Source organism: Xyrauchen texanus, chromosome 4 (assembly GCF_025860055.1).
Source record: "Xyrauchen texanus isolate HMW12.3.18 chromosome 4, RBS_HiC_50CHRs, whole genome shotgun sequence".
Lineage (NCBI taxonomy): Eukaryota > Metazoa > Chordata > Actinopteri > Cypriniformes > Catostomidae > Xyrauchen > Xyrauchen texanus.
Genome location: NC_068279.1, coordinates 56760762 through 56832850, shown reverse-complemented (window position 1 = coordinate 56832850; position 72089 = coordinate 56760762). Strand labels below are relative to the sequence as shown.

The window sequence follows — 72089 nt, the reverse complement described above, 5'->3', positions numbered from 1 at the left end:
TTAATTTCTCCTGAAATGTCTTGTGCCTCAATTCCAGTGATGTTTCGGTTACTTTCTCCAGAGCTATCTTGTCCCCAATTCCAGTGATGTTTCTGTAAATTTCTCCTGAGCTGTCTTGTCCCTCAATTACTGTGATGTTTCGGTTACCTTCTATTGAGCTGTCTAGTCCCTCAATTACTGTGATGTTTCGGTGACTTTCTCCTGAGCTGTCTTGTCCCTCAATTACTGTGATGTTTCGGTTACCTTCTCCTGAGCTGTCTTGTCCCTCAATTCCCATGATGTTTCGGTTACTTTCTCCAGAGCTGTCTTATCCCTCAATTCCAGTGATGTTTTGGTAAATTTCTCCTGAGCTGTCTTGTCCCTCAATTACTGTGAGTGTACCTTCATGAGCTGTTGCCTCACCATGATGTTCGTACTCTCAGAGCTGTCTTGTCCCTCAATTCCCATGATGTTTCAGTTAATTTCTCCTGAGCTGTCTTGTCCCTCAACTTCCCACTGTGATGTTTCGGTTACTTTCTCCAGAGCTGTCTTGTCCCTCAATTCCAGTGATGTTTCTGTAAATTTCTCCTGAGCTGTCTTGTCCCTCAATTCCAGTGATGTTTCGGTTACCTTCTCCAGAGCTGTCTTGTCCTTCAATTCCAGTGATGTTTTTGTAAATTTCTCCTGAGCTGTATTGTCTCTCAATTCCCATGAAGTTTCGGTTAATTTCTCCTGAGCTGTCTTGTCCCTCAATTCCCGTGATGTTTTGGTTACTTTCTCCAGAGCTGTCTTGTCCCTCAATTCCAGTGATGTTTCGGTAAATGTCTCTTGAGCTGTATTGTCCCTCAATTCCCATGAAGTTTTGGTTACTTTCTCCTGAGCTGTCTTGTCCCTCAATTACTGTGATGTTTCGTTACCTTCTCCTGAGCTGTCTTGTCCCTCAATTACTGTGATGTTTCGGTTACCTTCTCCTGAGCTGTCTTGTCCCTCAATTCCCATGATGTTTCGGTTACTTTCTCCAGAGCTGTCTTGTCCCTCAATTCCAGTGATGTTTCAGTTAATTTCTCCTAAGCTGTCTTGTCCCTCAATTCCAGTGATGTTCAGGTTAATTTCTCCTGAGCTGTCATGTTCCTCAATTCCCATGAAGTTTCAGTTACTTTCTCCAGAGCTGTCTTGTCCCTCAATTCCAGTGATGTTTCGGTTACTTTCTCCTGAGCTGTCTTGTCCCTCAATTACTGTGATGTTTCAGATACCTTCTCCTGAACTGTCTTGTCCCTCAATTACTGTGATGTTTCGGTTACTTTCTCCTGAGCTGTCTTGTCCCTCAATTCCGTTGATGTTTCGATTACTTTCTCCAGAGCTGTCTTGTCCCTCAATTCCGGTGATGTTTCGGTTAATTTCTCCTGAGCTGTCTTGTCCCTCAATTCCCATGATCTTTCTGTTACTTTCTCCTGAGCTGTCTTGTCCCTCAATTCCCATGATGTTTCAGTTAATTTCTCCTGAGCTGTCTTGTCCCTCAATTCCCATGAGGTTTCAGTTACTTTCTCCAGAGCTGTCTTGTACCTCAATACCCATGATGTTTCAGTTACTTTCTCCAGAGCTGTCTTGTCCCTCAATTACTGTAATGTTTTGGTTACTTTCTCCTGAGCTGTCTTGTCCCTCAATTCCCATGATGTTTCGGTTAATTTCTCCTGAGCTGTCTTGTCCCATGATGTTTCGGTTACTTTCTCCAGAGCTGTCTTGTCCCATGATGTTTCGGTTACTTTCTCCAGAGCTGTCTTCTCCCTCAATTCCAGTGATGTTTCGGTTACTTTCTTCTGAGCTGTCTTGTCCCTCAATTACTGTGATGTTTCGGTTACTTTCTCCTGAGCTGTCTTGTCCCTCAATTACTGTGATGTTTCGGTTACTTTCTCCTGAGCTGTCTTGTCCCTCAATTACTGTGATGTTTCGGTTACTTTCTCCTGAGCTGTCTTGTCCCTCAATTCCCATGATGTTTCGGTTACTTTCTCCTGAGCTGTCTTGTCCCTCAATTCCAGTGATGTTTCGGTTACTTTCTCCTGAGCTGTCTTGTCCCTCAATTCCCATGATGTTTCGGTTACTTTCTCCAGAGCTGTCTTGTCCCTCAATTCCTGTGATGTTTCAGTTACTTTCTCCTGAGCTGTCTTGTCCCTCAATTACTGTGATGTTTCGGTTACTTTCTCCTGAGCTGTCTTGTCCCTCAATTACTGTGATGTTTCGGTTACTTTCTCCTGAGCTGTCTTGTCCCTCAATTCCATGATGTTTCGGTTACTTTCTCCTGAGCTGTCTTGTCCCTCAATTCCGTGATGTTTCGGTTACTTTCTCCAGAGCTGTCTTGTCCCTCAATTCCCATGATGTTTCGGTTACTTTCTCCTGAGCTGTCTTGTCCCTCAATTACTGTGATGTTTTGGTTACTTTCTCCTGAGCTGTCTTGTCCCTCAATTCCCATGATGTTTGAGTTACTTTCTCCAGAGCTGTCTTGTCCCTCAATTCCGTGATGTTTCGGTTAATTTCTCCTGAGCTGTCTTGTCCCTCAATTCCCATGATGTTTCTGTTACTTTCTCCTGAGCTGTCTTGTCCCTCAATTCCCATGATGTTTCGGTTAATTTCTCCTGAGCTGTCTTGTCCCTCAATTCCCATGAGGTTTCAGTTACTTTCTCCAGAGCTGTCTTGTACCTCAATACACATGATGTTTCAGTTACTTTCTCCAGAGCTGTCTTGTCCCTCAATTACTGTAATGTTTTGGTTACTTTCTCCAGAGCTGTCTTGTCCCTCAATTACTGTGATGTTTTGGTTACTTTCTCCTGAGCTGTCTTGTCCCTCAATTCCCATGATGTTTTGGTTACTTTCTCCTGAGCTGTCTTGTCCCTCAATTCCCATGATGTTTCGGTTACTTTCTCCAGAGATGTCTTGTTCCTCAATTCCCATGATGTTTTCAGTTACTATCTCCAGAGCTGTCTTGTCCCTCAATTCCAGTGATGTTTCTGTAAATTTCTCCTATGCTGTCTTGTCCCTCAATTCCCATGATGTTTTGGTAAATTTCTCCGGAGCTGTCTTGTCCCTCAATTACTGTGATGTTTCTGTTACCTTTTCTAGAGCTGTCTTGTCCTTCAATTCCAGTGATGTTTCTGTAAATTTCTCTTGAGCTGTATTGTCCCTCAATTCCCATGAAGTTTCGGTTACTTTCTCCTCAGCTATCTTGTCCCTCAATTCGGTGATGTTTTGGTTACTTTCTCCAGAGCTGTCTTGTCCCTCAATTCCAGTGATGTTTCTGTAAATTTCTGTTGAGCTGTATTGTCCCTCAATTCCCGTGAAGTTTCGGATACTTTCTCCTGAGCTGTCTTGTTCCTCAATTCCGGTGATGTTTTGGTTAATTTCTCCTGAGCTGTCTTGTTCCACAATTCTGGTGATGTTTTGGTTAATTTCTCCTGAAATGTCTTGTGCCTCAATTCCAGTGATGTTTCGGTTACTTTCTCCAGAGCTATCTTGTCCCCAATTCCAGTGATGTTTCTGTAAATTTCTCCTGAGCTGTCTTGTCCCTCAATTACTGTGATGTTTCGGTTACCTTCTATTGAGCTGTCTTAGTCCCTCAATTACTGTGATGTTTCGGTGACTTTCTCCTGAGCTGTCTTGTCCCTCAATTACTGTGATGTTTCGGTTACCTTCTCCTGAGCTGTCTTGTCCCTCAATTCCCATGATGTTTCGGTTACTTTCTCCAGAGCTGTCTTATCCCTCAATTCCAGTGATGTTTTGGTAAATTTCTCCTGAGCTGTCTTGTCCCTCAATTACTGTGATGTTTCGGTTACCTTCTATTGAGCTGTGTTGTCCCTCAATTCCCATGATGTTTCGGTTACTTTCTCCAGAGCTGTCTTGTCCCTCAATTCCCATGATGTTTTCAGTTAATTTCTCCTGAGCTGTCTTGTCCCTCAATTACTGTCTTGTCCCTCAATTACTGTGATGTTTCGGTTACTTTCTTCAGAGCTGTCTTGTCCCTCAATTCCAGTGATGTTTCTGTAAATTTCTCCTGAGCTGTCTTGTCCCTCAATTCCAGTGATGTTTCGGTTACCTTCTCCAGAGCTGTCTTGTCCTTCAATTCCAGTGATGTTTTTGTAAATTTCTCCTGAGCTGTATTGTCTCTCAATTCCCATGAAGTTTCGGTGACTTTCTCCTGATCTATCTTGTCCCTCAATTACTGTGATGTTTTGGTTACTTTCTCCTGAGCTGTCTTGTCCCTCAATTCCTTTGATGTTTTGGTTACTTTCTCCAGAGCTGTCTTGTCCCTCAATTCCAGTGATGTTTCGGTAAATTTTTCTTGAGCTATATTGTCCCTCAATTCCCGTGAAGTTTCGGTTACTTTCTCCTGAGCTGTCTTGTTCCTCAATTACTGTAATGTTTTGGTTACTTTCTCCTGAGCTGTCTTGTCCCTCAATTCCAGTGATGTTTCTGTAAATTTCTCCTGAGCTGTCTTGTCCCTGAATTCCCGTGAAGTTTCGGTTACTTTCTCCTGAGCTGTCTTGTCCCTCAATTCCAGTGATGTTTCGGTTACCTTCTCCTGAGCTGTCTTGTCCCTCAATTACTGTGATGTTTCGGTTATTTCTCCTGAGCTGTCTTGTCCCTCAATTCCCATGATGTTTCGATTACTTTCTCCTGAGCTGTCTTGTCCCTCAATTACTGTGATATTTCGGTTACCTTCTCCTGAGCTGTATTGTCCCTCAATTACTGTGATGTTTCGGTTACTTTCTCCTGAGCTGTCTTGTCCCTCAATTCCCATGATGTTTCTGTTACTTTCTCCTGAGCTGTCTTGTCCCTCAATTCCCATGATGTTTCGGTTAATTTCTCCTGAGCTGTCTTGTCCCTCAATTCCCATGATGTTTCTGTTACTTTCTCCTGAGCTGTCTTGTCCCTCAATTCCAGTGATGTTTCGGTAAATTTCTCCGGAGCTGTCTTGTCCCTCAATTCCAGTGATGTTTCTGTAAATTTCTCCTATGCTGTCTTGTCCCTCAATTACCATGATGTTTCGGTAAATTTCTCCTGAGCTGTCTTGTCCCTGAATTACTGTGATGTTTCGGTTACCTTCTCCAGAGCTGTCTTGTCCCTCAATTCAAGTGATGTTTCTGTAAATTTCTCTTTAACTGTATTGTCCCTCAATTCCCGTGAAGTTTCGGTTACTTTCTCCTGAGGTGTCTTGTCCCTCAATTACTGTGATGTTTTGTTTACTTTCTCCTGAGCTGTCTTTACCACAATTCTGGTGATGTTTCGGTAAATTTCTCTTGAGATCTATTGTCCCTCAATTACTGTCTTGTCCCTCAATTACTGTGATGTTTCGGTTACTTTCTCCTGAGCTGTCTTGTACCTCAATTCCCATGATGTTTTGGTTACTTTCTCCAGAGCTGTATCGTCCCTCAATTCCAGTGATGTTTTTGTAAATTTCTCCTGAGCTGTCTTGTCCCTCAATTCCAGTGATGTTTCGGTTAAAATCTCCTAAGCTGTCTTGTCCCTCAATTCCAGTGATGTTCGGTTAATTTCTCCTGAGCTGTCATGTCCCTCAATTCCCATGATGTTTCGGTTACTTTCTCCAGAGCTGTCTTGTCCCTCAATTCCAGTGATGTTTCGGTAAATTCTCCTGAGCTGTCTTGTCCCTCAATTACTGTGATGTCTTGGTTACTTTCTCCTGAGCTGTCTTATCCCACAATTCCGGTGATGTTTCGGTTAATTTCTCCTGAGCTGTCTTGTCCCTCAATTACTGTGATGTTTCGGTTACCTTCTATTGAGCTGTCTTATCCCTCAATTCCAGTGATGTTTTGGTAAATTTCTCCTGAGCTGTCTTGTCCCTCAATTACTGTGATGTTTCGGTTACCTTCTCTTGAGCTGTGTTGTCCCTCAATTCCCATGATGTTTCGGTTACTTTCTCCAGAGCTGTCTTGTCCCTCAATTCCAGTGATGTTTCAGTTAATTTCTCCTGAGCTGTCTTGTCCCTCAATTCCTGTGATGTTTCGGTTACTTTCTCCAGAGCTGTCTTGTCCCTCAATTCCAGTGATGTTTCTGTAAATTTCTCCTGAGCTGTCTTGTCCCTCAATTCCAGTGATGTTTCGGTTACTTTCTCCAGAGCTGTCTTGTCCCTCAATTCCAGTGATGTTTCTGTAAATTTCTCCTGAGCTGTATTGTCCCTCAATTCCCATGAAGTTTCGGTTACTTTCTCCTGAGCTGTCTTGTCCCTCAATTACTGTGATGTTTTGGTTACTTTCTCCTGAGCTGTCTTGTCCCTCAATTCCTGTGATGTTTTGGTTACTTTCTCCAGAGCTGTCTTGTCCCTCAATTCCAGTGATGTTTCTGTAAATTTCTCTTGAGCTGTATTGTCCCTCAATTCCCGTGAAGTTTCGGTTACTTTCTCCTGAGCTGTCTTGTCCCTCAATTACTGTGATGTTTCGGTTACCTTCTCCTGAGCTGTCTTGTCCCTCAATTACTGTGATGTTTCGGTTACTTTCTCCTGAGCTGTCTTGTCCCTCAATTCCCGTGATGTTTCGATTACTTTCTCCTGAGCTGTCTTGTCCCTCAATTACTGTGATATTTCGGTTACCTTCTCCTGAGCTGTATTGTCCCTCAATTACTGTGATGTTTCGGTTACTTTCTCCTGAGCTGTCTTGTCCCTCAATTCCCATGATGTTTCTGTTACTTTCTCCTGAGCTGTCTTGTCCCTCAATTCCCATGATGTTTCGGTTAATTTCTCCTGAGCTGTCTTGTCCCTCAATTCCCATGATGTTTCTGTTACTTTCTCCTGAGCTGTCTTGTCCCTCAATTCCAGTGATGTTTCGGTAAATTTCTCCTGAGCTGTCTTGTCCCTCAATTCCAGTGATGTTTCTGTAACTTTCTCCTATGCTGTCTTGTCCCTCAATTACCATGATGTTTCGGTAAATTTCTCCTGAGCTGTCTTGTCCCTGAATTACTGTGATGTTTCGGTTACCTTCTCCAGAGCTGTCTTGTCCCTCAATTCAAGTGATGTTTCTGTAAATTTCTCTTTAACTGTATTGTCCCTCAATTCCCGTGAAGTTTCGGTTACTTTCTCCTGAGGTGTCTTGTCCCTCAATTACTGTGATGTTTTGTTTACTTTCTCCTGAGCTGTCTTTTCCCACAATTCTGGTGATGTTTCGGTAAATTTCTCTTGAGATCTATTGTCCCTCAATTACTGTCTTGTCCCTCAATTACTGTGATGTTTCGGTTACTTTCTCCTGAGCTGTCTTGTACCTCAATTCCCATGATGTTTCGGTTACTTTCTCCAGAGCTGTATCGTCCCTCAATTCCAGTGATGTTTTTGTAAATTTCTCCTGAGCTGTCTTGTCCCTCAATTCCAGTGATGTTTCGGTTAAAATCTCCTAAGCTGTCTTGTCCCTCAATTCCAGTGATGTTCGGTTAATTTCTCCTGAGCTGTCATGTCCCTCAATTCCCATGATGTTTCGGTTACTTTCTCCAGAGCTGTCTTGTCCCTCAATTCCAGTGATGTTTCGGTAAATTCTCCTGAGCTGTCTTGTCCCTCAATTACTGTGATGTCTTGGTTACTTTCTCCTGAGCTGTCTTATCCCTCAATTCCGTGATGTTTGTTAATTTCTCCAGAGCTGTCTTGTCCCTCAATTCAGGTGATGTTTGGTTAATTTCTCCTGAGCTGTCTTGTCCCTCATTTCCCATGATGTTTCTGTTACTTTCTCCAGAGCTGTCTTGTCCCTCAATTCCAGTGATGTTTCTGTTAATTTCTCTTGAACTGTATTGTCCCTCAATTCACGTGAATTTTCAGTTACTTTCTCCTGAGCTGTCTTGTCCCTCAATTACTGTGATGTTTCGGTTACCTTCTCCTGAGCTGTCTTGTCCCTCAATTACTGTGATGTTTCAGTTACTTTCTCCTGAGCTGTCTTGTCCCTTAATTCCGGGGATGTTTCAGTTACTTTCTGCAGAGCTGTCTTGTCCCTCATTTCCCACGATGTTTTCGGTTACTTTCTCCAGAGCTGTCTTGTCCCTCAATTCCAGTGATGTTTCTGTAAATTTCTCCTATGCTGTCTTGTCCCTCAATTACCATGATGTTTCGGTAAATTTCTCCTGAGCTGTCTTGTCCCTCAATTACTGTGATGTTTCGGTTACCTTCTCCAGAGCTGTCTTGTCCCTCAATTCCAGTGATGTTTCTGTAAATTTCTCTTTAGCTGTATTGTCCCTCAATTCCCGTGAAGTTTCGGTTACTTTCTCCTGAGCTGTCTTGTCCCTCAATTACTGTGATGTTTTGTTTACTTTCTCCTGAGCTGTCTTTTCCCACAATTCTGGTGATGTTTCGGTAAATTTCTCTTGAGATCTATTGTCCCTCAATTACTGTCTTGTCCCTCAATTACTGTGATGTTTCGGTTACTTTCTCCTGAGCTGTCTTGTACCTCAATTCCCATGATGTTTCGGTTACTTTCTCCAGAGCTGTATCGTCCCTCAATTCCAGTGATGTTTTTGTAAATTTCTCCTGAGCTGTCTTGTCCCTCAATTCCAGTGATGTTTCGGTTAAAATCTCCTAAGCTGTCTTGTCCCTCAATTCCAGTGATGTTCGGTTAATTTCTCCTGAGCTGTCATGTCCCTCAATTCCCATGATGTTTCGGTTACTTTCTCCAGAGCTGTCTTGTCCCTCAATTCCAGTGATGTTTCGGTAAATTCTCCTGAGCTGTCTTGTCCCTCAATTACTGTGATGTCTTGGTTACTTTCTCCTGAGCTGTCTTATCCTGCAATTCCGGTGATGTTTCAGTTAATTTCTCCAGAGCTGTCTTGTCCCTCAATTCAGGTGATGTTTCGGTTAATTTCTCCTGAGCTGTCTTGTCCCTCATTTCCCATGATGTTTCTGTTACTTTCTCCAGAGCTGTCTTGTCCCTCAATTCCAGTGATGTTTCTGTTAATTTCTCTTGAGCTGTATTGTCCCTCAATTCCCGTGAATTTTCAGTTACTTTCTCCTGAGCTGTCTTGTCCCTCAATTACTGTGATGTTTCGGTTACCTTCTCCTGAGCTGTCTTGTCCCTCAATTACTGTGATGTTTCGGTTACTTTCTCCTGAGCTGTCTTGTCCCTTAATTCCGGTGATGTTTCGGTTACTTTCTCCAGAGCTGTCTTGTCCCTCATTTCCCACGATGTTTTCGGTTACTTTCTCCAGAGCTGTCTTGTCCCTCAATTCCAGTGATGTTTCTGTAAATTTCTCCTATGCTGTCTTGTCCCTCAATTACTGTGATGTTTCGGTTACTTTCTGCAGAGCTGTCTTGTCCCTCATTTAACATGATGTTTCGGTAAATTTCTCCTGAGCTGTCTTGTCCCTCAATTACTGTGATGTTTCGGTTACCTTCTCCAGAGCTGTCTTGTCCCTCAATTCCAGTGATGTTTCTGTAAATTTCTCTTTAGCTGTATTGTCCCTCAATTCCCGTGAAGTTTCGGTTACTTTCTCCTGAGCTGCCTTGTCCCTCAATTACTGTGATGTTTTGGTTACTTTCTCCTGAGCTCTCTTGTCCCGCAATTCCAGTGATGTTTTGGTAAATTTCTCTTGAGCTGTATTGTCCCTTATTCCCGTGACGTTCCGGTTACTTTCTCCTGAGCTGTCTTGTCCCTCAATTCCCAAGATGTTTCGGTTACTTTCTCCTGAGCTGTCTTGTCCCTCAATTACTGTGATGTTTCGGTTACTTTCTCCTGAGCTGTCTTGTCCCTCAATTCCCGTGATGTTTCGGTTACTTTCTCCTGAGCTGTCTTGTCCCTCAATTCCGGTGATGTTTCGGTTAATTTCTCCTGAGCTGTCTTGTCCCTCAATTCCCGTGATGTTTCGGTTACTTTCTCCAGAGCTGTCTTGTCCCTCAATTCCAGTGATGTTTCGGTTAATTTCTCCTGAGCTGTCTTGTCCCTCAATTCCAGTGATGTTTCTGTAAATTTCTCCTGAGCTGTCTTGTCCCTCAATTACCATGATGTTTCGGTAACTTTCTCCTGAGCTGTCTTGTCCCTCAATTACTGTGATGTTTCGGTTACTTTCTCCTGAGCTGTCTTGTCCCTCAATTACTGTGATGTTTTGTTTACTTTCTCCTGAGCTGTCTTTACCACAATTCTGGTGATGTTTCGGTAAATTTCTCTTGAGATCTATTGTCCCTCAATTACTGTCTTGTCCCTCAATTACTGTGATGTTTCGGTTACTTTCTCCTGAGCTGTCTTGTCCCTCAATTCCCATGATGTTTCGGTTACTTTCTCCAGAGCTGTCTTGTCCCTCAATTCCAGTGATGTTTCTGTAAATTTCTCCTGAGCTGTCTTGTCCCTCAATTCCAGTGATGTTTCGGTTAAATTCTCCTGAGCTGTCTTGTCCCTCAATTCCAGTGATGTTCGGTTAATTTCTCCTGAGCTGTCATGTCCCTCAATTCCCATGATGTTTCGGTTACTTTCTCCAGAGCTGTCTTGTCCCTCAATTCCAGTGATGTTTCGGTAAATTTCTCCTGAGCTGTCTTGTCCCTCAATTACTGTGATGTCTTGGTTACTTTCTCCTGAGCTGTCTTATCCCTCAATTCCGGTGATGTTTCGGTTAATTTCTCCAGAGCTGTCTTGTCCCTCAATTCAGGTGATGTTTCGGTTAATTTCTCCTGAGCTGTCTTGTCCCTCATTTCCCATGATGTTTCTGTTACTTTCTCCAGAGCTGTCTTGTCCCTCAATTCCAGTGATGTTTCTGTTAATTTCTCTTGAACTGTATTGTCCCTCAATTCACGTGAATTTTCAGTTACTTTCTCCTGAGCTGTCTTGTCCCTCAATTACTGTGATGTTTCGGTTACCTTCTCCTGAGCTGTCTTGTCCCTCAATTACTGTGATGTTTCGGTTACTTTCTCCTGAGCTGTCTTGTCCCTTAATTCTGGGGATGTTTCGGGTACTTTCTGCAGAGCTGTCTTGTCCCTCATTTCCCACGATGTTTTCGGTTACTTTCTCCAGAGCTGTCTTGTCCCTCAATTCCAGTGATGTTTCTGTAAATTTCTCCTATGCTGTCTTGTCCCTCATTTACCATGATGTTTCGGTAAATTTCTCCTGAGCTGTCTTGTCCCTCAATTACTGTGATGTTTCGGTTACCTTCTCCAGAGCTGTCTTGTCCCTCAATTCCTGTGATGTTTCTGTAAATTTCTCTTTAGCTGTATTGTCCCTCAATTCCCGTGAAGTTTCGGTTACTTTCTCCTGAGCTGCCTTGTCCATCAATTACTGTGATGTTTTGGTTACTTTCTCCTGAGCTGTCTTGTCCCGCAATTCCAGTGATGTTTTGGTAAATTTCTCTTGAGCTGTATTGTCCCTTATTCCCGTGACGTTCCGGTTACTTTCTCCTGAGCTGTCTTGTCCCTCAATTACTGTGATGTTTCGGTTACTTTCTCCTGAGCTGTCTTGTCCCTCAATTACTGTGATGTTTCGGTTACTTTCTCCTGAGCTGTCTTGTCCCTCAATTCCCAAGATGTTTCGGTTACTTTCTCCTGAGCTGTCTTGTCCCTTAATTACTGTGATGTTTCGGTTACCTTCTCCTGAGCTGTCTTGTCCCTCAATTACTGTGAAGTTTCGGTTACTTTCTCCTGAGCTGTCTTGTCCCTCAATTCCGGTGATGTTTCGGTTAATTTCTCCTGAGCTGTCTTGTCCCTCAATTCCCATGATGTTTCACGTTACTTTCTCCAGAGCTGTCTTGTCCCTCAATTCCAGTGATGTTTCGGTTAATTTCTCCAGAGCTGTCTTGTCCCTCAATTCCAGTGATGTTTCTGTAAATTTCTCCTATGCTGTCTTGTCCCTCAATTACCATGATGTTTCGGTAAATTTCTCCTGAGCTGTCTTGTCCCTCAATTACTGTGATGTTTCGGTTACCTTCTCCAGAGCTGTCTTGTCCCTCAATTCCAGTGATGTTTCTGTAAATTTCTCTTTAGCTGTATTGTCCCTCAATTCCCGTGAAGTTTCGGTTACTTTCTCCTGAGCTGTCTTGTCCCTCAATTACTGTGATGTTTTGTTTACTTTCTCCTGAGCTGTCTTTACCACAATTCTGGTGATGTTTCGGTAAATTTCTCTTGAGATCTATTGTCCCTCAATTACTGTCTTGTCCCTCAATTACTGTGATGTTTCGGTTACTTTCTCCTGAGCTGTCTTGTACCTCAATTCCCATGATGTTTTGGTTACTTTCTCCTGAGCTGTCTTGTCCCGCAATTCCAGTGATGTTTTGGTAAATTTCTCTTGAGCTGTATTGTCCCTTATTCCCGTGACGTTCCGGTTACTTTCTCCTGAGCTGTCTTGTCCCTCAATTACTGTGATGTTTCGGTTACTTTCTCCTGAGCTGTCTTGTCCCTCAATTACTGTGATGTTTCGGTTACTTTCTCCTGAGCTGTCTTGTCCCTCAATTACTGTGATGTTTTGTTTACTTTCTCCTGAGCTGTCTTGTCCCTCAATTCCGGTGATGTTTCAGTTAATTTCTCTTGAGATCTATTGTCCCTCAATTACTGTCTTGTCCCTCAATTACTGTGATGTTTCGGTTACTTTCTCCTGAGCTGTCTTGTCCCTCAATTCCCATGATGTTTTGGTTACTTTCTCCTGAGCTGTCTTGTCCCTCAATTCCAGTGATGTTTTGGTTAATTTCTCTTGAGCTGTCTTGTCCCTCAATTCCCGTGATGTTCGGTTACTTTCTCCTGAGCTGTCTTGTCCCTCAATTACTGTGATGTTTCGGTTACTTTCTCCTGAGCTGTCTTGTCCCTCAATTACTGTGATGTTTCGGTTACTTTCTCCTGAGCTGTCTTGTCCCTCAATTACTGTGATGTTTCGGTTACCTTCTCCTGAGCTGTCTTGTCCCTCAATTACTGTGATGTTTCGGTTACTTTCTCCTGAGCTGTCTTGTCCCTCAATTCCAGTGATGTTTCGGTTAATTTCTCCTGAGCTGTCTTGTCCCTCAATTCCCATGATGTTTCGCTTACTTTCTCCAGAGCTGTCTTGTCCCTCAATTCCAGTGATGTTTCGGTAACTTTCTCCAGAGCTGTCTTGTCCCTCAATTCCAGTGATGTTTCTGTAAATTTCTCCTGAGCTGTCTTGTCCCTCAATTCCAGTGATGTTTCGGTAAATTTCTCTTGAGCTGTCTTGTACCTCAATTCCAGTGATGTTTCGGTAACTTTCTCTTGAGCTGTCTTGTCCCTCAATTCCCGTGATGTTTCGGTTACTTTCTCCAGAGCTGTCTTGTCCCTCAATTACTGTAATGTTTTGGTTACTTTCTCCAGAGCTGTCTTGTCCCTCAATTACTGTGATGTTTTGGTTACTTTCTCCTGAGCTGTGTTGTCCCTCAATTACTGTGATGTTTCGGTTACCTTCTCCTGAGCTGTCTTGTCCCTCAATTCCCATGAAGTTTCGGTTAATTTCTCCTGAGCTGTCTTGTCCCTCAATTCCCATGATGTTTCACTTACTTTCTCCAGAGCTGTCTTGTCTCTCAATTCCAGTGATGTTTCGGTAAATTTCTCCTGAGCTGTCTTGTCCCTCAATTCCCATGATGTTTCAGTTACTTTCTCCAGAGCTGTCTTGTCCCTCAATTCCTGTGATGTTTCGGTAAATTCTCCTGAGCTGTCTTGTCCCTCAATTCCAGTGATGTTTCGGTTACTTTCTCCTGAGCTGTCTTGTCCCTCAATTACTGTGATGTTTCAGTTACCTTCTCCTGAGCTGTCTTGTCCCTCAATTCCCATGATCTTTCTGTTACTTTCTCCTGAGCTGTCTTGTCCCTCAATTCCCATGATGTTTCAGTTAATTTCTCCTGAGCTGTCTTGTCCCTCAATTCCCATGAGGTTTCAGTTACTTTCTCCAGAGCTGTCTTGTACCTCAATACCCATGATGTTTCAGTTACTTTCTCCAGAGCTGTCTTGTCCCTCAATTACTGTAATGTTTTGGTTACTTTCTCCTGAGCTGTCTTGTCCCTCAATTCCCATGATGTTTCGGTTAATTTCTCCTGAGCTGTCTTGTCCCTCAGTTCCCATGATGTTTCGGTTACTTTCTCCAGAGCTGTCTTCTCCCTCAATTCCAGTGATGTTTCGGTTACCTTCTCCTGAGCTGTCTTGTCCCTCAATTCCCATGATGTTTCGGTTAATTTCTCATGAGCTGTCTTGTCCCTCAATTACTGTGATGTTTCGGTTACCTTCTCCTGAGCTGTCTTGTCCCTCAATTACTGTGATGTTTCGGTTACTTTCTACTGAGCTGTCTTGTCCCTTATTTCCGGTGATGTTTCGGTTACTTTCTCCAGAGCTGTCTTGTCCCTCAATTCCCATGATGTTTTCAGTTACTATCTTCAGAGCTGTCTTGTCCCTCAATTCCCATGAAGTTTCGGTTACTTTCTCCGGAGCTGTCTTGTCCCTCAATTCCCATGATGTTTGGTAAATTTCTCCGGAGCTGTCTTGTCCCTCAATTCCAGTGATGTTTCTGTAAATTTCTCTTGAGCTGTATTGTCCCTCAATTCCCGTGAAGTTTCGGATACTTTCTCCTGAGCTGTCTTGTTCCTCAATTTCGGTGATGTTTTGGTTAATTTCTCCTGAGCTGTCTTGTTCCACAATTCCGGTGATGTTTTGGTTAATTTCTCCTGAAATGTCTTGTTCCTCAATTCCAGTGATGTTTCTGTAAATTTCACCTGAGCTGTCTTATGCCTCAATTCCAGTGATGTTTCGGTTACTTTCTCCAGAGCTATCTTGTCCCCCAATTCCGGTGATGTTTCGGTTAATTTCTCCTGAGCTGTCTTGTCCCTCAATTCCCATGATGTTTTGGTTACTTTCTCCTGAGCTGTCTTTTCCCACAATTCTGGTGATGTTTCGGTAAATTTCTCTTGAGATCTATTGTCCCTCAATTACTGTCTTGTCCCTCAATTACTGTGATGTTTCGGTTACTTTCTCCTGAGCTGTCTTGTCCCTCAATTCCCCCATGATGTTTTGGTTACTTTCTCCAGAGCTGTCTTGTCCTTCAATTCCAGTGATGTTTCAGTAAATTTCTCCTATGCTGTCTTGTCCCTCTATTACCATGATGTTTCGGTAAATTTCTCCTGAGCTGTCTTGTCCCTCAATTACTGTGATGTTTCGGTTACCTTCTCCAGAGCTGTCTTGTCCCTCAATTCCAGTGATGTTTCTGTAAATTTCTCTTTAACTGTATTGTCCCTCAATTACTGTGATGTTTTGGTTACTTTCTCCTGAGATGTCTTTTCCCACAATTCTGGTGATGTTTCGGTAAATTTCTCTTGAGATCTATTGTCCCTCAATTACTGTCTTGTCCCTCAATTACTGTGATGTTTCGGTTACTTTCTCCAGAGCTGTCTTGTCCCTCAATTCCAGTGATGTTTCGGTAAATTTCTCTTGAACTGTATTGTCCCTCAATTCACGTGAATTTTCAGTTACTTTCTCCTGAGCTGTCTTGTCCCTCAATTACTGTGATGTTTCGGTTACTTTCTCCTGAGCTGTCTTGTCCCTCAATTCCCATGATGTTTCGATTACTTTCTCCTGAGCTGTCTTGTCCCTCAATTACTGTGATATTTCGGTTACCTTCTCCTGAGCTGTATTGTCCCTCAATTACTGTGATGTTTCGGTTACTTTCTCCTGAGCTGTCTTGTCCCTCAATTCCCATGATGTTTCTGTTACTTTCTCCTGAGCTGTCTTGTCCCTCAATTCCCATGATGTTTCGGTTAATTTCTCCTGAGCTGTCTTGTCCCTCAATTCCAGTGATGTTTCTGTAAATTTCTCCTGAGCTGTCTTGTCCCTAAATTCCAGTGATATTTCGGTTAATTTCTCTTGAGCTGTATTGTCCCTCAATTCCAGTGATGTTTCTGTAAATTTCTCTTGAGCTGTATTGTCCCTTATTCCCGTGATGTTCGGTTACTTTCTCCAGAGCTGTCTTGTCCCTCAATTACTGTGATGTTTTGGTTACTTTCTCCAGAGCTGTCTTGTCCCTCAATTACTGTGATGTTTCGGTTACTTTCTCCTGAGCTGTCTTGTCCCTCAATTCCCAAGATGTTTCGGTTACTTTCTCCTGAGCTGTGTTGTCCCTCAATTACTGTGATGTTTCGGTTACCTTCTCCTGAGCTGTCTTGTCCCTCAATTACTGTGAAGTTTCGGTTAATTTCTCCTGAGCTGTCTTGTCCCTCAATTCCCATGATGTTTCAGTTACTTTCTCCAGAGCTGTCTTGTCTCTCAATTCCAGTGATGTGTCGGTAAATTTCTCCTGAGCTGTCTTGTCCCTCAATTCCCATGATGTTTCAGTTACTTTCTCCAGAGCTGTCTTGTCCCTCAATTACTGTGATGTTTCGGTTACTTTCTCCAGAGCTGTCTTGTCCCTCAATTCCAGTGATGTTTCGGTAAATTTCTCTTGAACTGTATTGTCCCTCAATTCACGTGAATTTTCAGTTACTTTCTCCTGAGCTGTCTTGTCCCTCAATTACTGTGATGTTTCGGTTACTTTCTCCTGAGCTGTCTTGTCCCTCAATTCCCATGATGTTTCGATTACTTTCTCCTGAGCTGTCTTGTCCCTCAATTACTGTGATATTTCGGTTACCTTCTCCTGAGCTGTATTGTCCCTCAATTACTGTGATGTTTCGGTTACTTTCTCCTGAGCTGTCTTGTCCCTCAATTCCCATGATGTTTCTGTTACTTTCTCCTGAGCTGTCTTGTCCCTCAATTCCCATGATGTTTCGGTTAATTTCTCCTGAGCTGTCTTGTCCCTCAATTCCAGTGATGTTTCTGTAAATTTCTCCTGAGCTGTCTTGTCCCTAAATTCCAGTGATATTTCGGTAAATTTCTCTTGAGCTGTATTGTCCCTAAATTCCAGTGATGTTTCGGTAAATTTCTCTTGAGCTGTATTGTCCCTTATTCCCGTTACGTTCCGGTTACTTTCTCCAGAGCTGTCTTGTCCCTCAATTACTGTAATGTTTTGGTTACTTTCTCCAGAGCTGTCTTGTCCCTCAATTACTGTGATGTTTCGGTTACTTTCTCCTGAGCTGTCTTGTCCCTCAATTCCCAAGATGTTTCGGTTACTTTCTCCTGAGCTGTGTTGTCCCTCAATTCCGGTGATGTTTCGGTTAATTTCTCCTGAGCTGTCTTGTCCCTCAATTCCCATGATGTTTCACTTACTTTCTCCAGAGCTGTCTTGTCTCTCAATTCCAGTGATGTTTCGGTAAATTTCTCCTGAGCTGTCTTGTCCCTCAATTCCCATGATGTTTCAGTTACTTTCTCCAGAGCTGTCTTATCCCTCAATTCCTGTGATGTTTCGGTAAATTCTCCTGAGCTGTCTTGTCCCTCAATTCCAGTGATGTTTCGGTTACTTTCTCCTGAGCTGTCTTGTCCCTCAATTACTGTGATGTTTCAGATACCTTCTCCTGAGCTGTCTTGTCCCTCAATTCCCATGATGTTTCAGTTAATTTCTCCTGAGCTGTCTTGTCCCTCAATTCCCATGATGTTTCAGTTAATTTCTCCTGAGCTGTCTTGTCCCTCAATTCCCATGAGGTTTCAGTTACTTTCTCCAGAGCTGTCTTGTACCTCAATACCCATGATGTTTCAGTTACTTTCTCCAGAGCTGTCTTGTCCCTCAATTACTGTAATGTTTTGGTTACTTTCTCCTGAGCTGTCTTGTCCCTCAATTCCCATGATGTTTCAGTTAATTTCTCCTGAGCTGTCTTGTCCCTCAATTCCCATGAGGTTTCAGTTACTTTCTCCAGAGCTGTCTTGTACCTCAATACCCATGATCTTTCTGTTACTTTCTCCTGAGCTGTCTTGTCCCTCAATTACTGTAATGTTTTGGTTACTTTCTCCTGAGCTGTCTTGTCCCTCAATTCCCATGATGTTTCGGTTAATTTCTCCTGAGCTGTCTTGTCCCTCAGTTCCCATGATGTTTCGGTTACTTTCTCCAGAGCTGTCTTCTCCCTCAATTCCAGTGATGTTTCGGTTACCTTCTCCTGAGCTGTCTTGTCCCTCAATTCCCATGATGTTTCGGTTAATTTCTCGTGAGCTGTCTTGTCCCTCAATTACTGTGATGTTTCGGTTACCTTCTCCTGAGCTGTCTTGTCCCTCAATTACTGTGATGTTTCGGTTACTTTCTACTGAGCTGTCTTGTCCCTTATTTCCGGTGATGTTTCGGTTACTTTCTCCAGAGCTGTCTTGTCCCTCAATTCCCATGATGTTTTCAGTTACTATCTCCAGAGCTGTCTTGTCCCTCAATTCCAGTGATGTTTCTGTAAATTTCTCCTATGCTGTCTTGTCCCTCAATTCCCATGATGTTTTGGTAAATTTCTCCGGAGCTGTCTTGTCCCACAATTACTGTGATGTTTCTGTTACCTTCTCCAGAGCTGTCTTGTCCTTCAATTCCAGTGATGTTTCTGTAAATTTCTCTTGAGCTGTATTGTAACTCAATTCCCATGAAGTTTTGGTTACTTTCTCCTCAGCTATCTTGTCCCTCAATTCCGGTGATGTTTTGGTTACTTTCTCCAGAGCTGTCTTGTCCCTCAATTCCAGTGATGTTTCTGTAAATTTCTCTTGAGCTGTATTGTCCCTCAATTCCCGTGAAGTTTCGGATACTTTCTCCTGAGCTGTCTTGTTCCTCAATTTCGGTGATGTTTTGGTTAATTTCTCCTGAGCTGTCTTGTTCCACAATTCCGGTGATGTTTTGGTTAATTTCTCCTGAAATGTCTTGTTCCTCAATTCCAGTGATGTTTCTGTAAATTTCACCTGAGCTGTCTTATGCCTCAATTCCAGTGATGTTTTGGTTACTTTCTCCAGAGCTATCTTGTCCCCAATTCCGGTGATGTTTCGGTTAATTTCTCCTGAGCTGTCTTGTCCCTCAATTCCCATGATGTTTTGGTTACTTTCTCCTGAGCTGTCTTTTCCCACAATTCTGGTGATGTTTCGGTAAATTTCTCTTGAGATCTATTGTCCCTCAATTACTGTCTTGTCCCTCAATTACTGTGATGTTTCGGTTACTTTCTCCTGAGCTGTCTTGTCCCTCAATTCCCCCATGATGTTTCGGTTACTTTCTCCAGAGCTGTCTTGTCCTTCAATTCCAGTGATGTTTCAGTAAATTTCTCCTATGCTGTCTTGTCCCTCTATTACCATGATGTTTCGGTAAATTTCTCCTGAGCTGTCTTGTCACTCAATTACTGTGATGTTTCGGTTACCTTCTCCAGAGCTGTCTTGTCCCTCAATTCCAGTGATGTTTCTGTAAATTTCTCTTTAACTGTATTGTCCCTCAATTACTGTGATGTTTTGGTTACTTTCTCCTGAGATGTCTTTTCCCACAATTCTGGTGATGTTTCGGTAAATTTCTCTTGAGATCTATTGTCCCTCAATTACTGTCTTGTCCCTCAATTACTGTGATGTTTCGGTTACTTTCTCCAGAGCTGTCTTGTCCCTCAATTCCAGTGATGTTTCGGTAAATTTCTCTTGAACTGTATTGTCCCTCAATTCACGTGAATTTTCAGTTACTTTCTCCTGAGCTGTCTTGTCCCTCAATTACTGTGATGTTTCGGTTACCTTCTCCTGAGCTGTCTTGTCCTTCAATTACTGTGATGTTTCGGTTACTTTCTCCTGAGCTGTCTTGTCCCTTAATTCCGGTGATGTTTCGGTTACTTTCTGCAGAGCTGTCTTGTCCCTCATTTCCCACGATGTTTTCGGTTACTTTCTCCAGAGCTGTCTTGTCCCTCAATTCCAGTGATGTTTCTGTAAATTTCTCCTATGCTGTCTTGTCCCTCAATTACCATGATGTTTCGGCAAATTTCTCCTGAGCTGTCTTGTCCCTCAATTACTGTGATGTTTCGGTTACCTTCTCCAGAGCTGTCTTGTCCCTCAATTCCAGTGATGTTTCTGTAAATTTCTCTTTAGCTGTATTGTCCCTCAATTCCCGTGAAGTTTCGGTTACTTTCTCCTGAGCTGTCTAGTCCCTCAATTACTGTGATGTTTTGGTTACTTTCTCCTGAGCTGTCTTGTCCCGCAATTCCAGTGATGTTTTGGTAATTTTCTCTTGAGCTGTATTGTCCCTCAATTCCCGTGAAATTTCGGTTACTTTTTCCTGAGCTGTCTTGTCCCTCAATTATTGTGATGTTTTGGTTACTTTCTCCTGAGCTGTCTTGTCCCACAATTCCGGTGATGTTTCGATTACTTTCTCCAGAGCTGTCTTGTCCCTCAATTCCCATGATGTTTCGGTTAATTTCTCCTGAGCTGTCTTGTCTCTCAATTCCCATGATGTTTCAGTTACTTTCAGAGCTGTATTGTCCCTCAATTACTGTATTGTCCCTTAAGTCCCGTGAAGTTTCGGTTACTTTCTCCTGAGCTGTCTTGTTCCTCAATTCGGTGATGTTTTGGTTACTTTCTCCAGAGCTGTCTTGTCCCTCAATTCCAGTGATGTTTTCGGTTAATTTCTCTTGAGCTGTCTTGTCCCTCAATTCCAGTGATGTTCGGTTAATGTCTCCTGAGCTGTCTTGTCCCTCAATTCCCATGATGTTTCGGTTACTTTCTCCTGAGCTTTCTTGTCCCTCAATTCCAGTGATGTTCGGTTAATTTCTCCTGAGCTGTCTTGTCCCTCAATTACTGTGATGTTTCTGTTACCTTCTCCTGAGCTGTCTTGTCCCTCAATTCCCATGATGTTTCTGTTAATTTCTCCTGAGCTGTCTTGTCCCTCAATTACTGTGATGTTTTGGATACTTTCTCCTGAGCTGTCATGTCCCTCAATTCCCATGATGTTTCGGTTACTTTCTCCAGAGCTGTCTTGTCCTTCAATTCCAGTGATGTTTCTGTTACCTTCTCCTGAGCTGTCTTGTCCCTCAATTCCGGTGATGTTTCTGTAAATTTCTCCTGAGCTTTCTTGTCCCTCAATTCCAGTGATGTTCGGTTAATTTCTCCTGAGCTGTCTTGTCCCTCAATTCCCACAATGTTTTGGTTACTTTCTCCAGAGCTGTCTTGTCCCTCAATTCCGGTGATGTTTTGGTAAATTTCTCCTGAGCTGTCTTGTCCCTCAATTACTGTGATTTTTCGGTTACCTTCTCCTGAGCTGTCTTGTCCCTCAATTACTGTGATGTTTCAGTTAATTTCTCCTGAGCTGTCTTGTCCCTCAATTCCCACAATGTTTCGGTTACTTTCTCCAGAGCTGTCTTGTCCCTCAATTCCAGTGATGTTTCGGTAAATTTCTCCTGAGCTGTCTTGTCCCTCAATTACTGTGATGTTTCGGTTACTTTCTCTTGAGCTGTCTTGTCCCGTAATTCCGTTGATGTTTCAGTTACTTTCTCCAGAGCTATCTTGTCCCTCAATTCCGGTGATGTTTCGGTTAATTTCTCCTGAGCTGTCTTGTCCCTCAATTCCCATGATGTTTCTGTTACGTTCTCCTGAGCTGTCTTGTCCCTCAATTACTGTGATGTTTTGGTTACTTTCTCCTGAGCTGTCTTGTCCCTCAATTCCCATGATGTTTCGGTTACTTTCTCCAGAGCTGTCTTGTCCCTCAATTCCAGTGATGTTTCTGTTACCTTCTCCTGAGCTGTCTTGTCCCTCAATTCCGGTGATGTTTCTGTAAATTTCTCCTGAACTTTCTTGTCCCTCAATTCCAGTGATGTTCGGTTAATTTCTCCTGAGCTGTCTTGTCCCTCAATTCCAATTTTTCAGTTAATTTCTCCTGAGCTGTCTTGTCCCTCAATTCCCACAATGTTTTGGTTACTTTCTCCAGAGCTGTCTTGTCCCTCAATTCCAGTGATGTTTCGGTAAATTTCTCCTGAGCTGTCTTGTCCCTCAATTCCCATGATGTTTCGGTTACTTTCTCTAGAGCTGTCTTGTCCCTCAATTCCAGTGATGTTTAGGTAAATTTCTCCTGAGCTGTCTTGTCCCTCAATTACTGTGATGTTTCGGTTACCTTCTCCTGACCTGTCTTGTCCCTCAATTCCAGTGATGTTTCGGTTAATTTCTCCTGAGCTGTCTTGTCCCTCAATTCCCATGTTTCGGTTCATTTCTCCTGAGCTGTCTTGTCCCTCAATTCCCACGATGTTTCGGTTACTTTCTCCAGAGCTGTCTTGTCCCAGAATTTGTTCATTTAGAGATAATATTTACATTAACAGACTGTCTATTAGTTAAATTTTATAATAGTCTATCAGCCTCTCAAAGTGTAAAATGCCTTATTTAACTATGCAATATTAGAAGGTTTATTTTACAATGTTGCACAAGGGTCATTCATTCCAAAATTCACTTCCTTTGCAAAGAAGACACTTGGCATCCTCTTGATTCCCAGGTAGTCATTTTGTATGGATATTTACTAGAAAAGTTGAGCATTTTTCCTAGAAAGATTTTTTGCATGAAAAATGCTTAAGTCAAGGTTATCCAATTCCTGGTTGCATTTTTCTTTGTTCTTACTCCCCAATCATTGGAATAAACTTAGAATGATTCTTTAATTTTAGATAAAAATATAAAAAATTTAATTTGCATACTTGCCTTGTTCTTCAAAGACACCATCTTGTGACAGATACCACAAATACCTGACTTATCTAAAGCACATAGGAAACATATTTGCTACATTGTTACTCATTCAACAGGGATCAACCAATAACCAATTACATGTTGACAAACCACTGGGAATAAAACAGCACCGTTTTCCTGCCCCCGGAGCAGCAGCATTACCCTACATCAGTAACACTAACCATTAGGATTAATACAGCACAGTTTTCCTGCCCCAAGAGCAGCAGCATTACCCTACACCAGTAATAATAATCACTGGGATAATACAGCACAGTTTTTCTGCCCCAAGAGCAGCATTATTACCCCACACCATCAATACAAACCACTGCGATTAATACAGCACAGTTTTCCTGCCCCAAGAGCAGCAGCATTACCCTACTGCAGTAATACTAACCACTGTGAATAGTTATGCCTACAGCGCAGTTTTCCTGCCCCAGGAGCAGCAGCATTACACCAGTAATAATAATCACTGGGATTAATAAAGCACAGTTTTTCTGCCCCAAGAGCAGCAGTATTACCCCACACCAGTAATACTAACCACTGCGATTAATCAGCACAGTTTTCCTGCCCCAGGAGCAGCAGCATTACCCTAGAGCAGTAATAATAATCACTGGGATTAATACAGCACAGTTTTCTGCCGCAAGAGCAGCAGCATTACCCTACACCAGTAATATTAACCACTGGGATTAATACCGGACAGTTTTCCTGCCGCAGGAGCAGCAGCATTACCCTACACCAGTAATAATAACCACTGGGATTAATACAGCACAGTTTTTCTGCCCCAAGAGCAGCAGTATTACCCCACACCAGTAATACTAACCACTGCGATTAATACAGCACAGTTTTTCTGCCCCAAGAGCAGCAGTATTACCCCACACCAGTAATACTAACCACTGCGATTAATACAGCACAAATTTCCTGCCCCAAGAGCAGCAGCATTACCCTACACCAGTAATATTAACCACTGGGATTAATACCGGACAGTTTTCCTGCCGCAGGAGCAGCAGCATTACCCTACACCAGTAATAATAACCACTGGGATTAATACAGCACAGTTTTTCTGCCCCAAGAGCAGCAGTATTACCCCACACCAGTAATATTAACCACTGCGATTAATACAGCACAAATTTCCTGCCCCAAGAGCAGCAGCATTACCCTACACCAGTAATACTAACCACTCTGTTGCACTTTAATTACTGTCACTTTATAACTGTCTGTTACCTCAATAACTGCTATGTGCATAGAACACTATCTCATAGTATGTTATGTTTATGTTTTTAGAAACTGTCATCTTTTTGCACTACTGTGTACTGGTCGGCGCTGCACTGTCTCTCACTGTGTCTATTGTCCTGTTCATTGTTAGAAATTTCTTGTACTGTCCCGTACTTTTTGCACATGTTTGCACGTGCACTTTATAGGTATTTTATATAGGTATTTTATTTAGTTGTGTAGTCTCATGTGGTCCTGTGTTTGTCCTGTGTTGTTTTTTTGTGGCACCATGGTCCTGGAGGAACGTTGTCTCGTGTACTGTACTAACTGTATATGGTTGAAACGACAATAAAAACAACTTGACTTGACTTGACTTATGAATAGTACTGCCTACAGCGCAGTTTTCCTGCCCCATGAGCAGCAGCATTACCCTACACCAGTAATACTAACCACTGGAAATAGTAATGCCTACAGCGCAGTTTTCCTGCCCAAGGAGCAGCTGCATTACCCTATACCAGTAATACTAACCACTGGGATTAATACAGCACAGTTTTCCTGCCCCAAGAGCAGCAGCATTACCCTACACCAGTAATATTAACCACTGGAAATAGTAATGCCTACAGCGCAGTTTTCCTGCCCAAGGAGCAGCTGCATTACCCTATACCAGTAATACTAACCACTGGGATTAATACAGGACAGTTTTCCTGCCCCAAGAGCAGCAGCATTACCCTACACCAGTAATATTAACCACTGTGATTAATAATGCTCACAGTGCAGTTTTCCTGCCCCAAGAGCAGCAGCATTACCCTAAACCAGTAAAACCAACCACTGGGATTAATAATGCTCAAAGCACAGTTTTCCTCGAAGAAAACCTCAGCGACTGCTAATTGCTGAACACACCACAGAACAGATTAGATTTTGGTTTTTTGTCACTCCAACACCAGTCACTTGAATTTAGACCCTCTGATTTTAGTTATTTTCTTCCAAACATCCTAACGTGCTTCAGTTAGTTGGAGTTCAACATGTTCTGTGATGAGCAGAGCTGATATAATGCTACCTAAGCTAATGCTAACTGGCTATTTGACTAATAACAATGTTCTCTTTGACTCAAGATATCTGAAAAAGTTAAACCCAGATTACCAAATAAACTTAAAAAAAAATCTTACCTTTGGAGAAAGTGTACTCACGTCTCAAATTCTTCCAAACGACGCACACCCCCTCTACCGACACTGCTGAGAATGTTTTTTTTTCTTTACTTGATCCCGCCTGTTTTTTAATTCTTAGACCTGCCTCCTCTATGTTTATATTGGTTATTTTTGTGAACCAATCATATTTCGTTCTGCCCTCAGAACATGTTTGTGTATGTGAAACTCCCATCTGCGTTTGTTAGAGGTCGACTGATATATCGGTTTTGCCGATTAATCGACACCGTTAACTATTTCTGAAACTATCGATAATTGCCGAAAATCCACACCGATAATTTTCCCCCATTGTGTCTGGTGCTGGAGCGGCTGGGAAGGGTGCGCTGTCATTATACAGTATGAGAGCGCCCTCTAGAGGCGAAATAAATACTATCACTGATGCCTCGTGGTGGTTGTTTTGACACGTGAGACTGCACGTTGAATGCACCAGAACACTGCACAGAGCTGAACAATGCAGATTTAAAACGCCAACAACTAAATATATGGTATGTATACAGTACATGTTGTCATATCATTATATAGCAATTCATTTCTTGAATAGATGCTGCATTAATAGAGAACAGCAGTATGTTTACAGACCAGGCTGAGAGGACGCTAACATTAAAGCTAACCTCAAGCAATTAGAACAATGTGACAAAAAACACTCAAGTCCTACCCAAATGTTTAAATAAAATGTATTACCATCTATTTGCATTAGTTTTATTTCATTCAACGTAACATGTGATCACATTAAACACTACTGATGATGCTTGTGAGCCGCACTGCAGTTCATGACTGACTGATGAGAGAAAGAATATTGGGATGTAATTAACTACAAACTCAGAAACGGTAATTTCCCTTTTCTATGAGGTGTGTAAATGTCCTGATCTAAGGGGGAGAGATTGAATCTGCACCGGCTGATGCACACTCTGTCACGGGACGCTCACCCCCACAATAAAAATGTCTAAAGCTCCTTTTAAACAATGTAGATTTACTTTAGCAGCTATTCTGCACAAGAAAAAAAATTTTTATCTGAGAATGTTGAATATAATATTACAAATATTTTTTAGATAAAAAATAAATATCTAAAAATCCTTAAAAAAGATGCATTCACGAGAAGCTGCTTTTCAGATATTTAGACTTGCTTTTAGAGCAAATATCTTGAATATAAGTACATATTGTCTTTACTGCAGTATAACCAAGTGAAAAAATACACACATATATATATAACACACTTATATTTAAGAGACATTCTTTTAAAGCAAGTCTAAATATCTTATATGTTGCTTCTCAAGTAAATGTATCTTGTTTTAACCCTCTACAGCATGGAAAATTTTCTTAAATCCCATATTCAGTACATGTTTCTTTTAAATGATTGCAACCAATTAAAATGGTCAAACAAGTATCATAGAACAGTCCAATAAGGTGTGGGAGTCACTATCAAGCACCATTTGGAGGTGGGACTTCCTTTTCTGACACATGGTCACAGGAGCACACGGTGTGAGAAGGTACGATTATTTTCTTTAGTATTCTTATTTAAAATGACATGAACTGTACATAAAATATGTATGTGTGTGTATGAGTGTGTAGAGAAGCCTTTTGTCAGGTTTTATGAAGTTTTATTTATTTTGCATGTTCAGAAATGTTCAAGCAAAGTTGTGTGAAAAGGTGTCCTTTTCAAGGATGTCTTTTCTGACAATGTATTTGGATGTTATCACATATTATCACATGTATTAGTGCACAATATAACCTATAACTATAGTTGTATTCATTTATTTATTTATTTAATTTTACTGCTTTTAACACATTTTGACAGAAAAATGGACATAAGATTGTTCTATGGAAGAAAAGAGCAGGATCCGCATGTTAGGCAAATCGCATCTGACAGTGAGGACAGTGAGATAGATAGCAGTGACAGTGAGGAGGAGTGGAATGGAGAAAAAGGTTTGAGCAGAAGTGAAAAAATAACTTGAAGTTCTGACAGTATCTCTGGTTATCATTCAAATTATTGGTTTATACAGCAGACAGCATACATATTAGGGGTCAAATATCAAGCTGTAGTTATTCTTGTTGTATTTTCATTGGCATTGGAAACTTACTTTTCATATATTTGTATAGACACTCTAGATACCAGTGAGCATGAAGATGAAAACACAGATGAAGATGACAGTCTGTCTGAAGATGACAGTAGTTTTTCCAAGACCCCTCGATGGAAGACGTATCACACCACTGCCTCTCCAGTACGCCCTGAATGGTTATTAAATTCTGTCTCCATACCAATATTTCAAAAGTCTTCTCTCCAACGACCTCTTTGAGCTTATTGTTAATGAGTCAAACCTGTACAGCATCCAGTGCAATCCTGCCAAGCCGCTAAACCTTACTGTTCAAGAACTTGAACAGTTCTTTGGCACTGTGCTCCACATGTCATTATTTGGTCTTCCAGCCAACCGCATGTTTTGGGGCCAAAGTAGCCGTATTGCACATGTTGCTGATGTGATGCCTCTTGCACGATGGGAGGCTATCAAAAGATTTCTCAATTTCAGTGACAACAGTTGTCAGCCCACGAGAGATATGCTGACTACGATGAGCTATACAAGTGTCACGATCCCCTGTTTTCTGCCCCGTGTTTCACCTGTCACCTCTCATGAACTACAATTCCCACAATTCCCGGCCCTCATCACTGCCAGCTTTCATCATTGTTTTCACCTGTTTGTCATTTGATCTTCATTACCCCTCTGTATTTAAGCCCGGTTGTTTGTTCAGTCTCTGTCGATCGTTGAATGTAGATGTTTCAATGTTATCCTTGCCCTCTGTGGATGTTTCCCCAGCCTGTGTTCTTCTTGGATGTCTTTTCATGTTTTTGTTTTGTTTTCCCATCGTGGACGTTTTATTTGTTCCAGTCTTGTTTGTCTTCATCATTGTTTCAATAAAACCGCACTTAGATCCTCACACCTCGTCTTCCTTCGTCTGCCTTCATAACAACAAGATTCGGCCTCTACTAAATCACATCCTTACCAAGCTGAAACAACTTCTTATGCGTGAGACATTGAGTGTGGATGAACAAATGGTGCCATTTGGCAAGGGTCGACCAGGATCAAGCAGTATCTACCCAGTAAACGAAGAAAATGGGGTTACAAAATACTGGTTCTTGCTGGATCAGATGGTGTTCCACACAATTTTGAAGTTTATACTGGGAAAGCTGTCCATACACCTGAGCTTCCAGATATAGGGGCAAGTGGCAATGTAGTACTGCGCCTGGCAGAACCAGTACCAAAGAATAGCAATTTCAAGCTTTTCTTTGACAACTGGTTTAGCTCAGTCACACTGATGCTCGTGCTGTCCCAGCAAGGCATCCACTGTCTAGGTACAGTACGCTCTAATCGCTTGCCAGGAAGTTCCATGATGCCAGACGCTGATCTGAAAAAATCTGGCCGTGGGTCCTTCCAGGAAAAAACAGCCTATGTTTGAGATACCCAGCTGCATGCAGTCAAATGGTATGACAACAGGCCAGTCACCCTCCTCAGTAGCTACGTAGGTGCTCACCCTGTATCCCATGTCGACAGATGGGACAAAGGCCAAAAGAAAACCATCAAGGTCCCATGCACTGCAGCAGTATCCGCATACAATCAGCACATGGGAGGTGTCGACTTGTTGGATTCACTGATTGCTATATATCATACCAAGATCAACATTTAAACAAGCGTAACAGTGCAGAATACAAACAAAAATATCAATGAATATTATTGAAGCATTAAAAAAGCATAAGACATTGCAATTCACTAGTTTACCCTAATTTCACATTAAAGACCCCTCACCAGAAGAGAAGTGATCATTGGTTTTAGGGTAATAAAGAGCAATTACCTCACACTTTTCAAGTGTGAGGTAATTGAAGAAGAGAAAGAGAAACCCTAAGGCATGTAAGAAGTGTAACATATAAAATACAGCATGTAAAATGCTATGTATGTAGAAAGTACCAGTGTGGGAGTATTTTACGGAAGTGTCGCCAGGACAGCACAGTGTAATATCTGTGACAAAATAATCAGCATGGGACATCAACATCTGCAGGTACAAATACCACCAACATGTGGAGTCATCTCATGCACAACCATCCAGCAGTTCAGTTTGGATGTATATCTTTTATTCACTTCATTGTATTTAAAAAAGTAAAAAAATGTTCATGGTTCAGTCAGTTCTGTTTATTTTTGTAATAAAGTTCAGCAGATTTTACCACTAGTGTTTGTTATGGGTTATTTTTAAGGATGCATATGGACTGCATGTGTGGAGTTTGACCACGTTTTTTTGCACATGCGAGGACTGGTTATGCAAATTTAGAATTAATCGTACCTTAATTATTTATAGCCCAGAGTCTCTTCCAATTTAGTGAACATGTGTAATGTGAATTCTATTGTTTTAAACCGTTATACTTGTCCTTAAAGCCTGGTTGAAAATACATCACATGTTTTTGGTGGTTTAAGCATGAGTTAAATGCATAAAATGCTGCGAATGTTATAAGCATGTATCAAGGTGATGTGGGGGTGGGGGGTGGGGCAAGAGTTGAGTAAGGGATGACATTCAATTATGTTAGGTTAGGGTTAGGCAAAGTTTTCATAACCAAATTTTTAAAGGTGCATTCAGGAATTTTGGGCTAATTTAAAAGGTTTTTGTTTAGACCACTCTCTAAAATAGTATCAGTGGAACTCATACAAGTTTCCCTCGAACTTTTTAAAATGATGTGTGAAGTCAATGTATGTTAGTAATGGACAGATTTCAGCGTTTATGCAAATGCAACTGGAGAGCAACGTGTAATTTTATTTTCTTTAACACAGTTATCGTAAGGGAGGGCCCATCTACCTCCATCTCTATGAACTGGCATATGTCATTATTCATTTAGCAGCTTGGCACAGCGATTGTTGTGGATTTTGTGTAAACCATGACTTTGGTTGCTTGGAAACAAAACGAGTTCTTCAAATACAATATTCATGGACTTGCTAAATATCATCATCAAAACGATTCCTATCTTTCCTGTATCACTAGATAGTTGAGGTTTGTTTCACTCTAAGCAGTTCTCTAATAAAGGTTTTAACTGTCTTTAGAAAAAATGTGAAACGTAGACAGTCTCCAAAGATTATTGATATGAGGGACAATAATAATCTATACTTAAAGGGGACCTATTATGCAAAATGTACTTTTACATGGTGTTTGTACATGAATGTGAGTCGGCAGTGTGTGTACACAACCACCCTACAATGTTAAAAGTGCACCCGCTCCTCTTTCTTATATTTCTATTCATCAAATCTGTGTCAAAATTAACGGTTTTCGTTTCTGCTCTAAAGTGACATCACATTAGATCAGGCCTCGCCCATGACTGGTGACAGACTCCACCCTATTATCATAGCTCCTCCCCTGAATGATCTACACACAGCTCTCTGTCTCAGCTTCGTAAGCGTCATACGTGTTGTGTTGTTGGGTGTAAAATTGAACATAAGAGTCTTCATGTACTCTCCGCATCAGAGCCACTGAAGATGCAGTGGACAAGTTTTGTTTTTGAAGGAAATGTGCTCCAAAATGTACAAAAATATGTGTATGTTTGTGCAAATAATTTTACACCGGACTTCTTTGTGAATGAGTGTCAATATAAAGAAAGATTTTCAAAAATGTTGATACTCAAGCATGGATCAGCACCAACTGTTCGTGTTCCAGCTTTATATCCTGAAGATGTACGTATCGCACTTTATATTTTGTGAATGTTTGCAAATCTCCTTTCCGAATGTGCTTGTTAGCTGATTCCACGGCTAATGCAGCCAAAGTTAGTATTATCTTTGATTGTATTCACGGAGACCAGTCTCATGTTTATATGTGTTTTTGTTCATGTCTTGATTCCATGTCTTTTATTTTGAAAAGTTTAGTTCCTGTTTCCATAGTCATGTGATGTCCTGTTTTCCCTCCATGTTCATGTGTCTTGTTTTCATTGGTTTATTGTTTCATTAGGTTGTTATCAGTTCTAGTTTGTAATTGGTTTATGCTTATTGTCTTGTTATCTTGTTTAGAGTTCTGTTTGTTCATTGGCTTATGTTTCCCCATTTCCATGTATTTAAGCCCTCATGTTTGTCATTGTCCTTTGTCGAGTATTGTTAATGTTCAAACGTTCAAGTCATAGTCAAGTCATAGTCAAGTCATAGTCAAGTCATAGTCAAGTTCATGTTTAGTTCTCGTTTATTGTTAGGGTTTTTGGAATTCACGTTTTGTTGAATAAACTGCACTTGGGTTCATCCTTGACAGCTACGTTACAACCAGAGCTATGTCATTATTTTTTATTTTACATACATTATATGGCTGAACTCCGGTATTTACGCTGTCAGTTTTATTGCTTCTGATTTTTTGTTGCTGTAGTAACTGAAGCATGAGCTGTAAAGGCACAGCCCTCTTCCGAAAAGGGGGTGGGTAGCAGCAGCTCATTTGCATTTAAAGAGACACATACGAAACCAGCGTGTTTTTGATTCCACCCAAAAAGAGCCATTTATAACATGGTATAATAAATTATTTGTTATATACATTCTGGGGACACCTGAGACTTATATTACATCTTGTAAAAATGGGCATAATAGGTCTCCTTTAACTGTAGAAGTCTATTCGCTTGAATTCTGATGTTTGTTTTCAGGCAAACAATTATATTATAGTAATAACAAATAACTTTAGAAATGTTCTCAAACTCCAAAATTTTCCAGATGCAAATGATATTCCAGAGCTGGCGGGGGTAGCAGAGATGATCATGCTTATCCACATTGATGGCAGTACAGCGTTTAACACCACTGTTGTATCGGAACTTAAAATACACGAAGAATAGCAATGCTAACGCTTGCTAGAAGAACTACTGAATGCCCTTAAAGTGTTTGCGAAATTATTTTGATGTGATAAAAGCTCAGCCTTTTCAATGGAAGCTAGTGTTAAATGTGGATAAAACTAAGCTTATGCTTTTTACAAATTCAAGGAATGTGAAATGGACTGAAAGAATTTGCACTCTTGCAAAAATGGTGACATGTAATGTTCATGAGATCAGGCATCAAATTACAGTACTATCATGAACAAAAGTGAACTCATGAAAGATGCTCATTTTGAATGAGTGTTTTGGGGTAATGGGAAACCGTAGACAGACTACAGCACTACCTACCTTCCATTAAGCAGTGATTTAGTGGGTCTGTTTGCACTGCTGCCTGATCTGCATAATTCTGTGAAATAGTGAATTGAGTATTGTAGGGCTCGTATTGATACAGATTTTCAGATTCTATTCCATTCCGATTAACAAGCTCTCGATTCGCTTTGATTCAGATTCGATATCAAGATCAATTCATATGTATATATTTTTTGTCCAGTTTGCTTACATATGAAATAGCTTCTTCCAGATAATGTTGTTATTTATACAGTGGACCACCTAACTAAATACATTATGAAATTAATGTTTCTAGTCACATTTTAGCTTTTAAAAAATTACCAAATCTATGTATTCCATCAATAAATATGTTATTATATTGCATCTATTATATTTTGATGTTTATTGTTTTCAAGCATAATTTGTACCAATTACGTATATACATTGATTTGCTGAACACATGCTAAAAACCGCCACTGTCTCGTTAAGATAACCAGCAGTTCTGTAAAGAGCGTCTGTAAAACCTCCTAAAATATGCCTAAAATTTTTAGGCATATTGTGTGAAAATTGGTTGCAAATGTGTGTGATTTCCTTTTATTGTAGTAGAGGGTTATCAATAGAGTAAAACATATCTTAAGATTTAAGTATCAATATTGTATTGCAGTCAGTTATTTGCATGTGCCGTCTGCTCTGGTTTAGCACCTGATTCTAGGACTGGGAAAAAATATCGTTTTACCAATGTCATGATCTTCATTTGAGAAGATCATGACATCGGTAAATCAATATTTTTTCATGCAATTATTATAAATAATTGGGTTTGGATCAGCAATTTCATTTTGATCTATCAAATAACTGAAGGACACAGTAATATTTCGGTAGTGAAATTAGGTTTATTGGATGAACAGAAAATGTGCAATATGCATCAGGTGCATACATTTGGGCACCCTTGGCATTTTGTTGATTTGAATACCTGTAACTACCTAGCACTGATTATCTGGAACACACAATTGGTTTGGTGAACTCATATACAGTCTTGAACTTCATATACAGGTGCATCCAATCATGAGAAAAGGTATTTAAGGTGGCCAATTTCAAGTTGTTGTTCTCTTTCACTCTCCTCTGAAGAGTGGCAACATGGGGGCCTCAAAACAACTCTCAAATGACCTGAAAACAAAGATTGTTCAACATTATGGTTTAGGGGAAGGCTACAAAAAGCTATCGCAGAGATTTAAGCTGTCAGTGTCCACTGTGAAGAACATAATGAGGAAATTAAAGACCACAGTCACAGTTCTTGTTAAGGCCAGAAGTGGCAGGCCAAATAAAATATCGGAGAAGCAAAGGCGAAGGATGGTGAGAATGGAGGTGGTCTGTGGGCTGTTTTTGACCAAAGACCTACAACATCATCTTGCTGCAGATGGTGTCACTGTGCATCGTTCAACAATTCAGCGCACTTTGCACAAGAGAAGCTGTACGGGAGAGTGATGCGGAAGAAGCCTTTTCTGCACACACGCCACAAACAGACTCGCTTGAGGTATGCAAACACACATTTGGACAAGCCAGCTTCATTTTGGAAGAAGGTGCTGTGGACTGATGAAACAAAGATGGAGTTATTTGGTCATAACAAGGGCCGTTATGCATGGTGGCAAAAGATCACAGCATTCCAAGACAAACACTTGCTACCCACAGTAAAATTTGGTGGAGGTTCCATCATGCTGTGGGGCTGTGTAGCCAGTGCCGGTACTGGGAATCTTGTTAAAGCTGAGGGTTGCATGGATGCCACTCAATATCAGCAGATACTTGCGAATAATGTAGAGGAATCAGTCACAAAGTTGAAGTTACTCCGGGGCTGGATATTTCAATAAGACAACGACCCAAAACACTTCAAAATCTACTCAGGCATTTATGCAGAGGTACAAGTACAAAGTTTTTGAATGGCCATCCCATTCCCCAGACCTGAATATCATTGACAATCTGTGGGGTGATTTGAAGCGGGCTGTCCATGCTCGGCAACCATCAAACCTAACTGAACTGGAGATGTTTTGCAAGGAGGAATGGTCCAAAATACCTTCATCCAGAATCCAGACCCTCATTACAGGCTATAGGAAGCATCTAGAGGCTGTTATTTCTGCTAAAGGAGGCTCAACTAAATATTGATGTGATATTTCTGTTGGGGTGCCCAAATTTATGCACTTGTCTAATTTCATTTTGATGCATATTGCACATTTTCTGTTCATCCAATAAACCTAATTTCACTACCTAAATATTACTGTGTCCTTCAGTTATTTTATAGATCAAAATGAAATTGCTGATCCAAACACCCAATTATTTATATATGAAAATCATGGAAATTGTCAGGGATGCCTAAACTTTTGCATACGCATGTATATATATGATTGGGAAGGTTAATATTTTAACTACTTGCTACGGTCTCTCCCTGTAGATGTCCCCCTGTCTTATTTCAAGTAATTTGATAGCATAGCGAAGTCCTTCATTTGGAATGGTAAATGTCCCAGAATACATTTCAGTAAGTTTCATATGCCGATTGACAAAGTTGGGCTAGGCTTTCCCAAGATTTTGTGTTATTGTTATGCATTCGGTCTCAGATATTTTGCTCATTGGTCGCTTCCACCTGAGAGAGCCCCTCCCTGGTTTTGTATTGAACAGGAATGTCTTGCCCCTATCTCGCTACTGCAAAGCCTTTCTATCAAACTATTCGGAGAAGTTAAGTTACACCCCGTTATCTCACATTTGCACTCGGTCTGGACAAAAGTGTCCAGTGTTAAATTCAGACATTTATTTAAATGTTGCCTCGAGCTTATGACTGAACCCAAAATTATGTATGAATAAGTCCCCTTTATACTTGTCAGAGTGGATTGTTAGGTAGGTTAATGCACTCGGTAACCTAAATGAGAGTAGAGTGTTGAGATCCTTTGAAAATTTGGTTCAACATTTTGGGATCCCCAGATCACAGTTCTTCCTTATGCAATTCAAGATTTGACATAGATTCTATTGGACCCATCTAGATTGTATAGGCTTGGTCTTAAAGACACCCACCTGCGATGCCAATCAGATGATGGAGTCACAACCCATGTTTTTTGGGGGTGTGTTAAGATCCCAAAAGTTTGGTTTTGTGGTAAAGGTTTAGAGTTTTGTGTGTGATGTGTTGGGCACTCTGGTTACGTTTTGCCCCAGACTCAGATTTTAGGCGATGGGCGGTCATCAAAATAGGGGATAAACACATAAAAAATTGGGTTCTGACCAGTGTTATGACAGATTGTTTTAAGGGGATACAAGTCGGCTGGAGCGCCCTCATTTCAGGAGTGGTGCACGGAGATGGGGAGGGTGGCTGCTTTCGAGGATGTGTCATATAGAAGGCTGGGGATCTGTGATTCATTTGATGGGAAATGGGGCAGTTATTTGGTGACTCTGGGAGGAGGCATAGTTTTAGATGTGTATGATTATTATATAATATTTTTTAGAATTATTATCACTTTTCTTATTGTGTGTGTGTAATTATGTGTGACCATGGGGATATTTGTGTTGATTGAAGTGACACTAGTGGCTTCTTTCGGGAGCCACGGTTACCTCTGAATTTGAGAAAAGGCCAATGAGAAATTGGCGAACAGAATTTGCATGTCCCTCCCCCGGATATATGGGTATAAATGGAGGGAATCATGCATCTGTTAGTTAGATTTCTTTCTTAGGACCGGAGCTGAATGATCAGCGAGCTGAATTCACTACTGTTCACTCACCTCTGCAAGCAGCTTTGCTGTTGGATCTTATGTCGCATTACCAGCGGTTTTCTCTTCTCTGCATGCTAGTGCAGTCCATACCCCTGGGTGCTTCGACAGTGCTTCCTAAAAGAGCATAAATCCTCTAAAAGAGTACTGTTTTCTCTAAAAGAGTACACATTGGTGTTAAACATCTTTTTTAAAGATTCTTCTTTCCACCTTTGTGTTGTTCCTGGATGCGGCAGATATCTCTCCACCTCTGACGGTAATAGAAGTTGCCTCGTATTTCTGGGTTGCGATCACACTGAGGCAGCATTTGTGGATGGCTCTTGTTCCCATTGCGTGAACTTGACCATGGCATCGTTATGGTCACGGCTTTCCTTTCTAAAAGGAAATGCCACTCCAGCCATCCCCCGCATTACGCCTTCTTCCCACTGGATTGAGGTCAACCCGGCTGACAATGGAGACGATTTGGGGAATTCAGCGGGCGCGGTTTCGCCGGGTACATCCCCACGAACCACCGACCCCTGCCTCCTATCTCTGGCAGGATATGACAGTTCCAGGTACAACTTCTTCAGACTGCCAGACAGGGCCTACGCCAAAGAGAGACAATATTTTTCTGTTTTATATTAATCAAATAAATGTAATCTTGAATTTCACTCAAGTCTGCGAGTCTTCTTGATAGAAATGTATATTCCTTCTGGAGAGAACCATATCTGCAAATTCATTTTACATATACAGGTAGCATCCCTCCCTAACAAGTTAACAGGTGTTTGTTCTAAGATTAGAATGGGAATTTTTATTTCTGTATCTCTTACATTTATGCTGACTGGAGCTGTCGTTGGAATTAGCTGTGTAAATCCTGAGAATCCCACTGTCTTTACATATTTTCCAGATTGGGGTGGTGAGAGGCATAATTTGGACTCATACACATAAACATAGCTCCAGTATCTAGCATAACTGGTGTTGTCTTGCCCTTTATTTTAATGTGCAGCATAGGTTCTTGATCAGCGTCAGATGATAACATTGGAAGCTAACCCCTCCCCGTAGGATCCTTTGGGCAGCCCTAGTAGCCCTGTTGTGGCTACTAATTTGATACAAATTTGATTATTTATATTAAATTATTCTTCTAAAAGGGGGCCCCCTTTTTTTTCAAGTGAGCCCACTTTTAGGAGAATTCGTTCATAATGATTTTACAGCATACTATTCTCATTATAGTTTTACAGCATGATATTTTTGCTCACAGTAAAACAAATATTGCTTTCTAAATCAGTTTTCCCACAGTTTAGCGAATGTTCTTCTTTATTAACCGCTTTGGCCATATTGGGTTAAGCCTATATGTGTTTCATACATGTCTAAGGTTTTTACTATGCATTGAAATACACATTGGTGATGTTTTTATAAGCTATTGTATTGATTTGTTTTTATTTTACAAAGAGAATAATTTTATATAAATAATCAAATTTGTATCTGTAATTAGCTACAATAGCAAGTTCTGTGGTTGTCCATGAACTAATACATTTTCACATTCATTAGAATTAAAATTTCGTGTCCTGGTGTTTATTATTAATATAACAGATTCATTTATTCATGGATTTTGATTCCAGTGAAAAAACTTGCTGTACACAAAGCGAGGCATGCACCTTCCGGGGCAGTCTAGCAGCTAATATATAATATATATAGGCCTATGTATTTGTATAGTCTAGCACTATTATATATTACAAAAAAAGATTGTATTATGTAGGACTATCTGCGTTCGATTGGCGCTCCATTTGATCCATATTATTCTATTTTATTCCATACATTTTTAGGGTGATGACGCCATAAAATATGACGAAAGACATTAGAAGCTTCATTCTAAAACCTCAGTAGAAGTTTCGAATGTAAATATGACATGACATTTGGTCTAGTATGAACGGTCAGAATGACCGCTATGGCCATTCTAGTAGTTATAGAATTTCGGTAGTTCTAGTGTTAAATGCAAGTACAAGTCTATTGCTTGATTAGTGTCCTTTGGAAGATCAAAGCATGTCTCAGCCATGACAGTATTACAAATGTCATAGACAGTAATTTCTTTGTATTTAAGGCCAAGTTTAAAATATATCTCATAAATTCATGCACATCCATGCTCTCAGTATCTTTGAGTAAATGAATGATGGCAATGACGCAGTCGGAAAAGAGCTATACACACACCGGAAACTGTAACGCGTGCGCACGCGAAAGTCTCTAAGATTTTTTTTTTGCACAGGTCACTTCGGGGGCTCCGTATAATAAAGATTAAACACATTTGATCAAATAAAGAGTACATTTTAAAATGTATCTGTATGTTTTGTCTCTCTATATGTTAATATATTATTTTAATCCAGTAATGATTTGTCAAAAAGTATTTTACTACGTTCAGCATGAAATAAAACGTTGCAGGAGTGAAGGAAGCAGTAAACTCCCGTGGTGGATTGTGGGCAATTAACCATTATTGAGAGTACAACAAATGTACAATCAAACTTAGAGTGCATTGTGGGTAAGAATGAATGAATAAAAGTAAGGAACGAGTGGCTCACTCAGAATTCAGACACTCCTACAAAATGGCGGACACCTGAAATAGTGCACTATAGTGGATAGGGATGGTTTTGGATACAGCTGTTGTCTTTGTGTGGAATAGGGTATCCACAAGTTTCCTACGTCCCATGAGGCATTGCGTCAAAAGTGGGCGTGACTTCCGGTTCGAAGTAAACAAGCAGGAGTTGACACTCATTCATTCATTAGTTGACCGTCATTCAAGATTTAGCGATCCAAACTTAATGATGTGGGAACACAACCTCAACGAAATTAAAAGGGGTGATATAACAGTACCTTTACCATCCGCGGTAGATGGTTGGGAGGATAACGTGAAGAAGTGGCCTCGTATCACGTATGGTAACATTTTTAGCTATTTTGTAGATTCAGTAGCCTGTGATGGTAAGACGATGAGCAACCTGAGAAGCTCAGAGGCATATCAATATCTACACAGTGATAAAGTCGGTCGAGTGTTGTTTAAGGACGTCGGAAACGACCTTGCGTATCTAAAAGCTTACATTGAGCCGAGCCAGAGTTTGCACGTAACACATCATAAGGCTTGGGTGCTAGTTTCAGTGGCAGGTGAAGTACAGACAGCGGGTTGTTCATGTATTGCAGGGCCAGGACGCTCTTGTAGTCATGCAGCAGCACTTTTGTGGAAGGTCAGTAAAGTTAGGACAATTAAGGGCACAAAATGTATTATTGTATATTTTTTATTAATTAATAAATGTACTAAACTGAAATGTTTACTGTGTGTCATTCATGTTCTGTATGTGTTGCTTCACAGTAGCCTTGACTTAAAATATTTATTTTAATATTGTTGGATAATAAAAAATTGAATTCAATTTAGGTTGAGAATGCAGTCAGGCAGGGAAAGACAGGGATGGCATGCACTGATGTGCAAAGGAAGTGGAATTCAGGTGCGAAGAAGAATGTAGGAATGAGGAATGTGAAGAACATTAATTTTAACCATCACAGGCCATACCACATTTATCCAGGCACATCAACAATGCAAGAATCAACAATGCAAGAATCAACAATGCCTCCCCAACTTTTTAAGAACCACAGAGAGTTCATAGCCCACAGTAATTCATCAGTGATGGCTCCACTGTTTCAGCTCCAGACAAATGGTCTTATTCAGTTAAGTTATAGAGCAGATGTAGACAGCAACAAGGCAGGCCACAGCAAACATGATCCAGCCCACAGTAATACACTCTGTCATACAGAACACAGCACAACACTAACATGTCCAAAATGCACACATTTTTATGAGGCCTACATTAAAGTGTCCCCTACACAAGCAGCTACACTGATGGAAGAAACCAGGATGCAAAGTGCTTCACAGTCATGGCATGATGCTAGAAAGCTTCGTCTAACAGCCAGCACAGCAAAACGGGTCCCAAAACGAAGCACCACAGATCCTCAAAAATTTCTAAATGAGCATCTGTACCCAACATTCACCGGCAATACAGCAACACTGCATGGCAAAGAAAATGAGATAAACGTCATCACACTCATGGAAAGCAGAGGGCATTCTGTGGAGAAGAGAGGCCTGGTCATGCACCCTGACCATCCTTGGTTGGGAGCCAGCCCAGATGGGATCCTTGACTCAGCACAACTCCTTGAGATCAAGTGCCCCTTCAAGAGTTCCATGTCACTGGCAGAATTTCTAGGACGGCCAAATGGTGACATCAAAAGTTTAGGTGATGGACAGTACCTGATTTGTCCTAAAGGAAAGGATGGATACTACCTCCAGGTGATTCTTTAATAATTTAATAATAAAGATTATTGTTTTTAAATAAAATATATTTTCTATATTTAGAAATATACTTTTTAATATGAAAGTAGCTCTATTATTAGACTAACATTGTATTGTTAACTTACAGGTGCTTCTCAATAAGAATGTCGTGGAAAAGTTAATTTATTTCAGGAATTCAACTTAAAATGTGAAACTAATATATTATATAGATTCATTATATGCAAAGTGAGATATTTCATGCCTTTATTTGTTATAATTTTGATGATTATTTACACAGCAAAAAGAAAATAGCTGTCTATGAAACAACAACTAAAAGAAAAGGTGTCGGTATATCAAGGCAAGGCAAGTTTATTTATATAGCACATTTCATAAACAATGGTAATTCAAAGTGCTTTACATAGAAGAAATTAAAATAATCAAAACAAATAAGAATAATTACAACAGTTTAGAAAAAAAAAATCAGTGCAAGTAAAAGTTGTGTATTGGTTTATACAGTTGATAAAGTTATAGAGAGAATTGAACATTTAAGCTCAAGCTGATTGTGTAAGATATGGTGACTATGTTCTAGAAATAAGCTCTCCTCGCAGATTTACGAGTGCTGCACAGTTCTCTTACGAGAGGTTCTCTCGTATTGCGTAAGCTAGCTTACGCTACGGGAAAGATTCATCTTTTCTGAGATATTGAAGCCAAAAAATTATCCTTAATTTTTGTATCCATTGTCAACGCAGTGCGGCAGCTGCAGACCTTGAGCGGGCTATCTAGCGAGCTCATAGGTTGCTCTGCGGCAACTGCTGCAGCCTATAGACGAGCTTGGGCTGAACTCGCGATCCAATGAGAGGCGTCCGCGCTCACTGCATCAAAGCCCGCCAAAATGGGCGTGACTAGAGTGCATATAAGCGTAGTTCGTAGGCTGGAACCCTGATTTTCATCTCTTCAGCGAAGCTCTTCGCATCACTGAACTGGAAGCCGCGTCGCCGCTCGAGGGGCATCAAGCAAGCGTGGACAGCGCCGAAGAAGCCGGCCGTCTTCGCCACCTTCAGCCGTCCTGCGAAGCTATGCCATCCGGCGACGTATCCTTTTAAAAGCAAGCTAGTTCTTAAGAACTTCACAAAAGAGTACGAGCGTCTTTTTAAGATGCCTCGCTCCACTTGCGCCTCATGCCGCTCCTCTCAGCACCGGAGACCGCCACATCATCTGCGCTCTCTGCCTGGGACTGGGGCATGCAGAGCTCGCCCTCGCCGGCGGATGCGATTCTGCGACGAGCTGCCGATGTCGACCCTGCGGGCTCGACTCGAGCGCTCAGGACCGAGCCGCCAGCCGCCTTCCGTTCAGCCAGCGAGAAAAAAGCGCCGCTCTCAAAGGCTGCCGGAAACAATGGTAGAAGCGATTGCCTCGCCGGAGCCCATCCCTCGAGCATCGCCTTCACCCTCCCACCCGCGTAGTTGCCAACGAGCGGCTGCTCTGCTGCCATCTCGGACGAAGAAGCGGAGGATAAGGGCTGTTCCATCATGGCTTCGGACAGCGAGGAGTGGTCAGGCTCATCGGTGGACGGCGCCACTGAGAAGGGCTACGCTTCCATCCCTCCAGTCGAGGATGCGGTAGCAGCACACCTTTTGCCCGCCCTCCGCGAGATGGCGGTCTAAACCAGTGCTCCCGTCTAAGGCCTGCAGAACAACTTCCGCCTGTGTTGGCCGCGCCTATTCCGCCGCCAGCCAAGCTGCTTCTGCTCTGCACTCTATGGCCGTCCTACAGATCCTCCAAGCGGACCTTCTGCGGGAGTGGGATGAGGAAAGTAGGCATCCAGAGGCGGTTGCAGACATACGGAGTGCTACGGACCTCGCCCTCCAGCTACCAAAGCTGCAGCCCAAGCTATAGGGAAGTGCATGGCCGCTGACTGTGACTGAGAGACATCTGTGGTTAACGCTAGCCGACATGGGAGAAGCAGAGCTCTACGTTCCTCAACGCACCGCTCTCTCCATCCGGTCTCTTCGGCTCCGCGGTGAGTGGTATCATTGACCGGTTTTCAGAGGTCCAAAAGCCACACAAGCCATGAATCTCTTTCTGCCTCGTCGCGCTAGCTCCTCTGCAGGCCGCTCACGTGATCAGCCTCCTGCACGAGCCTCTTCACAGCACCCAGCTCAACAATCTCAGACTTCTCAGCGCCGACAGGGCGGCCGCCTCGATCAAGGCTCAGACAGCCGCCGCGAGACCGCCACCCCAGCGGGCCTCGATTTAAGGTAACGCTGAAACCAGAGCAATCGAAGTCTTCCTAACTTTGTTGAACAAACAACGGCTCAGTCCCGCCGCGGCCGGACCACCGTCAAAGCTTTGCCCCCTGTCAGTCCCCTTCTCTCAGGCTACTACAGTGGTGAATTTAGCAGCCAACAAGCCGCTTGCCTGCACTCACCTGCGCTTGCCTGCTTGCCTGCACTCAAACGCCCTTTTCACGGCGACCCAAATAAATCTTGTAAAGAGCAAACATGTCTTATGTGTAGAAAAAGTGCCCACAACCCAGTGTTCGCCCCTACACACAAGCATAACACATCCCGTGCCCCTATCACAGCACGCTCTCATAAAGCTGATTACTGAACCGCCGAGCGCCAGAGTCAATGAAGGCGCCCACAAATGCGTGCGGCGCCCATTCTCTGCCCGCTCTGTCACACGACCAGCCCTATGTGTAGAAAATGTGCCCACAATCCAGTGTTCACTTCTGCACACAAGCACTGCATGTCTCGTGTCCCCACCAGAGCACGCTCACATAAAGCGGTTACTGAACCGCCGAGCGCTAGAGTCAATAAATGCGCTCACCGAATACGCGCGCGCTCCATTCTCTGCCCGCTCTGTTACACGGCCAGCAAACATTACTCTGTGTGTAAGTCCCGTGCCCATGACTATGCTTGCGCATCACGTAACAGATGTGACTCTTTCCCCATTCATTCCAATCGGAAGTCACTCACAAAACAGCCTGTTCATGCTGTCTGCGAGCAATCATGCATGAACACACTAAACGCCGCCACACATTTTGTTCAGCTCTGTGTGCGGCAATCAGAGCGAATTGGCCATTCACCCTCTAGCGCTACGCTTCAATGCGTGGGAAGCTATTCCAGGGATATCCAAGTGGGTGTTAAGCACAATACAACAGGGCTATTTGCTACAGTTCGATCGCCGCCCTCCTCGCTTCAGAGCTGCGCTCGAAACCACTGTGAACACGGAAGCAGCGTGCATGCTTCGTTCAGAAATAGCAAGCCTTCTGTGCAAAAGGGCCATAGAGAAAGTGCCACCCTCTCTGAGCTGAAGTCGGGCTTTACAGCCGTTATTTTCTTGTTCCCAAGAAAGACGGCGGCCTCAGACCCATATTAGATCTCAGGGTTTTGAACAAGGTGCTTGCAAAAGACCGCTCAAAATGCTTACAATCAGGAAACTCCTCACAGATGTGCGCCAGAGGGACTGGTTTATTTCTCTCGATCTGAAAGATGCATACTTTCAGATTCAGATAAATCCCGTCACAGGCCATTCTTGAGATTCGCCTACGACGGCCAGGTTTATCAATACACCGTCCTCCCGCTCGGCCTGTCCTTAGCACCTCGTACTTTCACGAAGTGCATGGATGCGGCGCCGCACCCTGTGGAGTCAGGGTTTGCGAATTTTGAACTATTTGGACGACTGGCTGATTATGGCACAGTCACATATGGAGCGTCTGTCTCACAGAGCAGTTCTCCTCAGCCATCTGAACAGTTTGGGTCTTGCAGTCAATTGGACCAAGAGCTCACTACAGCCCAGTCAGACAATTTCCTTCCTTGGAATAGAACTAGACTCCGTGGCAATGATGGCTCGCTTATCTACACAGCTAGCGCCGTGTTCAGCGACTAGCCGCATCTTTTCAGATGAACAGCCTCACGCCTCTGAAGAAATTCCAGAGAGTGCTAGGTTACATGGCCTCAGCCGCAGCAGTACTTCAGCTGGGTTTACTGCACATCGCCCGCTTCAGCATTGGCTAAACACCCGGCGTCTCGCCGGGCTTGGGCCACAGGCCGCCAGCCCATCAAGGTGACTCAGACCTGTATATCAGCTCTGCAGCCCTGGACAGTGGCCGAATGGTATCAGCGGGAGTGACAATGGGAGCTGTATCTCGCCGAAAAGTCATCTCGACAGACGGCGTCCAACATGGGTTGGGGCGCGGTCTCGCGAGGGCTCTCCGGTTTTCGGCCTATGGTCAGTTCAGGAAAAGCTCCTTCACATAAATTGTCTGGAAATGATAGCGGTCGAGCACGCCGCGGCGCTTTCTCCCGGTCATTCAGGGTCACCACGCCCTGGTCCGTTCGGACAACAGATCTGTGGTATCCTACCTAAACCGTCAGGGCGGTGTCAGATCCAGGAACCTCTTCCATCTGACGAAACGCATACTGAGTTGGTCCCAGTGCCACCTGCGCTCGCTGAGGGCGACGCACGTGCCAGGCCACCTGAACGACGGCCCGGACAGACTGTCCAGACACAATATTCCCCCAGGGGAATGGTCCCTGCATGCTCAAACAGTCCAGACGTTATGGCACCTATTCGGCAGAGCAGATATAGACCTCTTTGCGTCCAAAAAGAACTCTCACTGCCCAATATTTTTCTCGATTTTTCCCTCCCGTCTCGCTATTGCCACAGGTAATGCAGAGGATCAGGGAAACGCGTCACTCGGTGCTCCTCATAGCCCCGCGTTGGGAGAATCAGACATGGTTCCCGGAGCTTACGCAGCTGTCACTGACAGCGCCGTGGCCCATCCCAGTGAGAGCAGATCTCCTCTCTCAAGCTCGCGGCACAATCTGGCATCCCCACCCAGAGCGCTGGGCTGCATGCGTGGGTGATCAACGACTACCCGTCGCTCTGCCAGAAGGAGTAATAAACACCATCATACACACTAGAGCTCCTTCCACGAGAAGACTCTATGCGTCAAAATGGTCTGTGTTCTCAAAATGGTGCACCGACAGAGACCTGGACCCGCGGACATGTGGGGTGTCGTCGCTGCTCAGTATTCCTACAAGAGCTGCTGGATAAGGGCAGATCCCCATCCACGCTCAAAGTGTATGTGGCGGCCGTTGCGGCGTTCGCTGAACCCCTGCACGGCCAGTCATGGGGTAAAAACGAGCTGGTCATCCGCTTCCTCAGGGAGCTAGAAGGATGAACCCCCGCGCCCCCATCGGTTCCTATCTGGGATCTTTCTATAGTTCTCGAAACTATGAAAGCCCCCTTTCGAACCACTTCGATCCGTGGATGTGAAATACCTTTCACTCAAAACCGCTTTTCTGACTGCCCTGTCATCAGTCAAACGTGTGGGAGACCTTCACGCGCTGTCTGTCAGCTGCGTGTCTTGAGTTTGGACCAAGTGACTCCAAGGTCATTTTAAAGCCTAGACACGGCTATGTTCCCAAGGTGATCGGTACTCTTTTCAGAGCACAGGTCATTTCCCTATCGGCGCTACCAACACCCGATAGCGAACGCGACGCCAATCTCCTTTGCCCGGTCAGAGCACTGAGATTGTATACTGCGCGCTCCGCCGCTTTCAGACGCTCTGAGCAGCTTTTTGTTTCGTTCGAGGGCGCACCAAAGGTCTCGCCGCCTCGAAACAGACACTATCTAGATGGATAGTGGACGCTATTGCTGCTGCATACGCGTCAAAAGACCTGCCATGCCCGTTGGGCATTAGGGCTCACTCCACTAGAGGCATGGCATCCTCGTGGGCATGGTCCAGCGGAATTTCCATTAACGACATATGTGTGGCAGCGGGATGGACTTCCCCTCCACCTTTGTCAGATTTTACAATATGGAAGTGCCCGCTCTGCAGGCAAAACTACTAGCGGTTTAATACGCTACAGCTCCCCTGGTGAGCTGCACTGATGGGTCACATTCCACACAGACCGGCACCGCCCTCTGTCGCTCCCTTCCCACTATGTGCTTATGTATTACACAATCAATGACCCGCATTCTTGCCGGCCAAATATTATTTCCCCACTCATAAGGGCTCCCCGGGTCCCCCTTAATTCCCTGGGGCTCATACAGTGGATGCTTGGCGCACGGCATTGACAATGGGTTCCCGTAGCGTAAGCTAGCTTACGTAATACGAGAGAACCTCTCGTAAGAGAACGTATCGGTTACCTAACGTAACCTCGGTTCTCTCTAGATGAGGGAACGAGTATTGCGTAGCCGGCCGATGCTCACGCCACGAGCGACTTTTCGCTTCAGTCAATGAAACCCAGGGTTCCAGCCTACGAACTACGCTTATATGCACTCTAGTCACGCCCATTTTGGCGGGCTTTGATGCAGTGAGCGCGGACGCCTCTCATTGGATCGCGAGTTCGCCCAAGCTCGTCTATAGGCTGCAGCAGTTGCCGCAGAGCAACCTATGAGCTCGCTAGATAGCCCGCTCAAGGTCTGCAGCTGCTGCACTGCGTTGACAATGGATACAAAAATTAAGGATAATTTTTTGGCTTCAATATCTCAGAAAAGATGAATCTTTCCCGTAGCGTAAGCTAGCTTACGCAATACTCGTTCCCTCATCTAGAGAGAACCGAGGTTACGTTAGGTAACCGATACGATTTTTAGTATTCTGTCGATTTTAGGGACAAAATGAATAGGCACAGTTTGAGAGAGGATCTTGTACACCTTAAGACGTCTGATTGCTCGCTCAATGTGTATGTGGACATTAGCAATGCGTCTTGTGCGAGTGACCTGCTCATTTGTCAGCTGGCATTTCTTGCGCGTAAAAGCTGGCATGATCAAACGAACATTCCGTTCCTCTAGCAGATCTCTGATGGTGAAGCCACGGTCCCCCATCACCTCATCTCCAGCACGCAAATGGTCGAGAAACCCAGAGTTCTGTGTGATGAATCTATCGCTACATTTGCCACCGTAAGCCTCTGAAATGTACATAACCATACCAGATGGAGCAATTGCTACTAGATACTTGACAGTATTGTTTGCATAGTAGTGACTATAAGATTCAGTTCTTGAGTCCAGATTTTTAGCCTTCTGCAAGACACTTTCTGTGCAGTCAATGACACAAGTTGTGTTGGGGAAATTGTCCTTAAAAATTTATGGCAAAGTGGCTTTTATTGTTTCATGCGGCAGCCATGGAATGAGATCCTGGGTGTGCTCAGCAATCACATCTATCCAGAATGTCAGTGTTTTACTGACCTGACCAGGTGACATTTTGAAGAGTCTAGCTAAATCGGCAATAACAAAGTTCTGTCTAAGCTTCATTAATGTCAAGAGGATTTGGTCCTCTGCTGAAAATGCTGGCGATGTGGGGGCAAAGCGTTGCAAGCAAGACACAAGGGTTTTGAATTCGAGAAGTGGAATCCTGTGTACAGCAGACAGTCTGTATCGTCTTTCAAAACACCATCTGCAACAGGCAGTGTCCTCTCAGTGGATGGGGCAGTTGTCATACCACATGTGATGGTAGGTGCTTTGGAGTAGGTGTGGTCATCCATTGTTGGGTCTGACCACTGTGTCTGGGCATCATGAAAGGTCTGTGAGGTAGGATCTGGGTCCCCAGAAACCTGCATCACAATAGGCTCATCTGCAGGGAATGCATTAAGTACATATTTAGCTGTGGCGGTCTTATATTTAGCTGGTTAGTCCTTCAATGACGATTTGTTTAGTGGCAGAAAAAAACAAAACAATTAGGGGGCATTAGAGTCTTGAAAAACATCTAGACTGCGTTTAATATCATCAATATAGATATTCTGTAACATCAAATGTTAACTAATAGAGGAAATTAAATTAGCATCTGTCACTGTGTACCATTGTGCCCTCCAAGCTCGTCACAATAAATGTTTATGCGAGGTAAAAACATCAGGCTACCTGTCTACCATCATGGCACAGTTTTTCATATATTAATAATAAGTAATTCAAGAAAAACTAAGGAAAAAAACAAGCTAGTTGACATTAGATTAAATGTTAAGTTACCTGTTGTTGTTGTTGTTGTTGTTGTGACATGTCGAATCCTAGGTCGGCGTCTCTTCTCCGGTGGCTTCTTGTAACCCATAAAGAGCGTTGGGTACGGGTTATCCAATGTTGGCTTCTTGTCCACGAAGTGAAACGAGCACACAAACAGGTGTTTTGGAGGTGTTTTTAAGTTTAAGTTCTTCCTCCATATTCTATTTGATTCGTCGTGTTTTGGGAGGTGATGGAAACTGTATAATGGTTCACAGGAACACTCAGATTTAGTTTTAGGCTTATGTTCAAAACACTCACGTTTAAGCCACTGAATTAGTTTAGTGCGGTTATATGTACAACCACGAACAGCACATGTTGTCCCTGAGCTCCGTAACGACATCTCTCGAAAAATACCTAACCTCTTCGCTATGTAACACAAAATACCGTTGATTTACTACTTCCGCCACCTAACCGGAAGTTTCACCCACGTTCTATTTTACAGTAGCGCCCCCCGGAAACAGGTGGATAGGAATGATGACTTCTAAATAAGACACACTGATGCCAAAGATGGACAAAAGGAAACTCGCTGGAGTGTATTTCTATTTTCTGCAGACGGAGGTTTCTTGGATATACCGCTCGAGTAAGTGTTCTTTATGCTTATTGTATTGTGATTCAAAACGTGGACAAATTAGCTTCTACTCACTTGTTCGCATCTGTATTTGCACAATGCCACCAGCCCTGTCCTAACGTAAAACAAAGTCCCCGCCCTACATTTTAAAAACATGATGAAGGGCATGATGCACTGTTGGTCTCACCACCATGTTATTCTACTATGGCATTTGTAGTTTTGAAGCGAATGTTCTCTTCTTCCATCGAGCAAGTGATTCTTCTTCTTCTTCTTCTTCTCGTTTTATGGCCGTTCACTCCTTTGGAGTATTACCGCCACCTACTGTATACTTTGCGCACATGAGTAATGGATCTGATTTTAAAAAAAAAAAAAAAACTTTTACCATCCCAGAGTATCAGAGCCCGAGCTTCAGCTGACGCTGCGTGTTCAGCTCCTCCAGCTTCCACACTGAGCTCCTCAATCTCCAGGATGATCTGAGCTTGCTCTTCCTCCTCAGGCTCTAGATCCTGTGATCTAGACCTGTAAGCTCTAAAAATGTTATCACGTCCTTAAACCTCTGTCTATCACTCAAACCCTTTCCCAATAGGTCCATGATACTCACTGGCCTGTTCTTTATATTACTAAAAAGACCACTACGCTGTTCTTCATATTTACTACAGTTAAAAAACACATGTTCTACTGTTTCAATAATACCACATTCATCACACATACCATTTCCATGCTTTCCCATTAATGCCAGTGTTGATTTTAACCCTGTATGACCCATCCTTAGTCTAGAAATAATTACCTCTTCCTTTCTATGTCTTCCATAGCACGATTCTTTTTTCCCTACTGATTTTACAATACTATAATACCACCTACCTGTACTGCTACTTTCCCATCTTTTTGCCATAATCTTATTATTTCTCTATTAATTATTGATCTAACTTCATTTCTTCCTAAAGGTATCTTAATATCTACCAAGTCTTTCCTTAACGCTTCTTTTGCTAATTTATCCGCAATTTCATTTCCTACTATCCCAATATGTGCCGGCACCCAACAAAAGTATACAATTATACCCTCTATGTTCAGCCTATATAATAATGTATAAATTTCTACTATCAGGTCTTCTCTGTCAGTTTTTGTTGACAATATACTTTTAAGTGCTGATGCAGAATCTGAGCAAATTACAGTCGCCATCCTATTTGGCTTAGTCTGCTCTAACCACTGCAGTCCTACTATTACAGCTGTTAGTTCTGCTGAATATACAGACATTTTATCACTCAACCTTAAACTTATTTTTGTCTCAAATTTTGAAATATATACTCCTACTCCAACTTTTTGTTCGACTGGGTCTTTAGATCCATCTGTATAGATCTGTATACAAGAATAAAAATGTTCTCTCATAAAACCATTGATTTCATAACTATTAGTATATCTTCCTTCTGCTTTCTCCCGATCCTCCAGCAATCTCATTTCAACATTAGGTTCAGGAATATTCCACACTGATACCCCTTTTAATGGCATATTGGGACAAATAACTACATTTTCCAGACCACATTCCTTAACCCATTGTTTATACTTCCATCCAAAACTATTCCCATTATTCTTCTTATATTCCCAACAGTCATTTAAAATTGCTCGTGTACAATGACTCTTATTACAACCCTGCAAATTAACCCAGTACATCATTGTAAGCTTTTCCCTTCTTAAATCTAGTGGCATCTCCCCCATTTCAACCCTGATGGCATCTAGAGGGGTTGATCTTATTGCTCCACAACAGATTCTAAGTGCCCTAGCCTGTACGTTGTCCAACTTCTTTAGCTCTGATTTTGCTGCACCACCATACACTGCACACCCATAATCTAAACTAGACCGTATTAAGGCTTGATATACATGTAGTAGTGCGCTTTTCCTTGCTCCCCACTCATATTTGGCTATTGAAGTCATGCAATTTATTACTCTTTTGCACTTGTTCTCAATTTTCTTAATATGTCTATTCCATGTTAATTTTCCATCAAATATTAGTCCAAGGTATTTAAATTCTGTCACTCTTTCTAATAATTGACCATATAATTCCAAAGTCAATTGTTCCATTTTTCTTTTCTTAGTAAAAACCATATATTGGGTCTTTAATACTGAAAATTTTAGACCCCATTCCACTGACCACCTTTCAACTTCGTTTATTGATTCTTGTATTCCTTTGACTACATTCCCTAAGTTCCTACCTCTTTTCCACACTGCACCATCATCTGCATACAGTGCCTTCCTTATACTTGGTTTAACTCTTTCATAAATATCATTAATCATTATGTTAAATAAAATTGGACTGATTACACTTCCTTGAGGAGTCCCATTTAGAATATCATGCATTGTTGAGATTTCTTCCCCTATCCTAACCTGAAATGTACGTTTAAACAAGAAATCCAATATCCAGTTGTACATTCTCCCCCCTACTCCGATTTTATCTAGCTTAATTAATAGTCCCTCCCTCCATAAAGTGTCATATGCCTTTTCAATATCGAAGAAAACAGCAACAAGAAATTCTTTCATTGTTAAAGCTTTTTTAACCTCACTTTCGAATAATAACAAAGCATCCATTGTAGATCTTTTCCTCCTAAACCCACTTTGGGCTGATGACAAAATCTCATTTTTCTCCAAAAAATTATTTAATCTTCTTACTATCATTTTTTCCATCACCTTACATAATGTAGATGTAAGAGCAATTGGCCTATAACTACTAGATTTTGTTGCATCTTTACCTGGTTTTGCTACTGGTATCACTATTGCATTTTTCCACTCTTTGGGTAAGGTGCCTTCACTCCATATCTGGTTATATACATCCAGTATTACTTTAATGGCTACATCCGGTAAGTTTTTTAACATACTATAGCTTATCATGTCTCTCCCTGGTGTTGTATCCTTTGAATTACTAATAGCAATTTTTAGCTCAAAGAGATTAAAATCATCATCCATGTTACTATCAATTTCTTGTTTTTTCTTACAAACATTCTCATACATTTTATTTAACTCTTGTCTTCTTTTTAAAAACGCATCACTCAAGTTTTCAATACTATGGACTTTAGCAAATGTTTTGGCCAATATTTCTATCTTTTCTTTATCCGTTCTGGCCACCTTTCCATCTTCCTCAATTACAGGAACTTGTTTGTGAGTATTAATACCATTCATTTTCCTTATCATTCTCCATACCACATGCATTCCAGTCTCTCTCCCAATTGTGTTACAGAACTCCTGCCATGCTTTCCTCTTTGCGCTTTTAATTACCCTTCTTGCAGCTGCCCTTTTTTCTGATAATCTATTACTGTATCTTGAGTTATTAACCTTTTTAAAACCCGGAATGCCTGATTCCTTTCTTTAATTGCCACGGTGCATTCTTCAGACCACCATGGAACATTTTTCTTTCTTTTTCCATTGCCTCTTATTAATGGAATAGATAGGTTCGCTGCTAAAATAATTTCACTTACTACTTTTTATATCTCTCCTCAATACTCCCTTCCATCTTCATATTTTTGAAATTTTCTTCACACAACACACAAAACTCCTCCCATTTTGCCTGTTTAAATCCCCACCTTGCACACTGGTTAAAACTTTGCTTTTGTACTGCACTCTGAATCTCACAGACTATAGGCCAGTGATCACTGCCCAAATTATCCTCTTGTACGCTCCAAGTGCACTTACCTGCTAATGCAGCTGATGTTACTGTGAGATCCAAACATGACAAGCCGCCTTTAACGATATCCATTCTTGTTGATTTCCCATCATTCAAACATACTAATGAGTGTTCTTCTATAAATTCTTCTACAACTAACCCATTATTGTCTGTACTCTTACTACCCCATAGACCATTATGTGCATTAAAATCCCCACATATAATGACTTTACCCTGTGACTCACCCATCACATCTTCTAGAATACTATTATTTATTTCTTTGCATGGGTTATAAAAGTTTGAAATTCTAATTCCTTCATATCTCCCGTTACTTCTATACTTACACATTCTACATTATTACTTGTGTTTATTCTCTTATATATTATATTTTCTTTAATAAATGTTGCACACCGCCCCTCTTCCAGTTACTCTGTCTTTCCTCTCTACTACATATCCATTGATCTTAAAGTCCAAAGAATTGTTTAACCATGTCTCTTGAATGCACATGATGTCTGGTGTCTTTTCCATTTCTGATATATGTTTTTTAAATTCTTGACCATTTGCTATTAAACTCCTAGCATTCCAATGTAGTAGTAGGAAAGACATCGTCCAGCTAAGGATTATTACTCTGAGTCATACCCATGGCAGCAGTTCCTTCCTCCGCTTTCAAAATCCCATGCACCTCCTCTGCTGAAACTCCTGTTAACTTGAGAAATTTATTAGCACATCCTACGATAATCCTTAATTTATCAGATCGCTTTTCCACTTGTGGAGTGCCATTCACCACCGCACAAATGAATGCCACAAAGTCAATTTTGTTTACTGTGATATGCAGATCTGGCTCATTCCTCTCGTGATTCACTTCTCTCTGAGAATAGGATTCCATCCTTTTTCCTGGCACATTATTTACCTTCGGTTCAGCTTTACTTTTGTCTTTTACCTTACGCATAGCTTCTGCATATGTTAAATTTTGCACAGTTTTTATTTTTTGAACTTCGCGGGCTTCTTGTTGTACAGGACATCCTGCGTATGCTGCGCTATGTCCACCGCCACAGTTACAGCATTTAATCACTATGCCCTCCTCACACTTGCCATATTCATGTTCCCCCACACTTTACACACCGCATTCTCCCTTTACAAGAATTTGCAGTATGTCCCATCCGTTGGCACTTGAAGCATCTCAAAGGTGGAGGTATGAACTCTCGCACCAAGAAGCTAACAAATCCTAGCTTCACTCTTGTGGGCAAATTACTCCCTTCAAACAGAATCATCACACTCAGACTTTCACACCTTTTGTTGTCTTTCCACATCTGCAGTCTTCTAGTAGAGATAACTGTGCCTCCACTTAGATTTCCTTTAATATCATCCACACTTACATTAAGAGGTACTCCTGAGATAACCCCTCTGACTCCATTACCTATTTCTGTGCATGATATCTTTCCTCCTGCCAGCGTTTTCATTTTCAGAATTTTTTGTTTTTGCTTTTCATCCTTACATTTAATCATTATTCTTCCATTATTTAGACAAGCTACAGCTTTCACAACTCCTATCTCTTTCTCAATTGCTTTTGATAATTTAACAGGATGAGTTTGTTGTTCTGACTGCTTAGCAAAAGTAATTAGGACCTTGATTTCTCTTTCCTCTTCTTTATCAGCTTCACTTCTCGTTTGTTTTACTTTATTAATTGCTCGTTCACAATCAGATCCATCACCCATGCTGCTCTTTTTCTTCCTTTTATTATAACTTACTTCTTGATAATCCATTTCTTGTTCATTATCATCATCCGATGTTTCTCCCCACACTTTCCTCCCTTCCGCCGCCATTCTTCCTCAAGCCTGCGGGCGAAGCCAAATGCGCATGTTGTTCTACGACTTCCTCATCCGAGCAAGTGATTGAGGGCAATATTAGCCAAAAAAGTGGCCGAGTTTGGAATTGCATACTACCATACTACTCTTACTATTTCTATCATAGTCGGTATGGGTAGTATGCAACTCCAAACTCAGTCTGTGCTTTTGGGTGCCTGTAACTTTAGCTGATTAACTGTGATGATGACGATTGGTAATTAATCATTAACTCTCAGCTGATGGCTGTTGACTTGATTAGCAGCAGATCATCAACTCTCACAAACAGCACGAGATGTTTCGGCTCCTGTGTTTCAGCAAGATGATTTTCCTCTTCATGTTTGTGACCACTGCAATGGCACAGAAAGGTACTGTTGTTTTACTCTGGAAATCAGTGAATGTTTCTGAGAACAGGTTTATTTATGAAAGACATTACCTCAGAACAACTGTTGAATGTTTCCACTATTAATAAGAGACACATTGACCCTATAGTGCATTATCCACAATATTTAATTCTAAAACGGAACTATATCAAACCATTGTTTGTGCATGTGGAAACTGTATGAAATTACAACAAACACTTGTGACAACCTGACGTTTATTAAAAATTATCTTGAGAAAACCGTTCTAATCTACATTCATCATTCTATTGGCTGATATCAGATTAAATGGGGATTTGTTTTTGGTAAATCTAGTGCTACATTCAAATGTCTGTCAGTTTGGGTCTCTTCAGTGAGTTTGTTGAAAAGTATTCCAGATAAAGAACTGTTTCAATGTGAGACGTGTCAACAGCACTGTGGTCAGGTGAAATGGCCTGTGAATCTCTACAGCTAAGACAGAAATGCTCCTAAGTTAATATAATCATTTGTTAATAGTTCATTTAATAACTTGGGATAGTAATAAATGTTTTTTTTTTTTTTTTTTTATATATATATATATATATTCGACCATCAAGACCTAATTCAACAACACTATACATTTAACTATGACTGGATATTAAATCCTGGAAGAACTGTGACACTCCAACCATATCTGGCTTTTTAATGTGTGCTAGTGTTCTTTTAAGTTGTGAAGAACCGGATTCCTAAAAATAATTCAGATTTAAAGAACTATTCCAGGTTCAATACAAGTTAAGCTCAATCAACAGCATTTGTGGCTAGTCCCTCTTTCATTAAAACACAAATCTCTGTGCGGGTTAGCTAACCTAAGCTAACCCTAACTTCCAATGGAAGTCACTGGGGTCAATTTGTTATTGTTTAAAAGCAGAAATGTGAATCTTATAATTTTATTAAAGCACTTACATTCTTATTTGAGATGTAAATTTGTTATAATATATTTAAATATATTACAGTCATTTTAGTGTTAAAGGCATTATTTGTGCTGTAACATTTTTTTTTGCCATCTAATGTTTTTGGAGAAAATTACATACATTTGGTCTTTTACCTGTGGGGCATCTTAAGCAGCATTGTACCCTTTAATAAAAAAAGACATTAGTAAATGTATTTATTTCATGCTAAAATGACACGGATCAATAATTATGGCACTATATTTCACATGCTTTGTAGTTATGCAAGTTTATCTAACTTGATCTTGCCTGCACAGTAACTGTCATAAACAATGTTACTGTAATTATTCAGCAAGGTAAACACATGAAATGAATGTTAGACAATGTTCAAGATAATGCAAAAAGCTCCAATCATTAGTGTAACGTAACTTGGTTATACAGAAAATATATACAATCTCAAAGTAGTTTGAGGTCACTGAGCTCTATTTTCATTGTAACAGTGACTTCTCTGATTGGATTATGGGTAGTGTAGTTCTTTACCTGTTTTTTTTTTATTAAATCCGTTTGAGTCGGGCTGCAGAAAGTGCATACAGCAGCTTTGAAAAGTATTTTAAATGGCCTCTAATTTGAACTTGCTTTTTGTATTTCTGTTATCTGTAAATCTGTGTATGTGCATCCTTATCGTATGGTGATAGCTTTTTGCAAATTTTTTATATGTACTGTATTTAATGTGCTTTTATGGTTTCATTACTCTGACATGACATATGTGGTATGGCCAGGGGAAAATTACGATAAATTGTGTCGGAACATTGGTCAACTCTTTGGGGTGTTGGAGTTCCCCTCAAAATAACTCCGAGCCCGCTCCACCAGTCGTGAGTGTTGCCAACCTTAAGATCTACACCACACCCACTGGCCCATCTTATGTCTTCCAGCTAGAGCCGGTCTGATTTAACCTCTGGACACCCTAGGCTTTCACACTAACATGCAGATATATACTTTCTAACATATGGCCATTGTGACAACTCATTGGTGCTTCATATTTCTAATAACCATATGTGTCTTCAGATTTCTCTCTAGACTGCAGCAGTGATTCTGTGATGGTGCGATGGAAGCCCTGGCTGGATGCTGGTCAGAAGGTGGATCCAGCTAAAGCCTTGCTGGGGAAATGCCCACCCAGTTTTGTGGTGTCCAACACTCTGCTGTTCTACGTGTTACTGAGCGATTGTGGATTTTTGAAGCAGGTATGTTTACAAGTCAGCTTGAAGTTTCAAGGTAATGCTCCTGTTGAATGGTGTTGCTCTGCTCTGTCAGGTGACTGATGACCGAGTGACCTATTCAAACCTGTTGAGCTACAAGCGACAGTCAGGACGGCCCTTCATATCTCAATCTGTCCAATGTGTATATGAATCGTAGGTGATTGCAAATCAATCAACAAAATTCATCATCCTCTCAGTTGAAGACTTGTTCAAGTCTTGATCTTTTTCATGCAGACCTGAAGACAAGATGTCCCTGTTTCTTCCTGTGGAAGAGACTGAAGGAGATGTGACCTTTAACATGGAGCTCATGAACAGTTTGTGAAACTCAATCTTTCCACATCATCTGTGAGTCCTGGTCGTCAGGGTACGGCCCTCATCATCGTTCATGTGTGCAGGTGATTTCAGCGGTCCAGCTGCATCTTCAGTGTTTAGTCTGGGCTCCAATATTCCCATCAGAGTGCAGGTGGAGGAGCAGGATGACCAGATGCTACAGGTTTATCTGGAGAGCTGTGTAGCAGCGACACACTCCAACCTGAGCCGCGCCACTCGCATGCATACCATCATCTCCAATGCAGGGTAGGAATGGATTACTTCTAAACGGCTTCTCATGGGTGTTGAAATCTAGTGATCTGTAAGCACAGCTCATTCATATGTTGCAGTAACTTTTGAACTCTAACGTTTTAATGGATTTTATTGTTTTAAGTCATTTTATAAAGCGTATATCAGACTTTCCTGTTGCTGCTAGTGTTCTTGTTTGTAGCCTGCTTAGCATTGCTTATCTTTCTATTTTCAGCGTTTAATCTTTAAGCGCTCCCTTTTTTTGGTGCACATTGTTTTTTTAAGTTTATACATTTTAACGGCTACAACTACGTGCTTTTTACCACGCACACCCGCCATTCCACTTATTTCATTAATAAACAGCATGCTTGCATCATGCATTTTTTACATGGATTATTACATCGATCTCAAACCACCAGTGATCAGGAACCACCACAACAATTACGTGAGGCATTCACCTCGATCTCAAACCCCAATGTTCAAAAACCAACACCACAACTGCGGTAAGTCATGGCATCCGCTCATTCACTTCGTCCATTGCATGCCACGTTTACTATAGCTTCCTTCAGCAGTGAGGGATTCACATGTGATAAATGCAAGGAATTGGTCAGGCTGACAGAGAAGGTTAATGAGTTTGAGACCTGCATCAGAACACTAGTGGAGGTCCGTAAGAAAGAGAAGCTGGTAGATACTGTTTCAGATGTGGGCAGTACAGTGAGAACACTCTTTGGTTCTGGCTGTAGAGCAGCCTCAGCAGGGCATCTGGCTGACGTCTCGGCGCCCTTGTTATTGGTGAATATATTGTAAGGGAAGGGGAAATGGACTCCATCCACTATTGTGAAATTAATTTTGGGTGCCGGAGCATCTGACATCATATCAAATTTACAAGTGCTGGCAAATGTTAAACCGAATATATAAAATTGATATTCGTGTCGACACTAATGATGTCCAGCTTCGCCAGTCTCTGATCACTATAGATAATGTTAAAGAGGTGTGTGTGAACTTGCAAAAACGATGTCCGAAGTAACCCTCACTGCTCGTTGTGTTGACTAGGTTTATAGTAGATTGTCTCTGAATCCTATACTGTTCTCCAGACACCACTCAGACATCCAAAGACCATTGGAAGAGATTTTGGGTAGACCTGACCTGCTAAAGAAAGACAGACACAATCCCTCCGGGGAAGGTGCCATTCCCCACTCTAATAATATGGCTCAGTCTTAATAGTGATAGTATTTGACTAACTTTGGCCCAGGATAGGAAGCAGACAAACTGGTTAAAACGAACATCTGCTAACTGCCTTGAGACGTCACATAAACTAAACTCATAGAGACCGTATCACCTAGATATCATATAGAGACTGCATCTGTTCCCCAAACTACCAACACAACTGTCATTTAGATAAGTTTATTTAATATCACACTTGAGAATAACATTAAAACTGAATATAAATATCATATAAAGATGGGGCTACTAAACATTAGACCTGTCAACCAAAGCACTAATTGTAAACTTAATTATTACAGATCATAGATTGGATGTGCTCTGTTTGACAAACCTGTCTTAAACCAGATGAATATATTTGTTTAAGTTAATCTACTCCCCCAGGTTATTGTTATAAACATGAGCCTTGTCTGTAAGGTCGAGGGGGAGGTGTTGCTACAATTTACATTGATCTTTTCAGTGTTACTTAGAAGGTCAAACGAATTAAACTTCTATCCTGACCTTTAATGCTTAATGTGACATCGTCAGATATAAATAAAAAAAACTTTGTCGTCTTTTGTTCTTGCAACGGTGTATAGACCACCAGTGCCATATTCTGTCAGATCTAGTGGTTACTGTGGATGGAGATTTAATCGTCAGTGAGTTCAACATCCACATAGATGAAGAATATGATACACTGGGATTAGCATTCATCGATAATAACTCTTTGTCATGGACGATGTCAAAATGTGACTGAATTTCTATGATATCTCTGATCATTACAGCTCTTGTATGCAGCCCTTAGCAAAGGTAACTTTAATCTATGCAATGTTATCATTCAGGTAGAACTATTCCAAATACTAAAGAGTGCTTGATCCAGAAGAATTGGCTAGTTAGACCGATTTTAAATGTCCCATTTTTATGTCGATATTACTAGAAAAGTGTCATACCAACTATTAATTCTCTTCACAGAGAAATGGTGTATATAAAGAATTAAGTCAGGATTTAGGCACCTTCATAGTACAGAGACTGCACTTATCAGAGTTACAAATAACTTTCTCTTATCTGATCACGCTGCATTTCTCCTAGTGTTTTTAGATCTTGGTGCTGTCTCCAACATGATAGATCACAACATTCTCTTGAATGGGCTGGAGAATTATGTTCACATTTGTGGAGCGGCATTAACTTTATGTCCTATCTCTCGGACCGCTACCACTTGGTCTGTGTAAATGTAGAACTGTCAGGTCAAATTACAGGATGGAGTTCCACAGGGATCAGTTTTAGGGCCTACGAGTGGATGGCTAGAAATTACCTTCAATTAATTTCTGACAAAACAGAAGTACCAATTATTGGAACAAAAATCTTCAAAAATATATCAAATATAATCGGACTCTTGATGGATGTACTGTAATGTCAGCTTCTACAGCAAAAACGTAGGTGTTATATATGATCACAATCTAACCTTTTGAAAATAAAATTTCCAATATTCATGGAGCAGCATTCTTCCACATCAGGTATATTGCATGCCATCTGTTGCTGATGCCGAAAAAATTATTTGTGTTCTTGACCTCAAGACTAGATTATTGTAATGCATTACTGGGAGGATGGCCTGAAGGTTTAATATTTAAACTTCAGTTGCTTAAATGCAGCAGCGAGAGTGCTAACTAGAAATATGAAAGAAATTATATCAGACCAATTTTATCATCCTTACATTAGCTACCTCTTAAGTGTCGTATTTTAAAATTCTGTTTATTACTTGCAAAGCTTTCTAGTCCCAAAATACTTAAGTGACCTTCTGTCATGCTGTAATCCATCATGCTTTCTATGATTGCAAAACTCTGACTGTTTAAAAAAAAAAGGAGAATATAAAAATCTACAAAAGGAGATCATTTTCATATTTGACTCTTAAACTATGGTCTTCCTAGTAGTGTTCAGAACTCACACTCTCAGTTTAAATGTAGACCAAAGACTTAACTATTCTGCCTGGCATACGCCTAATTTATCCCTCAGTTCATAGTTAAGATGCTTTAGTTAGGTCTGCCAGAACCAAAAACACTTCTCATTCTTTAACCCTGATTTAAAGTGAATGGCATCTAGGCTAATTTTATTCCATTTCTTTCCCTGTCTGAACCTAGAGATTATATTTGGAGGTTACTAGAGCCACCAGAGCCAGCCAGATCCAACTCTGTCTTGACTCGCACTGTGTCGCTGGGTGATGACCAACTGTAGCATGTGCCAGCCAGAATTAATTTCAGTCTACTTGGACTTCACAGAGGCTGAATTGATGCAAACTCAAAGACATGGGATTCTTCATGAGCCACTGTCTGGAGCATGGCATCAGGATGGAGTTCACCAAAATTTCCTGCCATAAGCTTCCAGCTGGACTGCGATGATCCTCACTGAATGATACATAAATAAACTTGGTCAAAGGAGGGACAACACTCTCTGAAACTACATGGACAATGAATTAACCACTAACAAAAGCCTTCATCAGCCAAAATCAAAGGACAATGGATCTTCATACATTTCCTCAGTTAATTAATTTAGGATGACTTCAAGTACTTTAACACAAACTTAGTTCATACAAAATATATTTTTTTATTTCATTTCTGTAGGAGGGAAATGTTGTAATGAGGGCAATATGACTATGTAAATTTATGTTTGACCGCAGTGATTACTGATTACTTGCCTTGCGTATACATGGGTCTATACTGTATATGAAGTATAGGCTATTGTTCTGAAAGATAAATGCATCTAAATACAAGAATACTAATGTCATCAAACTTTAACAATGTTCGGCATTCCATAAATTCCATTCAAAAAAAAAAAAAAAAAAAAATGGGATGCATGAATCTTAGGAAGGATTACTGCAAGTGGAAGATTTGACATGCTGATTCGAGGGGCTTCAGAATGTGGATGGACAAATACATGCTCCTCTATATGCTGGGGACGTTTGTGTTCCGCGACAACTTGGTCCATGAATAACGTGCGAGTAAGGGCAGCTGGTGAAATTTCTGGTGCCAACTGGGGAGTTGGTGTTCTACACAGGCTGTAATCTGGTTATAGGGAGTGGCGGTGCTATCTCTCTCGCGTGTGAGTGATTGTTATGAGTGCCAGTAGTGGATCAAACCATCATTTGCGGAACCCCTAGGGGGTCGAGGACCCCCTGTTGAAGACCCTTGGCTTAAAGCATTAAAATGTACATGTATATTTTTCAGTTTCTTCTTCCTCTTTCATTAGTCTATGGCAGCCCATAGAACTGTTTGGAAGTTGTTAAATTTGGCTCACATATTGGCGTCCGCCTCAATGATCTTCTGACCTCAATAGCCACTTTTCCACTATTGGACCAGTGCGAGCCTGGGCTTTCTATTGGCCAGCTGGGACCAGTTGCCTAGGAACAGTAGCCAACCGTCCAAAACGGTCCTTAATACATGGCCCCGGTTCCAGTGTCACACACCCCACCCATTTTACAAGCAAGAGGCAAGCTCAAGCTGAGGTATCATGCTATCTAGAAAATGAAGTTTATATCATGTGTAAACATTAGCTCGCTCACAAGTTAAGTTAGAATTGACAACTCGCCAACTGTTACTGTCATGGTGTTCCGTTTATTTCTTTGGGCACCGCTTCGTCCATTTGTGTATTTTAATGGATTTGTACTGTGCCTGCATATTTTAATTTTTTTTCCTCCCGAACCTGTACTGTTACGTGCTGGATTCACAACCTAGCAAGTTAAGTGAAACCTTTTGACACTGCCGCCTCAATCCCCAGCTGACCTTGTTTGGCCCAAGGGTAACCTGTGGGCCAAGGGCCATTGCCCCTGAGTGAGCCCAAAGGAGGCATGATTAAGCTTTGGAAGTGACCGTGGAGATGCAACAGGCCCTGTCACGCACTAGCACGCCCTCATTTGATGATGGAATGTGGATAATGCTCTTCTGACCAACTTTGGGGTCTCCCAGACACACTTTCTTCTGTGATGGATACAATGTACATTAAAAACTAGTTGCACTTTTTTTTTTTTCTCAACTTTTTTTTTTACTGTTGAGTATTTTCCACTCCTACAGATCTCAACCAATAATTGTTTTCACCCTTTTTGTTCAGTTTATTGTGCAAAAAAGATCTAATTTGATTTCTATCTTAAAAAGTTTAATATTTACTCCATGTGCAAAATAACAGGGAAGTGCTGTTGATTTTAAATCTCTGTGCTCTTTTAGGTGTCTGATGGAAAGTAAAGAAGGAAACTCTATGTTTCTGCCAAGACGGAAACCATCTGAACTCTGTCTTTATCTCGAAGCCTTTAAGTTTGCTCTCGGAGAGAACGTGAGAACTGCAGTTTGAGTTATTAAAGGACTAGTTGAAGGTTTTATTGGGTAGGTATTGGGTCTCTCAGTTTGACGCTTTCTCTGCAGATTTTCCTCCACTGTGATGTAATGGCGCAAAATATGTGGAGCGAGAACACTGACAGGAAAGCGTGTCACTACGTGAAGGAGAACCTTAGGTCAGACTTGATTAACTGGCATTTATTCTCCCATATATGTGTGAATTCATTGTTGATGTTGGTCCTTTTGTCAACCTGAAGCTCTGATTAGATTGATTGTAATCAATCAGTGTTTGTCTTGTTGTAGATGGGAGCTCATTGATGATCTTTCCCAGAGCTGGATGGCATGTAGATGCTGCGAGTCCACCTGTCCGTGGAGAAAAGAAAACCAGAACGGTACAGATTACTGCATTCAAGGAATAGTTTGCTCAGAAATATAAGTCATTTACTCAGCCTCATGTCATTCCAAACCCCATATGACTGACTTCTGTGGAACACAAAACAGAAACAGTTCGTCATGAACATGGTCAAAGACAAATGCCTGTTAAACAGTGTAAAAGTGTCATGAAAATAGACCAGATGATTCAAAGTTGATTCACAGTGTTCAAAGTTTTCTGAAGTCAAACAATAGCTTTGTGTTGCACATACGTAATATGAAGTTTCTACTGACTGAATGATTTGACCGCTTCGGAGAGGGGAATATTTTCAAATATGATACATGGCACCAGCCAGTGTTGTGGAGTTCTTCACTAAAAATAGTGGCACTACCAACTTAACATGTTATAGGCTACATGTTTGGCTATTTTCACACTTGTGTCATTTTTCCAGTAATGAGCTATATTTTCCTGCAAGTCGTGCGTTGTGAATGAGTAATCAAACACACTCGCCTGAAACATCCTCTCTTTAAATAAGGGAATCATTTAAAGAGTTATCTTTTTTATTATTTAATTTTAGTAAATCGGTTTGTGGACAGCTCATGTAAATAAATTAGTTCACAAAGGATTAATTTATTCCAGTACCGCTGCTCCCTATAAGCAGACTACGCAGTCTGCTTAGGGCACCAACTCCCTAGGGGGTGCACCATCTTACCCTCGGAGGGCACCAGAAAGTCCACCGGCTGCCCTTACTCGCACGTTATACGTTATTCAAGGACCAGATAGCAGTTGCGGAACACACATGCCCCCCCCCTCGTTCGCATATCATGCAAACCCCATTTATTGTAACCAAGTTAAATGGGTTTGGAGCTATATCAGGTGGAGTAAATTAGCTTTTTATTTTTTGGAATCCCTTTACTGACGCCATTTTTCTGAAGGACTGTCAATACGGAAGGTTCTTGGTCCTTTTATGATGGTGGCGAATGAGTCTCGGAGAAACATGACACTGAACACACAGAGCACTGAACAAGGTCTGTAATGACTTTATTAAGGCCCACTGATCGTCATTGCATTATGAGTTGGTAATGGATGTGATTTTTCTTTGTCAGGTTTGAGTGATTCTCCAGTGTGGCTGGTCGTGGTAACAGTCACCGTGGTGTTGCTGAGCATTATGGGTGTACTGGCCATGAGTTATTATCTGTGTTTCTGGAGAGGAGGACGCTTGGGCTACAGACCCAGGAGAGATCTACTGACAAAATACTGATGCTTGTCAAATATTGATACATTTTACAATAAATCTGCTGCTGTTCTGTCCCCATTGATGTGTCCTCCAGTAAGAAATCATCGCTTGTCCACCAGAGGGCAACGTCAGGTCACATTAAGAGTTTCCTGGTGCGTTTAAGGCTTGTTTATAGTTAAAAGTCCCATATTATGATTTATTATTGGTATGATGCAGTTTTACTGTGTATTTTGGTTGCACAAACTGCATCTAGGATTTCATTTAATTTGGACTCTTGCAACTTCTTTCCAGGCCGCCCATCACAGGGGAAAAAAAATATATATTTTACACATTCAATATATTGATATTTTAACACCTATATGCAGATTTATTAACTTTTCAACACATTATTGCATCAGTAAATCCAATAATGGTTGACCTTCATGTACGTATTGGTATAATGGTATATTAACCAATTTTAAGATGATGTGATTGTGGCAAGAAAAGTAAAAAAAAGAAAAACATGTCTTTTAATCTTGTAGATACCCTGTTCTGTTGAATGCATGTCACATGATTCAGTTAGGTTTAAAAAAAGGTCATTTTCAATTTAAAGGCTTGCAGCCACCCTGACGTTACACAGGAGGAAACGTTCTGATGGAGTTTTGGGGTTTCATATCACAGCCATGATTTTATAACATTTCTCTGCCATATTAAACAATATTCATATTAAAATAAGCATGTGAGAGACAGCTGTCTGTCTAATCTTAGTGTTTAATGCAGGTGTTCTCTGAATTCAAAATAAAGTTCACTTGAACCATTAAAAAAATCACTTAAATTAGTTTTTTTCATTGTTTTGGTTCATTGAACTGTTTTCAGCCCCTGATATACAGTAACCATCATCATACTAGAGTACAGTCAAGAGTGCATTACCATGAGAGGAAGATTCTGATTGCAAACTTAATCAGCCATCATTTGAATATCAAACAGATATGAATCTGAAAGGTCTGCAGATTTTCTTGTTTCTTAAGCAAATTCTTGAAATCTAAACATTGATGCATCTTTTTTTTTTCGTCTTAAATCTGAAACTATTTAGAGCAGTTGGTTTTAGTCATTGTAAATCAATAGCACCTATCAAATTCCACATGTACTTCTGCTGACATGGTGATAAATTTGCCTTCAACACAAACAAGGGATGTCTATACATTCAAAATGAGAGATCTTAAGATAGTTAATGAACTTGCCTAAATAACTCTGATTGGTTTGAGTGAAAATGCAGTGCAACGTTTCTGATTGAACAAGAGATCCGAGCCTTCAGTTTTAACTGAGATGCTGCAGTGTTGTTAAATTGGAAACTAAACGGTAACTGGATTAATTGTTGATCAACAGTCATCACTACACAATGCACTGATGTAAAAGCCCACAGAGCTGCAGTTTGCAGATGCACAGGAAGTAAAATGTATTTATGTCAGTGGCGAATTCTCAGGGCCAGCAAAGCCTTCTCTGCTAACCTAACATGCCAAATAAATAAATACAATTTGTAATTCTCAATCACCTTTTGCCTGTGTATTTTCTAATCGCTTTCCACTCTTAATTAACAAACAAATGGAGAAAAACGAAAAGTTTATCTAGTCAGAATTTATTCCTTGATGCTTACAAGCGAAGTGTGACAACTTTCTCAAATCACATGCCCGAAGCAGCGCGTGAGTCTGAGCTCCACCCAAACAGGCCTTCAGAATTTCCACAGAAGCCCTCAACAGTGTAAATGAATGAGCAACTAAAGTCATATTGTCATATTAATCAGCCAATCAGATTGATTTATTTGTTCTTGTGGGTGTGGTCTTTAGGATATGTCGAGGCCTTCTAGCTGGTCTTGAGTGACACAATCACACTTTAAGTGATGTACATAATTTGAAAGTGAAAAGCGTAAGATCAAGCTGTCTGACGAGTCGGCTGTCTCTGCCTCATCACCACTGAGAAAGAGATCCTTATGGATTTACAAACCTGAGATGTTCTGCATGATCGTGCGATTGTTTAATTTATTAAACGGGAAAGGAGGACTGATTTTCACTTCAAGTAAATTGGTAAGTGCTTTTTGCATTGTTATAGTAACATCAGGAGTGTAAATTATGCTGCTTGAGCATTCGGTGTCAGATCAAGTTTTGAAAAGTGGTGCTTCTGTCGGATTTTACAACTTCCTACTATGAAAAGTGCAATGGAATGCATCTTGAAGTCAGATTTAGAACTTGTGCAGGAATTCTCAAATCTGATTTCGCAGAGTTGACAGGCATGATGTCACAAACATGTGGACATTCAGGGAGATATACAAAGTAAGTGATAAACATTCTCTTTATTAAATAATATCGATTAATAAGTTTGTTTCCGCATTACATTGATATAAAAGCTTGTTAAGCAAATGCCAGCAGAAACCGGTGTATAAAACAATCTCTTTTGAAAATCATACACCTGAAGCACAAATGCTAGCGCTAGCATTGTTTATCAGTTGTGTTGCTAGGAGATATCTCTGATGAGAGTCAAACCCCTGCTAAACTAACGGGAGCATTGCACTTCCGAATATTGGGGAATGGAATGCATTTATGTATTTTAGAGATATCAAGTAGGAAAATCCCACATCACTGAAAAAAAATTTGGAGTGACATTTACTTAAAAAAAAAGCTAGGCAACTTTTTCCACACAGAAAGTGCTTGCAATCTTAACTCGGGCTATTTCTAAGTAATATTTACTTACTAGAACCACTTATTTTTTATGTAAAATACACAAGTAAATTGCACTGGCAATACTCATCTATAGATTGTAACTTTCACTCAGATTACCATTGCATCCAATTACAAAACCCAAGTGAACATTGATGATAGTTCTTTGTGTTTCTTAATCATCTTTTCTTTGTTATATTCTATGTAATTATTAAGTATTATTTATTATGAATGTACTAGTTAATATTAATCAAACTAAATATTTTTATTATTCTATTAAATAATAATTCAATATTTTCCAAAACAAATATTTGCAGCTTAAGGGACACTTTTATTTCACAGTCGAAATGGCATAGATATATTTAAAATATCTACATAACATTATAACCACAAAAACATGGCCATAGAACTTCTTGCTCGCAAATTTCAGTGCATATATACATATACATAGAGTCCATACATCAAGGGAGTTCAGAGACCGTTATAAAGCTCAAAAGTAAAGCAGTATAGAATTTGAAAAATTAAATGTGGAATAACAAAGCACCAACTGACTTTAGGACTGATATTCCAGCATACAGAGGAATACAGTGTTAAGAGTTGACTTTTCCCTTCGAATTCTGTAATTCCATCAATTGGGCTCTATTACAAACAAGTTTCAACCAATCAGATAGCTGGCCTTAGCATGGGAAAAAACATGCTATTCAAAAACTCAGCGTGCACTGTCCCCTTTCTTCTAATCAACTTTCAGAACAGTAAAGAATACATACATCAACTCTGTCCATTAACAGTTGCAATCACTACCTTTGCAGACATTCTCAGAATGTTCAGGACAGAAAGAACTTGTATAAAACTGAGCAACACTTGAAATCACTGCCTGAAAACAGACACAAAATGCAAACAAATTGTTTGTGCTGGACAAAGGCACAAATAACACTGGCAAGTTTCTTGTGGAGAGACTGGACCTTTGGTGACATTTTAAGGATGTCAAGCTGAAGAAACAGCTTCTGAAATACTTCAAACGTATATTTCAGTTTCAGTGGGTAACTTAAGTTGACGGCATAGATGACACCCATGAGCAGGAGGCAAGCGTTTGTCACACTTCCGCAGTCCTCCAGAACTTCTGTCCCCTCTATGATGACTGACACGTTCACAGGAACTTGGTTTTCCTGTGCCACATTGGGATGGATGACGATGATCTTCATCATGTGATTACTGCAGTCCTCTTTCAATGCTTCTTGGCTAACGTCCTGTGAAAACAAACAAACCACAATTAGAAATAACTAAGAATAGATTCCAAGTAAAAGAAAAGGTTAAGAGAAAAACATTTGAAAATAAAAACAAAGAGGTATACTCAATTTAGTATACTCAAATCAAACAATATTCATATGGCACTTTTCATACGTAAAGAACGTGCTTCACAGAGGCTGACCCTGAGACAAAGAAAGTCATTTTTGGGGGCCATCCAGACTGAAAGGGGTCAACGCCCATGACAACAGGGAGTGCCGACACAGTGACCACCCTGGCCCGGGCAGACAAGAGGTTCCACACAGAGGTGCAGAGCCCTCCAGCCACCCAGGCTGGAGCTGTCCATGGGACGGCACCCGTGTTGGTAGACCAGAACTACTCCCAGTGTGGAAGGTCCCCATGGGGGAAACACTGGAGCTGAAAACTGTGGGATTAAATCAGTAAAATAGGTTATAAAGGTATAATCAAATTAAATACTCTTTTGCTCATAAAATAAAGTTAATAAGTGATCGTTAAATAATCCGAAAAAACAGACAAAAGGCAAGTTAAAGTTTAAGGCAGATAAGATAAAGATTAATTATGATTTAAAAAATAAAGGGTAAGAGCATAAAGATTTAAGAAATCAGTTAAAAGCCTGATTAAAAATATGCATCTTGAGTCTTTTTTAAAAAACATCACAAGTGTAGAGAATCTTTGACCTTCAATATAATATCAAAAGTGAAGACCAGATCATAAGGCTAGACAATCATTTTAATATAGTCATGATGATCATCAGATACCTGATAGTCTTTGATCAGCTCCTCTCCACTCTCTCCAAGATACTCAACTAAGCAACGGATGATAATGTCCCTTCTGCCATCGACATGATGCTATTAAACACAAAAAGAAAATTTATTGCATAAAATACATAACATAACATATGTAACATATATACATAACAGCACATGCAGATGTAAACAGAAAGTTACCCATGGAGAATGTAAGCCTGCAACTGCATTCTAACGTTGTGAAGTGTGCAACTTAACATGAATTTCTCAGCGATGTGTGTTGAGACAAGAGTCAATGTCTAGTGCATGTCATAATCTGTGGGTCCAGAAACTGTCTATGCCCAGTGAGGGAAGTTTTTTGCCTCATCACTGGACATGCAAATGAATTTTTCGCAACATAACAGTACCTCCTATCACAAAATGAACCAGGCAAGGACAGGAATTCCCACACACAAGAGTAATATTTTTGGAAATGATTGTATTGGAGTCTATGGGCAGTAGGAAGGGATCTCGCTGCACTCAGAGGGTCACTTTGAAAATTCTGTAATCTCTCTACTTTTGAGCACATATTAAGGGAGATGACAGGTTTGTATACACTTGTGGAGAAAATCATGTGCATAAATTGATAATTGTGGCCACAGTGACAGGATCAGGAGAACAGTTTCAGCCAACACAGACACTGATAAGATTAAAGGACAAGTTCGGTATTTTACACTTAAAGTCCTGTTTTCAGATTGTTTACGATGAAATAGAACGATTTTGATTGAAATTTGGACACATGCTGCTGGCCCAAGCTTTTTCGGTTTCTGTGGTAGCACACCCCCACCTCCACAATGGCTGCATAGGTGCACTGGAACAATCCTTCCTAAAACGCATTAAACTGTCTTTTTCAAAGACGTGAAACTCACCGAGTGGTCAGGGGTGTTCACTGATATGTTCACACAAAAATCGCTGCAAAAGATGCTTTCCAACAGGTTTTATCGTAGTTTTTGTCCAACTCCATTGACTTGTATTAGATGTGCTGTGATGTACGGTATTAGTCCGCCGCTATTCTATTCTATTATTCAAGCTCTCAGCGGAAGAATGTACGGGTGTGAGGCGTTTGGAAAAATAGGTCCACAGTTTTACAACGAATGGTAAAACACCTGTTGGAAAGCATCATTTGCAGCGATTTTTGTGTGAACATATCAGTGAACACCCCTGACCACTCGGTGATTTTCATGTCTTTGTAAATGAAAGTTTTTTATTTCAAACTGGACCGTGGTCGTTTTATTCACAAATACACAATCATAAATTCCGTGCTGAAGTTCAGGCCCTGCATACTGTATTATATATATATATATATATATATATATATATATATATTAGGGCTGTCAATCGATTAAAATATTTAATCGCGATTAATCGCATATTTTTATCAGTTCTAAATGTGCCTTAAATTTATACTTTTCAAGTTTTGAATACATTAATCAACATGGGTGTGGACAAATATGGATGCTTTAAGCAAATGCATGTTTATTATTAGTGAAACCATACTCAACAGCATGAAGACTAGACATCTATCAAAGGTATCATAGTATCAAAGGTCATGTTTTTCAAAGAACTTGTTGATGTCTGTTACACACAAATACCAGGTTCCCATTACTTCTCTTTCTTTACTCAATTTACTTACACAAGCCTGTTTACATTTTCGCAGGACACTTCTTCTGAACATGTACAATTTACATTTATTATTACTGAAACCACCCTAAACATAGATCATTAAGAACATAAAGATGTTTTTCAAAGAACTTGTTCATGTCTATTAAACACACAGGAAAAAGAATATAGAAAAACACAGGTTACCATTATTTCTCTTTCTTTGCACTGAGCCAGTTGCTCAAACAGACGTCTACCGAGCCGTGCTAAACGCCTCATTCGCGCCGCGAGACATCCAGACGCTCGTAAACGCGTCTTTACATTGACTTAACATTGAAATCATCGTCAGACGCTCTATTTGCGTTTGGTGTGAATGCAGCATAACCGTTATCTCTCCAACTACGGGCTATGGCAACGGGTCAAACAGATAATGCACGCTGCGTTAATCGCGCGTTAAATAAATTAGTGCCGTTAAAATTAATTTGAGTTAATGCGTTATTAACGCGCTAATTTTGACAGCCCATTTTGACATATATATATATATATATATATATATTATTTTTTAAGACGTAAGTTAAGGCAGCAGGCGTGTGTTATTTAGGCGGCCGTCTAAGCTGTAAAGTGCTGTGGGAAATTCTGGACATACCTCCTGCCAGAAAAGTTAGTTAGCTAGCTAGCTAGCTAGCAGGAAAATACACTATTTGCTAGCGCAGCAAGCGCCACTGCTTTCAGTGCGGAGAAACTGACTTAAGTAGGTGAGCCAACAGGAACGTACAAAGTTTGTTTCGCTTAAAACTTACCTTCATGGTTCCATATTCACTTCATCCCGTCTCCATCAACAAGTCTGCCAACCGTCGAAATGTGGACCATGTCTGAGAAAGACCACTCAAATGTGGGGAGGGGCTTTGACGTCATGCTCCGAATGCAGAGAAGGTTGCCATATTCACTGATGTCACTCCATTACATTTTACTTGGAAATATCAACTAATTAAGCCAATGAATTGGTTTAATGAATATTACTTGGACCGAATGATTCAATTTACATACAAAACTGAGGACACATAATTACAAACAATCAAGTAATGCACTACATGAAAAACTGCTATTTTAAAGTAATAGCACTGAATTGGTATTTTTTTGTAGAATTTATATAGATAATTGAAATAATAATTACAGGGCCAAAAAATCATTTTTTTCAGTGATCCAACTTAAATGGAACACAGCATAACAGTGCACACTGACGAAACAAAGTTTATTGCAAGCAACATTTATTAGATTGATTTTTAAAGGTATTATAGACCTCCTTTTCATTGTGAAACTGTTTTCTTAATGGCATGAATCACAATGAAGGCCTAGACTTTAAATTCACAGCCCGCCACTGATTTATATAGCACATTTACACTGACCAAAGTGCTGTACAGAATAAATACAAACTAAAATGTAT

At 41.0% G+C, this 72089-nt stretch overlaps 1 pseudogene; it reads right to left on the bottom strand.

Moving 5' to 3' along the window:
• Positions 1–40596: 40596 nt before the first annotated feature.
• LOC127641798 (uncharacterized) lies at positions 40597–53696 on the bottom strand (annotated as a pseudogene).
• Between the last annotated feature and the right edge of the window lie 18393 nt (positions 53697–72089).